Below are 70275 nucleotides of genomic sequence, written 5' to 3'. Positions count from 1 at the left end.
ATGAAACGAAGAGCTGCTCAGTCTGTCTGAAAACAGACGAGCAGGACACATAAGCTCTTAATGCCCTAACAGGGCAAAGGAAGCCCGCAGCCTTTTCCTCGTTGTAAACCGTCAGGGCAGACAGGGAAATAACCTGAGCCCTGAACGGTGTGTTGAGGGATTTAGGCACGTACCCGTGTTTAGGTTTGAGTATGACTTTCGAGTCATTTGCCCCAAATTCCATACACGTCGCGCTTACTGAGAGCGCTTGTAAATCCCCTATGCGCTTCACTGAAGCGAGAGCCATAAGAAACACTGTCTTGAACGACAAATATTTCATGTCTGACAAATGGATTGGCTTGAACAGGGGACCTTTTATGGCTTCCAAAACCGTAGAAAGGTCCCACATGTCGTCTAGTGGACAGGGTTCTAGCCTGCGTGATCGTGTTTAACATTCCTCCGGGAGGTTAGCGGATACCCGTTGATGCCCCATGACCCATGTAGGGACCACAGCTCCGGGCGAGGATGCCAAATCGAGCCCTTGGCCTGAGAGAGGAGGTCTTTCCTCATGGGTATTGGACATGGGGCAGTGCTGGTCAGTTGCATCAGAACTGGAAACCAAGCCTGGTTTTTCCAGAGTGGAGCCACAAGCAGCACTGAGCATCCGTTTTCCCTGATTCGTTCCAATACCTGAGGCAGGAGCGCGACGGGGGGAAAAGCATAGAGTGGGCAGCTGGGCCAGACGTGGGCCAGCGCATCTCTGCTCTTGGAGAAAAACTTCGGACATTGAGCGTTTTCTTGGGACGCAAACAGGTCTACCTGCGCTCTGCCGAATGTCTCCCACAGCAGTAGGACCATCTGCGGGTGCAGAGACCATTCTCCTGCTGGAACATTGTTTCTGGACAGTCTGTCTGGTCCCAAATTCAGGTGACCAGGCACATGTGCTGCTCTTAGTGAGAGCAGATTGTGCTGAGCCCAGATCAGGAGGCGTTCAGTCAGCCTGTAAAAGTTTCGAGACCTGATGCCACCCTGGCCATTTATATAGTCCACCACTGACATGTTGTCCGAACGGACCAAGACGTGGTGACCCTTTATCTGGGGACAAAAACGCCTCAGCGCAGTGTCCACTGCCATCATTTCCAGACAGTTTATGTGTTGGAGCTTCTCTCGTTCTGACCACTGGCCAAAGAACGGTTTGCCCTCGAGCAGCACTCCCCATCCCGAGGTGGAGGCGTCCGTGGACACCTCCTTCACACTCAAGGGAGCTCCCAGGTTTACACCTGACTGATACCAGTCGATTGCTCTCCAAGGTTTCAGAGCTGAGACGCATTTCTGATTGACCTTGAGGCGAAGCAGACCGGAGGCCCACGCCCGAGGCGGTACTCGCGCTCCTAGCCACAACTGCAGCAGGCGCATGCGAAGCAGACCCAACTGGAGTACTGAAGATGCTGAGGCCATGAGACCCAGCATTCTCTGAAACCTTTTGAGCGGGACTATAGTGCCGCAGCGGAAGGATTTCTGACGCGCTGAATGTTCAGTCTGCGCTCCGGCGACAGGCGCGCTGTCACAGACAGCGAGTCCAGTTCTGTGCACAGAAAAGATATTCTCTGACTGGGAGACAGCGAACTTTTCGCCCAATTGACTGTGAGACCTAGATTCTTGAGATGCTCGAGAAAAATGGTCCTGTGTTCTATGAGCTCTGAGTGTGATCGAGCTAGAATCAGCCAGTCGTCCAAGTAGTTCAATAGCGCGAGAGAGCAACGTCCATGCACATCGTAAATGTACGGGGTGCCAGGGACAGGCTGAACGGCAGGACTGTGTATTGATATGCCTGGCCCTCAAAGGCGAATCTCAAGAATAACCTGTGACGTGATGCTATTTCTATTTGGAAATACGCATCCTTCAGATCTATTGACAGAAACCAGTCCCCTTGGCAAATCTGAGCAAGGATTTTTCTGGTCGTGAGAATTCTGAACTGGCGTTTCACAAGCACTTTGTTCAGTTGTCTCAAATCTAGAATGGGCCTGAGACCCCCATCTTTTTTTGGTACCAGAAAATATCTGCTGTATAGACCCCCTTCACTCTGAGCTTGAGATAAAGGCTCTATGGCCCCTTTGCTGAATAGTTTCGCTATCTCGGCTCGAAGTAGATGAGTTACTTCTATTTAGGGCAGCAACTAACGATTATTTTGATAATCGATTAATCGGACGATTATTTTTTCGATTAATCGATTAATCGGATAGAAATTAAATTAGATTTTTTTTTTTATTATAACTAAATAAAACCGTAAATCAGGGTATTTATGTGTAAAAGTGTACTTTAAAAAGTGCAAAAGCCACACATTGAGTGTTACTAATATCAATACTTGCATTGTTTTTAATGATAATTGCTGATGGCAAGTTGACAAACATGATTATTGTTAAAAAAATGATATCCAACATATTATGTTTTAACACAATTTTTGTTCAAACAAATTTACACAGACATGTTGTTCAGATGTGAATATCTGAACTAAAAACAAACTAAAAACATCTAAAATATATAATTCATTTAATTTTTATTTAAAATTAATTATATATAAGGAATATAAGGATAAAGAATATAATATATATTATATATATAATATATAAAAGAATATAATATAAGGATAAATTGATTAAATAAATATAGAAAGACTGAAAACAATTGTGTGAATGTAGAGCCGCAGTAGATCGCGTTTGAAAAACAATTAAAACTTAGTAGACAAATGCTATAAAAAGAGAACGGAATGGAGGTAACGTTACCCAGCAAGCTAACAGGCTTGAGTAAAGGACAGGAGAAATTATGCATTAGTGCACAAGCATTCGCTGAAAACCACTGAGTACAGTGACTAAAAAACAATATTTTACTGCTGCTGTTATTAACAGCCTTTGTATTTAATGCTTCACTTTGTAAACACCGTTTTAATTTAACCTATTTCTGCGGTAGCGCTATTTTAATCCATCACTTACGTTGCGAGCGAACTGATTGCACAACCTGATGCTCGAGACAAAATACAGACATCCCGGAAGTCCCGGGAGTCTCCCGCATATTGATTGCGGCTCCCTGATGCCCGCGAATTAGTTCAAACTCCCGAAATCTAGAGCGCGCAAGCAAGAGCGGCAGAGAGACCTGAGGGAGAGAGACCTTGCGTGTGTGTGCGTACCAGTAAACGCTCCCCGTGACGTAAGCAGACCAACTAATCGATAATGACATTCGTTGACAACGATTTTCATAATCGATTATAATCGATTTTATCGATTAGTTGTTGCAGCCCTACTTCTATTTATACCGTAGTTTCGACCCGCGCTGTGTAACGGTGGGGACGTCGAGCGAACTGCAGCGAATAGCCTCTCTTTATAGTGTTCAGGACCCATTCTGATACCCCGGGGAGCTTTGCCCACGCATTTGCATGAAAGTTAGGGGTAGAATGAGATCTGGGCTCTGGACGCAACATAGTGACAACCGGAGAGCTCCGGTGTGCTGTAACGTAAACACTGTGCTTGCAGCATCTGAGGCAGGGGGCGCGCTGATCCCAGCAGGCAGCCTGGCCGTGCTCGATTTCTCTATGGCAGTTTGTGAAGAGAAAGTGAGCGGGGGATACCCCGTGGGGTTTAACATGTCTGTGAGGGAATGTGGGCGCGGGACAGCGGACACATTTACTGCACTTAAAACACCGCCTGTCTGAGCTGACTGAATGTGTGTTGGTTTTGTTTTTACAGAAACCGTGGGACATGCATTGTGTAGTGTTTGTGGGCACTGGGTTGTGGGCACATTCACTACGTTTAATGCACAATCAACATGAGTCGATTTTATTTGTGCGAGCCCTATACTGTGGCGTGCTGTGCTTGCGTGTAGGAATGAACACTGATTCGTGGGCATTTTTATTACACTCATAACACCATCGGCCGTGGCCGGAATGCCAGAAATTACACTCTTTCTGTGATTTATCTGGGATACCGTAAAAACTGCGTTTGTGTGCAGGCAAGCGGGTCGTGGTACCGGCTTGTTTACTGAAAAATACACTGGAACAGTCACAGTTTTTGGAACTGGACGAGCGAAAAGTTTCGGTGGGAGTCCGGCCGCAGCAAGACTTAAACACCGTCGTTTTCCTAGAAGGGCTTGGAAGACTTTGAGCCCTCGGGCTTTATTTCAATCCTTGGCCGGGGCCCGTGCGGAGGGGGGCGGCAGCTAGTAGAGCGAATGCGTGGTCTCTGGTCGCGGGCCTGGCAGCGCTGTGGAGCGGAGGCGGGCAGAGGCTGTGTCTGAGAGCTTCGAGCAGACGGCTGTTTTGAGCGACCTGCTGCGGAGCTAGAGCGCTTTGGACGGAAGTGCTTCATAGCCTGTGACGTCTTTTGGGGCTTCAGCGAATCTGTCCGCGAGATCTTTGACGGCAGTTCCGAAGAGGCCAGCAGGGGAGAAGGGCGCGTCGAGGAACACAGAGTGCTCCGAGTATAACATTTCCGATAACATCAGCCAAAGGTACCTCTCAGCAACGGTGAGAGAAGCCATAGTCCGCCCTATGGCCTGTGCAGCGGATTTTGCGGCGCGAAGAGCCAGGTCCGTAGCGCTCCTTAAATCCGGCACGCTGATAGCTTCCGGTCCTTCCTCATCCATTTTTCGGAGAAGGTCGGCTTGGAAGATCTGAAGTACGGCCATGGAGTGCAGTGCCGATGCAGCTTGCCCAGCGGCGGAGTAAGCACGACCGGCATAGCGGAAGTGACACGGCAAGCTTTAGATTAGAAGGTAGCGCCGTCTTAACTCGCCGTCCAGCAGTGGGTGGGCAAAGATGAGCTGCTACAGCTACTTCCACCGGAGGAAGAGAGAGGTACCCTATGTCTTTAGCACCGTCCACCACGGAGAATGCTGAAGAGACAGAGATGCGCACTCTGGCGGAGAAGGGGGCGCTCCATGACTTTGCGACTTCTTCGTGAAGCTCAGGAAGGAAAGGCGCAGACCTGAATGGCGGTGGAGCGCGGCCCTTTTGCAGGAAACATCCATCCAGCCTGTTCTGCGCGGGCGCCTCCCACTCGAGGCCGAGGCTCGCCACGGCCTGTGAGAGCAGACGCATCAGTTCGGACTCGATGCCAGCCCGCTTTCCTGACGATGCGCGGGCAGAGGGGGGAGGTCCACAGAGCTCGCCCAATCCTCACTGTCCGATGCCAGGATAGAGCAGCTGGCCTCCTCCACAGATACAGCTGCTACACCCAGTCACTGAGTTCGGCTCGGCACGAGCCACAGGAATGAGGCATCTTTAAAAAGACGCTTGCTCAATTAGAGATAGAGTGTGAGTCACGCCGGCGATCAACACTCAGCAGAGTTTGAAAGGATATAGACGCCGGAAACTGTAGCAGGTACGGCGACTGAAGGCGGCTTCAGATGTAAGGCACGTCCCGCAGAAGGCTTATCTCAGACGGCGCGGCTTCTCACTCTGGATCCAACAATGCGTGAGCTTCGCTGAAGAGATGAAAATAAGATTATATCAGCCATCGAGCTATATTTATAGGCCCAGGCCACGCCTGTTTTGGCGGGATGTGACGTAGTGGGCGCGAAGCGCCCCCATTGGATCTGACGTCACATGGGGCCTCTCTCGATAGGTTGCTGCAGTTGCCGCAAGGCAGCCAATAGGCACGCGAGCCATCTTGCCTATGTCTGCATGCTGCTGCAACGCGTTTTACATTAATTCAAAATATAGGATAATTTTTTGACTTCATTATCTCGTGGAAAAGAGTTTTTCCCCTAGCGTAAGATATTACGCAGTACGAGAGATGTTGCATGTTTTCTCAACGACGAGCTCCCCCTACAGCTGTGAGGTGTATATTTCTCAACAATGTCGTAAAAAAACTCACTTGCGGCACCCTCCTCCCCCTTTCTACCGCAGCTCATGTGCATTTGTTATTTTCGGAGCCGGCCAACTTTATCATGTGGAGCTATGTCTACCAAGGTGGGTAATACATCATACACATTGAGGGCGGCGTGTGTGTTTATGTCGAATTGCCGTAAAGCCGTTTGTGTTTCTCGCTCGTTCTCGCTCCTCATGAGCTGTGTTGCCAGATTGGAACTATCCAAGTATCGTACCAGAAGCTCAAAATGATCGTATTTGGAAGAAAATTATCGTACACGAGTCAACCCAATAATGGGGGGTTGGAGAGTTGACTGAATTGTTGACGGGGGGGATTAGGGGGAGAGAGAGAGAGAGAGAGAGTTGACTTAATTTTTTTGGGTTTGAGACACTAGCCTTCATGAGGCACACACGCAAGGTCTCATGACGTAAATGAAGTAAATCCACAGCTAAATCAATGAGTATAGAAGCACTATGACAATTACCTCCGATTGAAGTGTCACGAAATTTTCGTACATTATGGGATTTTTTTCATTATTGATCGTACATCGTACAGAGGTCAAAATTATCATACAAATACAGGGGGTTGACAGTTCTTTGACTGCTCTGGTGAGAGTAGCTGAGTGAAAATTAACAAGTGTTGACTATCATGTGAGTGAGTGAGTCTCCCTTTATCCCTGGTTCCCTTCATGCAGTCATGTGACATGGGTTTAAGTTGAGTGACAAAGGCAGGCTGTTCTTTAAAATCCCTCTGTAAACCAGTGTCAACTGCTGGCCTACACCTAGGCCTACAGTGAAGTTCATGTGTGCTTGGACTCTAAAAACCTCCTTTTCATCTCTTACAGTACCCTATATACTCAGCATGTGCTGCTGCTTTGATATTTATATGGCTCTTTGTGGATTACAGAAGCTTGCGACTAAAGTCCAAGTCAGCAATATTCACATGAGCAAGATTAGTCAAAAAAATTTCTCCCACCTTATTACTTGTAGCAGTGATGCAACAGTGCTCAGTACTTCTATTCATTGCTATAGATCTTTTGAAACATTTGAACGGAACTGACAAAATTTCCTATTTCATTCTGAGCTTTATTATCCCAACCTAATGAATGGAGGTAGCTATAAACATGCATGTGAATGTCATGAAGTAGGTTTCATGCTTTTAGTTTAGTGCATTCAAAGCCCCTGACCTTGCAAACCTTGCATCATGCAAAGATGTTTAATTGACCTTTATGAAATAATTCCATAAAGATCCATTTAAAAAAAGTGATATAGTGCCCTCTACTGATTTAATCTGCTTAAAACATAAAAATGCCCTTTTTAACCACAACACACCTATCAGATGTATCTGTACATTGCTGTTGTTTTTAGAGTGCAATTAATGATTGGAATTTTAATTCCTTTTTAATCTGATCAGTTGCACAGTTAATAAAAATTCATTCTGCATATATGCTGTTTTCTTGCTACTGTAAGGCCTGCCAAATCGGTCCAACGACAGTTTCTGATAAGCAGGTGAAGGTCTCTGCGTGTTACTGTCTTTCCTGCGTGGCAAAGTAATTTCATTCCATTTCAGCTTTTATCTGACTCCATTTTATAACAACCTCGAATTAAGGTTAGATTGGTTATTTATTTATATAATAGTTAGAAATACATTAGATTATTTTATTTAACTCTTTACATTATATTTGATTCATTAAGAATCTATGTCGCTCAGAGAGTATTGCGCCGGTCGTTCTTTTTTAGAAATCTCACGGATCTCACGATCACAAACTCACCATTCTGATCGATAACCAGAGGTTATGGCTAAAGCAGTCTAACAATGCTGCCGCACATGCTTGCTATTGTTAAAAAAGTACCCATGTAGCCCCCTACAGTCGCTCATATAACAACTTAGTCAAAGCCCAAACAATAACCAGAGGTTATGGCTATACATTAAGATAATGCAGCTTCATTTTCAGTGATGCCAAAGGTAGGACTTTTAAAACAGGATGTGAGTTGTTTTAATAAGATTTTCTATGGATATTTTAGATCAATGGCTGTTAATACGCTTTGAGAATTCATGTTAATGAACTGAGAAATCACAAGATCTTTGGCTGAAATGCAAATTCCACTGAATTAAGGCATGACACTAGAATGAAAGGCATCATTAAAGTAAGGACATATAGTAATAGTATTTAATAATAGTATTTTCAGTAACAATATGCTCTCTGCCAAGAAGAAACAGAGTCTGTATTTTACAAATCTGTTGCCATCTCTAGTCTACTCTTTAATAATCTTTGTGTGATATTATGGTGCGGTTTTGTCATTTTACTTCAAAGGGGTTGATTTTAATTTAATTTTAGTTAGTGTGTAATGTTGCTGTTTGAGCATAAACAACATCTGCAAAGTTACAACGCTCAAAGTTCAAAGCAAAGGGAGATATTTATTTTACAGAAATCGCTTTTTATGGACTACAACAAAAGACTGATAGGGACTACAAGCTTCGTCCCGGGTTAGTGACATAACAAACGATCAAATTTACATAAACCCTGCCCCTGGAAACACGCAACAAAGGGGTTTAGTCCATTAGAAGAGAAAGAGTTGTTGTAGCCTAGTAGAACACATTTGGAAGTCTGCTCAAGCTGTCACATTCGTCTTTTCACATTTATTACAGTACAGTATGTAACACAAATGGCATGTCACTCTGTAACAGTTCCCACACGAGCGATTAGATTATCATGACAGAATATGCTAATCAATGACTTGAAGATAGTTCCATTCCATTCACAAACTTCCTATTGCATTTTACATGTTGTCACTTCTTCTTGAGTCTCTCAATCTTTGTCCGTCTCCGGTTGACTCCGGTTGACTCCGACTGACATTTTAGTGCGTGTCAGCAAGCGGCTAAGGACACAAGCTCTTGAAGCTCCGCCCGTACACACACAAAACGATGTGTTTTTTCTCACCCTCAAAAAGGGACAATTTTAACATGTTATAATTATCTGTGGGTATTTTGAGCTAAAACTTCACATACACACTCTGGGGGCATCAGAAATTTACATCTTGTAAAAAGGGGCATGATATCACCCCTTTAAAACCCCTATATCCCTTTACACTACCATTCAAATGTTGGGTGTATGTAAGATTTTTTAAAGTTTGTGAAAGAAGTCTCATGCTTACCAAGGCTGCACTTATTTGATCAGAAAATAAAATAATATTGTGAAATATTACAATATAAAATAACTTTTTTCTATTTTAATATACAGCGCTGTGCAGAAGTCTTGGGCACGTAGTCTTAGGCACGTTAGTATTTTCACCAAATAAAAATGTTTTTAAGCCAGTTATTTGTATCTTTTGCTGTAGTGTTTTAGTAGGAAATATCGGTATACATTTCCAAACATTCCTCTTGCCATTAAAGGTAGGGTATGCAATTTTCAGAGAGGCTAGCAACAGCGATTTAGATTGGAAAGCATAGAATCCCACCCTTCCTTCATAATGTCTCCAAAGCCACGCCTCCTACAAAACACATGAACACGTACAGCAGGGAGCAATCAAAAGGAGAGGCTGCTCACTGCAGAGCCATGAGTCCAGTTTCCCTTCTCTGGACATCGACCGCCCTCTCTCTGGATGTAATTTTGGTATAATGGGTGACGCTAGAAGGTCCAACCACAACCTAGATTTCTATCTCTTACAAATTACGGTAGTGATGGTGTGAACACAGCATAACCTCAGTGTTTTGGTTCAGGAGGAACTTTTATAGGTGGCTGCTTTTTCGGTTGCGGTGCTCGATGACTGAGGTCTGTCCAGCTCCCTAGCTTCCGAGGTCAGGAATCAGTACCGGTATATTGTGTACATGAATTCGGGCACTGGTAAGGACAGTACCCTAGCTCACCACACATTTGGACACTGATGACTCTATTTTCGCCGACATGACAATGTCCACATTGTACAACATCACTATTGGTATGAACAATAGCAGAACTGATATCTTTCTAACATTATGTTTTAATGTTGTTTAAAGTATATTATGATAAATACTTTGCTTGTTACATATACGTGCAACATTAAAGTGGCTGACTCCCTGATCAGTGCCCTAAATACTGAACCAGGGAGCTGATTGAGACCGTCTGCATAGCATGAAATGCGTTGATGATGCATGATGTCTGTGCGAGCAGGGTGCACGGAGGTATGAAAATACATACAGTCAGGTAGAACTGTCTTTGCCCTGTCATTGTATTCGGACTGAATTCAATGATTGGATGAACATTTTATGGTCCTAAGCCTTCCACATACGATCTATGTACAAATACATACCACTTAACTTAGTGATTGTTGACAGGATCTGAAGAGACTTTCAAAATGTTTCTGGAACAAGTCACCTACCCTATCTTTAATTCTAATAATCCAGTAAGATTTATGTATGTACAGTACAAGGAGTCTGACAACAACCGGTATGCTCTACACGGAGCTCCTCCCTCCACAGGCAGCTCCTGATTACTGCACTGTCCGGCAATGGGGGTGGTCTCTACCTCTGGGTGCAGGTCAGTTTGGATGACTGGCATGAAAGTCAGTTAACAGAGCAGATTCCAATTTCTATGTCCTCTAGTGGTATGCAAGATGTCCTTTAGTGGTACCCAAGATTGCTTGTCTGGTCCGTAACCCTCCCAGTCAACCAGATATTCAAGACGATTGCCACCGTCGCTGGGAGTCCAGGATGGTACAGACAGTGTAGATGAGGCCCATATCAGATTCCACAGGAGGGGGAGGCACGTCCACTGCACCAGACCCTGTGGAAGGAGGAACAAGATAATAATGGTGAGGTTTCAGGAGGGAAACATTAAAGGTAGGTGCAATTCTGTATTGTGGAGGTAGGTTTAACCAGTAGGTGACTTTGTTGTTTTGTCTCTGGATAGTGAATGGTCCAATGTAGTGGGGACTTAGCTTGTGACAGGGCACCCAGTGGCGGCTGTCCCTGGTAGAGAGCCAGACCTTCTGTCCTTGATGGTAATTAGGAGTGTTAGCTCTTGCGCCTCATTACTGCCATCTGCAGGTGGATGTGTGTTGAGTACCATACTCTCTCACTCTAATGCATCCAGTGGTTCACAATTAGAACTTCCGAAGGCTCACCTGACCAGGGAAACAGGGGCGGTTGGTAGCCGAGTGTGGCAGAGTGCTGTGAGATAACTGCGCGAGGCATGGTGGCATGATTAATGATGAGCAACACAGTCCGTGTTCATTGTCCGTAATGTTTTCCCTCAGGTGGCAAAGGTTTTCCCTCAGGTAAGTGGAGAGGGGATTTAAAAATTGCGCCGATGAAACAGCCTCTTACGTGACGGTTTATGTACTGGGTCATACTGGGCCACCAGTAACGGTTGCGGATGAGTGAGAGGGTTTGCTGGTTGTCTGGGTGCCCTGATCCCGGAGTCCATGAGGAGCAGACATAAGGTAGATGGAAAATAGGTGAGCCCCTCAGGACCTCCGGTTGGAGAGCTGGTTCGAACTGCGTTGCTTCAGTGTTCTGTTCATCGAGTGTCCACTGAATCGCACCAATGATAGTGGCTGGAGGGAGGACTTGTTCAGGTTGATCAGACGGTAAGTCTAGAGCATATAAATGAGATAAAGCATCAGCCTTTATGTTTTTGTGTCCTGGCTGGTGAGAGACTGTTAAGTGGGAGCAGGTGAAGAATAATGCCCTGTCGATGATTGTGTCTTCTGGCTTCTCATAGGAACTCCATATTACGATGGTCAGTGATTACCTCGAACAGATGTTTTGCTCCCTCCAGCCAATGTCTCCACTTTTCCAGTGCTAGTGTGATCGACAGCAGTTCCTGGTTGCTGATGTTGTAATTTTGCTCCGCCGGAGACAGTTTCTTGGAAAAGAAGGCACATGGATGGAGTTTGGTTGGATCTCCCTGCTGCTGTTATAATATTGCTCCTACTCCGCTGGTGGAGGCATTCACTTTGACTATGAATGGTAAATTGGGATTTGGATTAGCGAGAGTGGGAGCGTGTCCGATGCTTCCTGTAGACGTTTAAAGGCCTCTGTTGCAGATGGATTCCAGGACAGAGACTTGGGCCTAATACACAGAAGTGTAGTGAGTGTAGAGGTAATCTTGCAGAAATTGGAGATGAATTTGCGGTAGAAATGGGCAAATCCTAGAAATAGCTGTAGCTCTTTTATGGATGCGGGTAGTGGCCAATTCTTCATTTGGTGCTCACTGCAGAGCAAAAGGGTGGAGCTTACGCCGAGCTCCTCCTCGTTTGAGCACTCCAACAAGGAGGAGTTACGCAGCAAAGAGGAACCAGCACGTAAGCGCCACTCATTTCGCCACCTAGTGGCTATTAACGTTTATGAAGCTCTTCGTCAGATCGAAATTTTAACTTAATAGGGAAATTGTTTGTAGTATTGTTGATGTGAGATTAGGTCAAAGTAACCATAAGACTTGCATAGAACTGGAGATGCTGGAGATGCATGACCAGTGGCTTATATTGCCTAATCTTTAACATTTTTTACATTGCTTCTTTGACAAACGGCATGACTAGATTATCTGTGCAACTCTGCTTTCTTCTCTCAACCCCCAATGCTCATATTATGCTCTTTGCTTTTAAACGTGGGAACTGAGTTTCCTGTGCAGGTGTGATTAAATTTGTTTTAATAAAATGATCACCTATTTGCTTATTTCTTATTTTATATTTCTTATTTCATTTATTCCTTTTAAATCTACACTTAGGATATCCACCTAAAAAATGAATGCATGTACAACAGTGAAGTTGTGAATATAATTTAAATTGTCTTATTCAAATGTTAATAAGTAACGTGTCCAGTTTTCTGAAAACAGGCAAGTGTCACACTAAAGAAAAAAAACAAGAGGACACGTGTGTTCTGAGACTAGTAGCAAGACAACCAATCCAGGAACATTAGCAGACTGGGAGTGTTACTTCATTTGCAATGTACTAGTCACATACTTCACTGGCCTCAAGTGTTGCTGTGTTTATTTAATTTCTATTAACCTTTATTTGCAAAATGTACAGCTAACATAAACATCAATCTTCAAGGAACAAAATGTGTAAGATAAGATACAAAATTTAATTGGAGTATGTTAAGTTTCAAGAACACCTTTTTCCCCACAAAACTTTAATTGGTTAATATTTAACAAAACCCTAAAACTGCATGACAGTACAAAAACATACAAAACAATATTAACCCAGATCTAGCTCGATCTAATGTGAACCTCATTAAAATGGTTATTCGCCAATTTACATAGGCACAGCACAGTGATATTTTCTGCAGCACACTGTACATCGCTCAATGGAGATATCAAGGGTATCATCTCCTTTCTTCAGTATTGTCAGAGGCTTCTGTGTAGGTTAAACAAACACACCATTTACAGGTCCTTCTCAAAAAATTAGCATATTGTGATAAAGTTCATTATTTTCCATAATGTAATGATAAAAATTACACTTTCATATATTTTAGATTCATTGCACACCAACTGAAATATTTCAGGTCTTTTATTGTTTTAATACTGATGATTTTGGCATACAGCTCATGAAAACCCAAAATTCCTGTCTCAAATAATTAGCATATTTCATCCGACCAATAAAAGAAGTGTTTTTAATACAACAAAAAAAAGTCAACCTTCAAATAATTATGTTCAGTTATGCACTCAATAGTCAATACTTGGTCGGGAATCCTTTTGCAGAAATGACTGCTTAAATGCGGCGTGGCATGGAGACAATCAGCCTGTGGTCCTGCTGAAGCGTTATGGAGGCCCAGGATGCTTCGATAGCGGCCTTAAGCTCATCCAGAGTGTTGGGTCTTGCGTCTCTCAACTTTCTCTTCACAATATCCCACAGATTCTCTATGGGGTTCAGGTCAGGAGAGTTGGCAGGCCAATTGAGCACAGTAATACCATGGTCGATAGCGGCCTTAAGCTCATCCAGAGTGTTGGGTCTTGCGTCTCTCAACTTTCTCTTCACAATATCCCACAGATTCTCTATGGGGTTCAGGTCAGGAGAGTTGGCAGGCCAATTGAGCACAGTAATACCATGGTCAGTAAACCATTTACCAGTGGTTTTGGCACTGTGAGCAGGTGCCAGGTCGTGCTGAAAAATGAAATCTTCATCTCCATAAAGCTTTTCAGCAGATGGAAGTATGAAGTGCTCCAAAATCTCCTGATAGCTAGCTGCATTGACCCTGCCCTTGATAAAACACAGTGGACCAACACCAGCAGCTGACATGGCACCCCAGACCATCACTGACTGTGGGTACTTGACACTGGACTTCAGTGATTTTGGCATTTCCTTCTCCCCAGTCTTCCTCCAGACTCTGGCACCTTGATTTCCGAATGACATGCAAAACTGAGCAACAGTCCAGTGCTGCTTCTCTGTAGCCCGGGTCAGGCGCTTCTGCCGCTGTTTCTGGTTCAAAAGTGGCTTGACCTGGGGAATGTGGCACCTGTAGCCCATTTCCTCCACACGCCTGTGGACGGTGGCTCTGGATGTTTCTACTCCTGACTCAGTCCACTGCTTCCGCAGGTCCCCCAAGGTCTGGAATCGGTCCTTCTCCACAATCTTCCTCAGGATCCGGTCACTTCTTCTCGTTGTGCAGCGTTTTTTGCCACACTTTTTCTTTCCCACAGACTTCCCACTGAGGTGCCTTGATACAGCACTCTGGGAACAGCCTATTTGTTCAGAAATTTCTTTCTGTGTCTTACCCTCTTGCTTGAGGGTGTCAATGATGGCCTTCTGGACAGCAGTCAGGTCGGCAGTCTTACCCATGATTGCGGTTTTGAGTAATGAAACAGGCTGGGAGTTTTTAAAAGCCTCAGGAATCGTTTGCAGGTGTTTAGAGTTAATTAGTTGATTCAGATGATTAGGTTAATAGCTCGTTTAGAGACCCTTTTCATGATATGCTAATTTTTTGAGACAGGAATTTTGGGTTTTCATGAGCTGTATGCCAAAATCATCAGTATTAAAACAATAAAAGACCTGAAATATTTCAGTTGGTGTGCAATGAATCTAAAATATATGAAAGTTTAATTTTTATCATTACATTATGGAAAATAATTAACTTTATCACAATATGCTAATTTTTTGAGAAGGACCTGTACATCTATCAGCAAAAATATATAAATAATTACACACACACACACACACGCACACGCACACACACACACACACACACACACACACACACACACACACACACACACACACACACACATGTATATATATCATAATACACACACTACCTGCATTTGCTAAAAGTTGCCAAAGGCAACAAGTGGTGTCCACATATTAATGCCAACAATATGAAAAGAATTGGTTATAGGCTAATAGGAAGTGTTAACATTAGCTGAGACAAAACTTTAAGTGCTTTGGTAAACCACAAATTACATGTAACATATTTCAGTTCTCGTTTTTTGTGACGCTAACGTTAACCTATGCATGATAACGTTTAGAGACACAAAAATTGCTAACATTCAACATTCGAATAACATTTTAATTGTCTTTGACTACCCGCTATCTTTCCAAGTGATGCGTTATTGAGCTGTATGTGCTGGCTCCTTTCTGGAGCGCTCAAACGAGGAGGAGCTAGGCGTATGCTCCACTGTTTTGCTCAGCAGTGAGCAGCCCCTCCAATTCTTTACAACTTGTACCTTCCCCTGGTCCATGCTGATACCAAATTTCATCAATGACATATCACAAAAAGTGAATAGAGGGACGATGGAACGCACTTCTCCATTTTCAGGTAGAGCTGGTGTTCATTTGGCTTTTAAACGACCTGCATAATGTGATGCCGATGGTCGGCCAGTCTCCGGGAGCATCAGGATGTCATTGATGTAGATTACAGCCCCTACAGCATGAACTGTTATTCATAGTGGCCTGATGTCGTAATGAACGCAGTCTTCCATTCATCACTCTTCCGTGTGCGGATGAGGTTATAGGCGGTATGCAGGTCAAACTTGTGGAACATTCGTGAGCCTCACAGCTGTTCCGGGGCTGTCGGGACAAGGAGAATAGGGCAGAGCTACTTGACAGTTTGAGTGTTGAGAGCTCTGAAGTCGATACTGGTTCTCAAGCCTCTGTCATTTTTGGCCACAAAGTAGAAGATTGAAGCGGCAGGTGAGATTAAAGGACGGATGAAATCTTGACGAAGAGCCGACTTGAAGTACTTCTCCATGGCATTCTGCTCAAGGATATAAAGTGGATATATTTTACCTCTAGGTAAGTTGGCCCCAGGCAGCAGCTCGATGGCACAGCTTTATGACCGATGAGATGGAAGTTTGGTTACAGTTTGTTTACTGAATTGCATCCTGGAATCCCCTATATTCCTCTGAAACCTCTGGTTGGGATTCTAGTACAGGACTCTCGATGGTCATGGATGGTCACAGTTATGGCTGTATTAGTTGGTTGAGGAAGCTAGAAGCAATTCTTGAAACAATGTGGACTCCAAGATAAGATTTCTCCCATTGAGCATCCACAGGTGTTCCAGGATGATGTCAGTGGCGAAGCCCTTCAGCACCAGAAAGAAATCTCTTCTTGATGAAGTACACCAACATTTAGAGTGAGAGTGGATGTCCAGGGAGTGATCATTCCTCATCTGCAGGGGCTTACCCAAGATCGTGCTTTTTTTTCTGGAAGGGGATTTCCTCGAGGTGGAGACTCTCTCTGATTTGAAGCTCTTTTGTGATTAAGTTTCCGGCGGAGCCCGAGTCAATTAGGGCCTGAGCTGTTGTGGAATAACGAGGGATAATCCCTGATACTGTAGTTTTTTGTGAGAGAGGAAGTTATTGGTGGTAGCTGAATGGTACTCAACCGGGATGGGGAGGACAAATGGGACAGTTCGAGATGAGATGACCCTTAGCTCCACACTACAAACACAGATGGTTACTGATGCGTTGTTGGCATTCAGATTGAGACAGATGGTAAGATTAAATTAGCATTGGTTCTGGTGCTGGAGGCGATGATGAGCCACATAGCGTCATCTTAGATGGCAGGTTGCAGTCTCTGATAGGGCTTGAAAACTTGACGATATGCCATGATGAGTGCAGCTTTGTTCCACTCACTGGCAGCAGCAAGCGTTCTGAAATGGAGAGCGAATTTCCCTGTTTCACATGAAATAGTTGATCATGCACTGAGAGAGCATTATCCGATTGACCAAACACTTCCTTGAAATGATCAGTAAAGTTTGTTAATGAGTTCATTATGGAACCATTTTGGTCTCAGATCAATTTTGCCCATTGTAATCCTTAACCAGTAAGTAGGGAAATGATAAAAGCTATGTTTGCTCGTTTGGTATGGAACTATTGGGGCTGAATCTCGAAATACAGGGAACACTGAAGAAAGAAACCTAAGAAAAAATTGCCACGCCTGAGAATGTCGATGGTTGGGCCATGGGACTGGCAAGTGAATGTGGTAAAGAATGTTTGTAGTGACAAACGAAGCTGTTGGACCAGATCTGCAAACAGGTTAGATGTTCAAGGTTCAAGGTTCATGGAGTCTTTATTTTCCCCGGGGGGTAATTCGTTGTGCAGCAGCATGTGACATAAATAACACACAGGTTATACAAAAAAACAGCCAGTAAGAAACAAAGTAAATACATACTACACAGAAGTCCACAACTCACATTGACTTAATTAAAAAAAACTATAGCAGCAGGGTTTATAGCAAAGAGTTTTTGTGTCTGTTTGTCCTGCATTTAGGCAGACTGATTCTGCGGGCCGACGGCAACAAAATGAAGCAGCTGTTCAGGGGGTGACTTGGGTCCGACAGGACTGATTGTGCCTTCTTGAGGAAAGGATGGTGCGATGATGGCAGGTAAACACTGATGCAGAGAGATTCAGGTAAGTCCATACACAGGTGATTGATTAGACCAGACAAACTGAGGATGACATGGTTGAGTATGTGTAGGAGTCCTTAATGAGTGGTGACAGCTGTTGCAGGTTGTAGGGTCTGTGCTGATGTCATGGTTTAATCGATGACAGTGAGATCAGATCTCTGTGTGGAGCATACCAGCTGTTGTCAGACTCCTTGTGCATGCAAAAATCTCACTGGATTATTACAATTAATGGCAAAAGGAATTGGAAATGTAAACTGATAAATATATGGCTTAAACACTTTTTATTGTGTTAAAATACTAACATGGCTAAGACTTCTGCACAGTACTTTATTTTAAAAGGTTGTTTATTCCTGTGATGACAAAGCTCAATTACTCTTTAATTACTCTAAATTAATTTTTTAGTGTCACGTGATCCTTCAGAAATCATGACAGTACAGCCCGATCTCAAGGCAATTCGTACGAATTTTACGAGGTGGCTATTCATACGAATTAGCCACTTTTTAATCACTAGTACAAATTCGTACGAATGGGTCGTGAGATAGCGTTGGATAGTATGGTGATTTGGTGCTCAGGATATCTTATTATTATCAATGTTGAAAACAGTTGGGCTTGACATTTTCTTGGAAACCACAATGCTTTTTCTTCTTTGATGAATAGAAAGTTTCAAAATATATATATATACATTGTAATAATCTTTAATGTCACTTTTCATCAAATGAATGCATCCTCAATAAAAGTATTAATTTCTTACTGACCTCAAACATTTAGTAGCATCAAACAGTAGTAGCCTATACATTCACTGAAGAATGACCATGATATTCTTCAAATTTCCTCTTTAAGTTCAACAGAAGAAATAGTCATACAGGTTTGGAATGATATGGTTTAATTTTTTTTCTTCACTTTTTAAAGGCATACAGTTTTACTTTTGACCTGTATCACGTGCTGAACGTAGCTTGTTCTGCATGTTCTTGTGAAGGGAAGCTTCTGTTTCAGAACACATGGTTTCTCATATGGCCTGTATCTCAAGCGTGATCGACACAGCTTTCGTTCCTCTCGTCATCAGCAAATAAAGAAAGTCCTCTGCATGAAGAAATTCTCCACGCTGATTTGCACAGATATCTTTTCCTACTCCAACATCTCTTTTATGGCCTTACATGTGTCTTGCGGTTTATTTGTACATCACAAACATGTTTTATAGAATCATTCTGGCCAGTTAAAATGTAATATAAGAAATAACTATAATTGCACTGTGATGGACTTTTCATGGCTATTGACCCAGTGTGTTTCCCTGCTTATGGCCTGAGACGCTGCAGGTTTTAGCATCCCTAGCGGTTTGGAAAATGGATGGATGGAGACCTATCATTTTAATACTTTTCACTTCAGAAACAAATTCTCACACAGGGTATAGATCTTGGTTTTTGTTTTGTTTCCATTATGGCCCACGAAACGATATTCACTGAGAACACATTCATGACATGAAAATATAATTTTCCTGAAAACACATTTCAACCTTTAAGTTAATTTTTTTTGTAAATTAAAGTAAAGCTAAAATAAAATATAAATATTAGATGAAAAACTTGAACTTGGAAACTAACTGAAATAAGTTGAAGTACTAAAACTGTAATTTTTTTTAAAGCTAAATAAAAATAGAAAAATTTACTAAAAATGGCTAAAGCACATTATGTAAATTTCTAAAATTTAAAGCAAATTCAAAATATGAATAAATACTATATATACTATACTAAAATAACACCAGTATTCCTAGTTTTATTGTGCTCACCCTAGAGCTTTTATTATTTAATTTTTTTTGAATATGAGAATTTATTAAAAATATCAGAATTTCAGTTTGGACAAGCTTTTGTTAAATTTACAAAGAGAAGGGTTTTATGTAGCTGTTAAATCATTAATTTGGCAAAGTCTTGCAGTATGTACATGTATCAAGTACTATCAACCCAACAAATGCATAATCTTTCCAGGATTTTTTTAAAAATCAATTGCTTAGAAACTCTTCCTCTGTTCATGCACATATGTCATGCACAGCCCACAAAGCCTGAGGGGCAAGTATTTTGTTCGCCTGGTCTCCACAGTAACATGGCTTATTTGATCTACTTGTATGGATGGTGTAATTCATGCCATGCTCTGATATCTTGATCTTGTCATACACTGATGACGTCAGGCGTGTTAAAATAAGAGCATAACCCTTGTACAACGTCAAAAGCAGGTCATTAAGCAGAGCACGCAGAAGGCCTTGCCACTTGTGATGGGAATCCTGGCTCTTGCAGATCCTTCCTTTCAGCTCATCTAAGAGAGCCGACTCTTTTGACTCTTAATCTGCACTTAGTGTCTTTCACAAATCAGAAACATTTTGAAATGGTTAGACATTTGAAATGTAATTGTACTATACCACATAATTTCAAAGTGTGCCATATAACAAATAAAACGTAATTATGTCCAAAAACAGCTGCATTTGTAGTTTGTTATATAATGTAATAACAGCACATAATGTAATAAGTCTCACATTATTAATGTAATAAAATATTCATAATGTAATCATTTTCTCAAAAAGTAATAAAATATTGAGCTCATAATGTAATAAAAACATTTACATTATGAGAAATGTATTACAGTATAAACTCAAAACACGTTCATATTGTCAAAACTGTAACAGCTTTTTAAAACAACAACAACAATAACAACAACAACAACAACAAACATTTGTATTCCTGTACAGTACACTTTTAAAATCCAAATCAAGTCTTAAACTAATGCACCGGATTTAAATATTCTTGCAATTATTATTGTTATCATTATTAAACATAAAAATCATTGGTATTCCTTTACAGTTTTAAAATGTAAATCATAACCCACCTACTAAATGCACCAGATTTAAATATCCAAGTTATTATTATTATTAATTGTATTACTACTACTACTACTACTACTACTATATATTTATCATATTTGTATTATTATACTTATGTTTACATAAGACAAAGACACCTAGGCTTTACTTAAAAGAGAATATTAATTGTATTTATTTATTTGACAACAAAAAGGTATACTGTTAAATGAAAAACAATACCAAGTTAATTATTACATTCTGTGCAGTCATCACATAATACATTGTTATTACATGTTATTACAACTGTTCATCCCTTGAATTCCATTGTGATGTTTTTGCATGGATGTTTTTCCAAGGAACAAATTATTCTTTTGGTCAGTCAGCCACTTTTCCATTTCACCTCTTGAGGCCAGATTTACCAGAGCCCTTCATCATCATCACAAGGGAAAAAGGTCAGGTGACGCAATATAGTAATGCAATGGAGCTGCTGGGTTATTTTTGTACATTGCATAAACGAGTAATCTCCTTTTGGTTATATAATCTTGGATTCTGTGTTCTTTTGTACTTTCTGAGCAAATTCATTTGAGTATACTGGAGCATTGTAAGTAACAATTGCATATTTCCCAAAAAGTCATGTTAATTTATACATATAATTCATTCATTGTTCATGCTTTCAATAATTTATTAATTCATTCTTTCATGTTTTTTAATGAAATAAAAACGTCTATCAGCATACAGTCATATAACCCACTGTAAATCTCAAGATTTTTTTTTAAAATCACCTTATCAGCCCACGCCTGACATTCACATGATCAAATTTCAAGCAAAAATAAGAAAACTGACCTTTTTTGGGGAAACGAGCTTTGTCACAGAGATCAGTCTTGGATATGCTGCTATGAGGAATAACCATTTTTAATATTTTCAGTCATATGATTTCCAAACTTTCTTCAATGGATGAATGCTTTGATCAGGATTTTAATTGACCAAATGATACTATAAGGAATGTGAGGAAATTGTGACTTAATGAACATACAAATAATGATTATATTTTTTAATATGAAAAATTGTTTTGTTTGATGGTTAGATTTAGATTTAGGGGTAGAGGATATCAAATATCATAAGCTCATACACAATAGATGTCAATTGGAAGTCCAAAATTTGTGTAGGTCTATTTGTGTGCGCCTTTTAAATATTGCCATTGAAAATTATATTATAGGCTATATTTCACAACAACAAAGACAACACTAACCACAACAATCACTGTATTAGGTCTCATTTTTATTATTGCTATACTCTTATTATGATTGTTAAGCTTTTTTTAACTTTCAAAGAATTTGACATGTCTAATATGGGGGTCTAGCTTATGAGTGAGCACGTGGAAAATTGTTTTGTTTGATGGTTATAGATTTAGATTTAGGGGTAGAGGATATCAAATATCATAAGTGTATTTATCATACACAATAAATGTCAATTGGAAGTCCCAAATATGTGTAGGTCTATTTGTGTGAGCCTTTTAAATATGCCATTGAAAATTATATAATAGGCTATATTATATTTCACAACAACAAAGACAACACTAACAACAACAACAACAACAAACAACAACTGTATTAGGTCTAATTATTATTATCGCTACTTTTATTATGATTGTTAAGCTTTTTGTTTAACTTTCAAAGAATTTGACATGTCTTATACAGCTTATGGGGGTCTAGCTTATGAGTGAGCACGTGAGGTCATATGCTCTGACGTTTGACGCTCATTTGTGTCTTTACATTCAGACTTGCAAATCACGAATCAGTTTCCGCCGTTTGCATGACTGTAACGCATTATTCAATTACACCACATAAAAAGGGTGTGACATTTGTAAAACACAACGGAGCGCGTGCTCACACTAAATCCCGACGTGCTCAATTGGACACAGCGATAGTGAAGGGCTCCTATAAATGCCACGCTGAGTGGGAGAGACTTTTAGACTGCATCTGCATCTGCATCTCAACTCAAGAGCATACGACGATCTCCTGACTATAGGCCTACCTGAGGACCAAGAATAGACGTCTTATTGCATTTACGACAAAACTTTTTCTTTATATTAGCCTACATATTAATAGTAATAATTTATTCTCTTTTAAATAGTAATTTAAATTACATTCAATGGAGTACCAAAAGGCGGCAGAATTGAACGGTTTTAGCAATGGCAAAATTGTCACAGAGTATCTCTGCCGTAATGGCTTTAGCGAGCTGACAGTCGATACGAAAAAAGTCGCTGTCCAGCACAAAAACGAGACATCCCGGAAAGAGGCGGAGGACGAGTCGCGGTTACCTGCTCTGGAGGCGGCGTACACAACCATACTGCGAGGTCTGGGAGAGAACACTGACCGACAGGGTCTTCTTAAAACCCCACTCCGTGCAGCTAAGGCCATGCAGTTCCTGACCAAAGGCTACCACGAGACCATCTATGGTAAGTAGGCTATTTTTTCTTCTTCAGAGAATGAAAGTATTATACAAATTTCACTCGATTTCTACGATTTCGTTTTGCTTTGCAGCGTTTTAGCAATCACAAAGTAAGATTTCAAGTTTGTCAGCAGACAGCAGACTTCAAAATCACTTTCACCATAGGAGGTTACTATAGCAACAGCAGCTAAGCGGCTTGAACCATAGTTTATTTACATAGATGGCTCATTAGCAGCTGTTTCTACGGGCCTTTATATGTAAACCGCCTGCCATATTGGAACGGTTCGTGAACATTCGAGAGCAGGTTTACTGTTGTGCTTCTGCAAATGTAGCAGTTATACGCATGAATTAATATCTATATCTGCAATAGACTTCAGCAGATGATTTTGCTAAACTAACAAAAAACAACAAGACAATGTCGTCAGCTAATGGCATTAAAAAGTGACCACGTGTTATCCGTGCACATTATTATTATTATTATTATCATTAATATTTGTATTATCATTATTATTTAAATTTCATGTGCCCTTGTAATCTTTAATCAAAGTAACATCCCCTTCCTCTTGCAATGACATCTATTCTCTGATGAGGTGTTTACTTGTGCGAGGGCGGGACAACCTGTCACTCACATGACATCCCGCCCTGTATTATTTACATATACATCATTCTGGAATTGCTCAATTAGTCAACAACAGATGCTGAAAGCACCCACTTCAATATTCTGATTTGGTGTTAAAGGCTACTTAAACAAACTACAGTAGTTCCTAATTTTTGCCTCTCTCCTGAACTGACCTGATTTATGAGAGAATTTTAATGTGAAAATGATGTGTGTCCGGTAGCAAAACACCATCAAAGTTAAGTGTTTAAGCAATTCACTTTTGAATATATTTTTTTCATATTCTACAGATATACTTAATGATGCCATCTTTGATGAGGACCACGAGGAGCTAGTTATTGTGAAAGATATTGACATGTTTTCACTTTGTGAACATCATCTAGTACCATTTTTTGGCAAGGTATGTCTCATTATCCATCAATGATTGTAATGCTTTTAGTCACTTAGTTCATCATGTTATATTATGCTTGATGCAGTGCTAGGCAGTTTTTATGGGTTATGAGAGGATCTCTGATGCATTTGTCTTGGCCTGGGAGAGTGTTTAGTGCTGCCAGGTCAATGGGTTCTTTTCACTGAGCTGCATTACATGACAAATAAATTGATGAATTATTTTATGTTAATTCATCTGTAGGTTCACATAGGATATCTGCCTAGTAAAAAGGTTGTTGGACTCAGTAAGCTTGCAAGGTGAGTATTTAACACACACACACACACACACACACACACACACACACACACACACACACACACACACACACACACACACACACACACACACACACACAATTTAGTGTGCCAGTCTCAGACGGATGATAAAGGGCCTTGTTCTCACATCAGAGTGGGACAGAAAAAAAGAACATATTAGTTACAAGTGGCTGAGTTCTTCTGTTATCACAGCCCATTCACGTGAAGCTTAGATCCAGTAGCACAGTATCCTGTCCCATCTGAAAAACGCCAGACTAGCTGACCTCTGGCGCTGAGGAAATCCCCCTCAACTCCCACCTCTACTGTGGGGTAGTTGTGGGAACCATTAACATTGCTGCCCTCACAAAAAAGCTTAGTGCTTCCTTAGTAAAATAAACACAGACAGCTGCCTTTATATCTATTACTAACTTTATCACAAACTTTTCTATAATATTTACCAGTAACACTATAGTTATATATAAATTTAGGAAACAATATTTATTGAAAACTGCTTATGAGAAAGAGGGTCAGAAAAACACTACAACATACATACTGAAAAACAGTAATATTCTGCTAATATTGTCATTATTTGCACTTAAGGATATAGCTACCTATTAAATTTTGATAAGTTCAACATTTTTGGTGTTTTAACTTGCACATTATGGATTTTGTCCCTCTTTAGGATTGTTGAAATCTACAGTCGCAGACTTCAAGGTAACTATCACTAGATACTTTCAAAATGAAAAAATAAACATAATTAGATTTTTTTTTGTTTTTTTTAAGAAACGCATACTTTTATTCAGCAAGGATGCGTTAAATTGATCAAAAGTGACATTTGTAATATTCCAAAAGATTTATATTTCAAATAAATTCTCTTTTGAACTTTCAATTCATCAAAGAATCGTGACAAAATAGATCATGGTTTCCACAGAAATATTAATCGGCACTGTTTTCAACATTGGTAATAATAATAATAAAAATAATGTTTCTTGATCACCAAATCAGAATTTTAGAATGATTTCTGAACTTTGACAGCTGGAGTAATGATGAATTCAGCTTTGCCATCACATGAATAAATGACATCTTAAAATATCTTAAAATTGAAAACAGTTATTTTAACATGTAATATTTCACAATAGTACTGTTTTTACTGTACTATACATATTTTTTATCATATAAATTAAGCCTTGGTGAGCATAAGAGACATAGGAGACAATTTTACAGACTGATAACTTTTGGATGATAGTATTGGAAACATTACTTAGATTAAAAAAAATATTGTACATAATCCACTATAACATTTTCAATGCTAGCATCTCTTAATCTCAGACTTTACCACGGAATCCATGCTGCCCCTCATCTGTTAGTTCATTTGTGTTTTGTTTTGGTCTTTCCTGTTTTCCTGTGTTCCCTGTCATTGTTAGTTGACCTTGTGTGCGTCTCAATCAGCTCCCTAGCTTCCCTAAGTCGTGAATCAGTATATCGTGTACATGAATTCGGGCACCGAGGACCGCGTCCTCTAAGCGTCCTCATTGTACAACAGCACTTCTGTTATTTATGAAGAACTGATATCTTCCTGACATTTTTTGTATGTTATTTACAGTAAATAAATCATAAATGCTTGCTAGATTATGTTTATTATCTGTCTAGCGATGTATATGCATGAATATAATCAAATAATGGTTTGTATTTAAAAAAATAAAATCTATCGCATATCATTATGTGTTTCGCGCTTCAGAACTTCCGATAAGGGAACGTAGAGAGCATCGATGCTCCCTGGTTTTCTCGGTGCATTGTGGGAGTTTTTAAGGAGCGAATGTTTCAGTGCACTGGTAGGATTTTGCAATTGCCCTTAAAATGGCCGACTCCCTGATCAGTGTCCTGACTATTGAACTTCGGGAGCTGATTGAGACGCACTCTCACTTTCTGTTCATCCCTGCCCGTTCGATGTTAATGTTAAGCTGGTTGTGTTTATCTCTATCTCTTTGTTAATTCAGTGCTCCTGTGTTTCTGTCATTTTGTAAAGTTAAATAAACAACTGCTGTTGTAGATCCTGCCTCTCAACTCTCCTCGCCACAACAAAACATGATGGTGTTGCTTCCTCAGTGTTTTACTCGTAATTTTGCTTATTGCAGTCCAAGAGCGCCTGACAAAGCAAATAGCAATGGCAATCTCTGAGGCCTTGCAGCCTGTCGGTGTGGCAGTCGTCATTGAGGCAGCGTAAGTATTTGAAAGACAAAACACTGTCTTACAAAACATTCAGTCAGATTATGTACAATTATTAGATGTTATATTATCTAATATTGTGTAACTTCAAAGCTCAGAATACTGTACTTTCATTCAGCTTCTGCTTAACAGTGACTGTCACGGTTAATGAATTATGAATTGTTATTTGTGACCTGAATGGATGTTTCACTGAGCATGAAAATTTGTATTTCAAACATTATTTGTGACCTGAATGGATGTTTGTTGTTGTAGTCACATGTGCATGGTCATGCGTGGAGTGCAGAAGATGAACAGCCGTACAGTGACCAGTACCATGCTGGGTGTATTCAGAGAGGACCCGAAGGCCCGAGAGGAGTTCCTCGCCCTGACAAAAAGTGCAAAGTGATCACACTTACCTGCGCCAACTCCGTGTGTTTACAGTCAAAAAGGTCAATGATTATTCTCTACGTTTGAAACCCTCCATGGTGCTAAGAGAATCTCACTGAGCCAGAGCGTTAGATCTGTCCACCAGCTACTGAGACACAGCTGTATCGCCAACAGCTGAAACTCAGTTTGCATATATTGAAATATAAAATGTGAATACTGAAGGATCAGTGTTTCTACATGTAGTACTTCTTTTTTTTTTTTAAAAAAGACCTGCCATTGAATCATTCACACGGCTGCCTTAAAACTGATAGAATTATGTAGGAGTCATTTCTATTATCTTACTGATTAACAATTACTAAATTAACATATTGCCTCAGATACTTGTCTAACCTTATTAATTTTTTTGGCAAAATGAAGATGCTATAACTAATTTGTATAGAACTTTTAAAAAAACAAACACGTCACATTTTGTCATGTACTCTGATTAAATCATATTCAAAGAGTCAAAAGCCAACATGATTTATTGTTATATAAGTTAATGAAAGGTTCTATATGATGTATCTGAGGAGTCATTTGTATGTGGTTAGAAGTAACCAGTATTGACATTGGAATATTGCCATTTTTTTTACATAATATATTTGTCTGAATTGTATACAACAAAACAGATGTCAACTATACTAAAACATTAAAGCACCATTATGAAATGCATTACTCTTTCTTATGCAAAAGACTTATTTCTGAAAGATGTTGTCACAATTTTATTTACAGAGGTAAAAAGTCTCACATTGGTACAGGTGTCAATTCTTAATTTAATTAATAATAAGGGAATGATATTATACAGTATTGCTATGTTGTGCCGCCTTGCACTTAAAATAAAGCAAAATTAACAGTGTAAGAGCATTTGCAACAGTTACTGTCTACAAATCCTATTAAGTATGTGGGTTCAAGAGACATTAAAAGAAATTCAAAACTTATGTAATTCCAAATGATCACTGAAAAAGGAAACAACAAACAGATTTCCAGAAAACATCTGTAACGGTGTTCACAAAAAGAACCAATGGCGGGACAATACGTGGAAACAGGCTATAAACATTACTGTACACAGAGCTTGTAGCTGTCTAATATTGGCATGTCACTGTCTGTCTACTTGTTTCATATTTACATTAGATTCTGCAGTAGTGACACTGCCTTGAAAACAGTAGAAAAAAAATAGCGCTTTAAACTAAATAGATATCTATATATTTTCGTAATTGGGGGAAGAGATGACATTTAAAAGTAAAAGCCTAGAGTTTGGTAAGGTCCGATGACTAAGACTAAAAGGGCGATAAATTGCCATGAAGAGAACAGATTTTCTTTTTTCATAATTTGCTTGGTAGTATTAAAATGATAAATTATTTACTAAAAAAAAATGAACGAGAATATTTACAAAAAAATATTCTACAGTAAATATACTTAAAGAAGGCATCTACATTGTCCAAACAGTGCAAGCCAATATATTGCTCTAAGGATAAGTGAGAGAAAAATACCACTGACATATTTTCATATAAATACAGTCATGATCCAGTACACTCCTTTCACAGCACTTTGCCATAAAACGCTGCAAATTAAACTCTTTTGTGAACCTAAATGATCATTCTCAACACGTAGTAGAGCCAACATAATCATCCACGAACGTCCCCTTCTCAGCTAAACATAAAATCTCCAGCAAGAGAGAATAAATCAAACTGAGGTCTGTTTGTAGTTCTTGGTGTCAATAACCTTCTTCCCACACATGGCACAAATTCCTGCAAAGTAGAAAGAGAGAGCTGGTGAGAATATATGTATATATATATATATAAATATATTTGTGGCGGAAACTAAAGAGCATCTAAGCATCTCACCTTTCTTGTAAGCACATCCCTGGCAGTAGTGTGAACCAGACTGATGGACCGAGCTTTTGCATATTCTGCAAGTGGCAAATCCAGATTTGCCATAGGGATCAAACCTGTCAAAATAGCATACATATTTTTACTATGTTCATCATAACTCGCATTTGAAGTTGACATGAAGAATGGACGTATTTTCTTCCCTATTGTAACGTATATCTGAGTGAAACAGCTTCTCGAAGAAGAAAATAAAATGTAGGACGGGGCTTGATTTTGACCATTGAGAATTGAATGGATCGCTGTGCAATCTTCCAACAACTGTATTCCATATAATAAATAAGAAATCTATTTTGATTTCATGATGACTTTAAATGCACTACAATACTATAATGTTTAAGTATGACATATTTAAAGCATCTCACCTGGCTTTTTTTGATGTCAGCATTTTATTTTCATTAAGCTTTCGACCACCACTCTCTGAAATAAAAACTATTATATGTTAGTATCCAGAGTTGACGAAGGTTAAACACAACAATACAAATGGGTAGCTTTATCCAAGCTTTAATCCAACTTAACGTCACCTGTTGTGTTTCTAGCTCCATCTTTCCAGGTATCAGGAGTAATGACTCGCCCCAGTTTCTTCTCGCCTGCGGTGGGGACATCAAAACATGATTAATTCCGTCAAACACCCCACACTTTTTATTTACGTCAGTACTACGCACATTTAAATTATCATCGTCGAGATAAAGGCGAACAACAGGCGACGGTCGTTAATTACACTGTGGATTGTTTTGTTTCTGAGAATTCTCTAGCTAACTTACTGTGATCTTGCTAGCGACCTAAAGCTACTGAATACATACGAATCACAATATTATTGACTCACTTAGACATATTGGTTTAAAGTAAATAATAATTTGATTCCCAATATGATTTACAATGTAACTACTTACACTTCTCGCAAACCATCTTCACAAAATCGTAGCTATCACGTCTAGATACTCCCAGATGTAAAAAATGAAGCTAGACACACTGCGTAGTCTTCAGTGACGTATCATGAAGTATTGTCAAAATAAAAGTCCCGACAAACGCTAATTCATCTAACGTTAGATGCTTTAGTAGCAAGAATCAAGTAAAATAGTGTAAAATGTTGATCCAATAATAATAATAATAATAACAACAATAAAGTATTATTTGTTCAATTATTTTTATTATTAGAACATTTTATTATGGTTTTGAGTAGTATGTTTTTTGGGAATGTTTTGATTGCTGGTGACTTCATTTTCCCGGAAGTAGGTTACACGGGAATCATGTTTTGTAAATAAACTGTTCACATTTATTTGCAGTCTTATGGCATTCATTCTAGAAAGGTAAAACTTGAACTTTGTTCAAATTGTTCAGGTGGTGGAGGAATCTGGTGATCCATTAGTTTAGAAGTTCATTATAAGTTATAACCAGGGAAGGCAGACGCAACACTTCACTGGTCAGTCTTTACTTCAAAGTAAGTTGAATTAATCATTGAATTAACCCCTCGTTTTAGTTGTATGCAATAGTGTCCTTGCTTTTCTAACATTTCCTGGAAATTATGCTTTTATTGCCAGCCTCATTATCGCGTTGGACTCTTATTTGTCTTTCGTGTCCTTTCTTTGACCTTATTTGAAAATATTTTGAAAGACACGCAAATTGCTTTAACATTTCTTTTGCAATTGTTCATTCCTCCCATTCATTTACTTTCATTATTCTTTAACAGGTACCTCCATATAACTTCCATAATGTGGGATGTTGAGATCAGGGGCATGGCATCTGCTCATGCCATTATTGCCTCCTCCATCTTCATGGCTACTGTGATGCCTGCTGTGTTTTTGGAAAACTTCTCTGTTTATGGGACCCACATGGTTTGGCTGTATTGTGTGGCTGGATCTGTTGCTGTGGTCAACATTGCAGTGTTTTGGCTTCTTGGCATCAGCCCACCAACGAAGAAAAACACATTGAGCTACAAGGTAGAGTTGGGGCAGAACATTTTCCAATGATATGCAAACATGATTGATGACTAAATAGAATAAGCATTAAAGTCAGCATAAAATGGAAATTGTGATAGTCTTTTCTTCCCTGTAGGGTGGTGCAGGGATGATGTCAAAACCCGATTAAGATTAATTCGCATATGGTTCCCTCAAGATGGGTTTTTATAATGGGGTTTTTCAATTTATGAGTAAAATAATGTCTGCAGTAAACATAAGATGACGATACTTGGACGTTTTGTTCTACAACGAAAAATTAAACGCACTCAAACTTCTTATCTAGGTACTTAATAGGAACATTACAGCTTCAAAATGTGCATTATCAGTATGTTACTTTCGGTTGCTTTGAGTGTGTGGTACGTAACAGTGTGTGTTATTTAAGTTCTAGAACAAAATGTCCAATTATTGTCAACTTATGTTTACCACAGACCTTTTTTTACTCATAAATTGAAAAACCCTATAGGAAAATCTCGAGGGAACCAGTGGCGAATTATTCTTCTGGTTGTTGACACCATCCCTGCACCACTCTATTGTGATGTACCGGTATATAAGTGTGAAACGGCTTCTTGAACAAGAAAAAAATCTACGCTGGGACTTGATTTTGTCCATTGGGAATAGATTGGATTGTTGTTGAATTGTGAAAACATTTAATTTCTTGCGTGCTTATGACTGAGCTCTTAAATCTAGCTATACTGTTCAGCCTCAAAGTTTCTTATTTCTTTTTATCATTTAAAAAAAAAAAATCTTTATAATCTTTTTTGTGTCTGTTTGTAGCTTGTATTTTATTATGATGTTTTTACTTGTTTTTTTTAAATTAATTTTCATTGTGAAGCACATTGAATTACATTGATGGATGAATTGTGCTATATAAATAAATTTGATTTGATTTGTTGCTTGCTTTTGCTATGATCTCATGTGAGTGACAGTTTGTCCCACCCTCATGCTAGTAAACACGTCATCAAAGAAGAGAAGAGATGACGCTGCAAGAGGGAGAAGTTATTTAAAAAAAAATAATGTGCATGGATGAATCATTTATAATAAATACTGCAGTATTCCATAAAAACAAGAGATGTCATTTTTGATTTCATGGTGACTAAAGTTTCATTTGTTATTTCATTCACAGATCAACAGATTGTCCAGATCCTGTCTGTACTTTCTACTGTCATGCCTCTTTTTTCATTCTGTGGTGGTAATGTACGGCGCACCTCTGCTCGAGTAAGTATTACATGTTTGTTTGTTTGTTTTGTGTCCAGAAATGTGAAATACCAGATGTATAAGTCACATTTCATGTTGTAGGTCTGCCCTGGAGACGTTTTCTCTGGCAGTGCTGCTGTCCACACTCACTACATTGAGATGTCTCTGCATACTGGGCCCTAATGTACAGGCATGGATCCGGGTTTTCAGCAGAGATGGGTAAATGCAGGATAAACTGTCTATATAAATCACTTGAATAACTGCTTGCTTCTTTTGCAGTGTGGAAGAGGCTTTGCTGAGCAGTTTGTGTTATTGTTTGAGTGGCTTTAATCCACTAGATGGAGACCTTGGCCAACTTTGACAAATGGGTGCAACAGATCTAATTGAGTTTCACAGATAAGGGATTATTGTTGGATGAACGCCTTCAATATAAAGTAAATGATGCAAAACCATTTTGAAATGGCAATCACAATGCCTCAATTCCCATTTATGAGCAACTAGAGTTAGTTGAGTGTCTCTTAATGCTTTCAGAGGAAATCCTGAGCGGGGTCTGGTCCTTTACCTTTTTCGAACTGTATATAATTTAGCGTTTAAAGCTGCATGTTCAAAATGTACAAAATGTATATAATGAGCGAGTTACGAGTATATCATGAATCCATTTTCTAAACCTTGTTTTTTTTTCTTATCCTGAATCACTACGGTACTCCTATAAGTGTTTATATTCATACTATTTTAGACTGGTTCGGCTCGTACCGCTGCGGAGTAGCCCAGTACCTGCGTGACTCATCATAGACATAAACAGAGATAAGTAGCTCTGGCTTCAATATTCTTCCGCAAGACGCATGCGGTTCTGTTTATTAACCGCTAGAGTGCCAAAAGTTATGGACTGCAGCTTTAATTAATAATATTGTTAAAGCTTCTCTGTAACATTTTTCCTTAAATGAACTATAGCTTCACATTGACTGAAGTGTTTTGAAACAAGACCACTGAACGTTTGTACTATAATTTAGAGATGTTTCCAATGGTACGATAGTCAGAGATACTGTGTTTGTACAGCTGCAGTATCTCTGCTTAAACGCTGCAGGAACTTTATCTCTCAGATGTAAATATGCAGTTGTGCACACTATCTGTTTTCATCGAACATTCATAGTCCTCTTGTATCCTACATCACTACACTGTATAACAGCCAAAAAGCTTCATATTTTATAACCTACATAAGGTATTTTAAGCTAAAGTGGTCAATTTAATGTTCTGTATTTGATACAGTAAAACCTTAATATTGTGAAATATTTTTACAATACAAAGTAACACCATGAAACAATTTTTTTCAAGATTCTTTGATGGCTTAAAAGTTAAAAAACAAACAAACAAAAAAACAGCATTTATTTGAAATATTTATTTTTTGGAACAACATAGAAGTCTTTGCTCTCACTTCTGATCGAATAAAAGTATTCATTTCTTTACAAAAAAAAAAGAAAAAAGAAACGCACTGACTCCAAACTTATGTTCATATAAACACTGCTTCTTTTGATATATGGTTAGTTTGCTGTATTCATGAGCAACATTTGAGCTGTATTCATTTTCATTTGTTAGCAATAGCAGCAATGTTATAAGCATCTGGATAAGACACATGCCTTTGGTGTGAGAGACCCGGGTTCGAATCCACTGTGAGACACCAATGTGTCCCTGAGCAAGACACTTAACCCCTAGTTCCTCCAGAGGCGTGCGACCTCTGAAATATAGCAATTGTAAGTCGCTTTGGATAAAAGCGTCAGCTAAATGAATAAATGTAAATGTAAGCATGTGTCATTTTCAGGGCGATGTCAGTGTGGGACACCTCTCTTCAGATTACCACTGGCTGTTGTGTGATTGGGGCCTGGCTGGGAGCTTTCCCTATTCCTCTCGACTGGGACAGACCATGGCAGGTTAGTGTGATGATGATACAATTGCAACTGGTCTCAGAAATTCCAGTCATTTTAAAAGAAATATGCCATTTAGCAATTAATGCACATGCTTCTGGCTCATTGAGACATGGTTGTTAAGTAGGTAATGCTGGTTTGAGTCTGGCCTGCAACACATCCCAATGCATCTCTCTTCCCCCTGATCATTTCATGTTCCTCTCCATTAAATTTGGCTAGTAAAGCAAAAACCACTGCAAACTTTGTCGCTTAATGAGTGCTATAACTCATAGTTATGCTCAGTGCTGAGAGCAGATTTCTGCCGTGGCAGCAGAATTGCAGTACAGGGTTCCTTGTTTTTAAAATTTAGAAAGGAGGAACATGCCAGAGAAATCATTTTGCTTTGTAAATATTTTGGTCTTGCTTTACTTATGTTTATGCTGCCTATGCTGTTATAATGCATGCAATTAATTGCAGATAAAATAAGCCCCCATTGAAAATCAAACCCTATTGATTTTGATTAAACGGGCAAAAAACATAATAACATTTTTTTTTATTCAGACAAATTAAACTTGCTTTCTTTTAGAACACAATCACATCTATATCTTTATTAAAGGACATTTATCTCAGTATTGCATTATACTAAAGATCATTGTCAAATGGAAAACAAATAATGTGTTGTTAACACAGAGAGCCTTTTTAGACAACATAGACATTCCTCAACCAATCGTGCAGGACAGCCATAAACAGGTTTTGTTGGGAATGAACCAATCTTCATAAAAATGTAATGTTCTCAAAGCATAGAAGGGCTCTGCTGGTACTTCAATTATTCATGTGTTGTACAGACATTGATCAGAGGCCAGTGTTTGCCCTCGTTTTGCCCTCAAAATGTCACGCTGAAGTCTCCCACGTGTGCTTTTTGACACGCTCTATACACACAGATGTCTAGACGAGGCCAGAGAGATGAGAATGACTCATTATGCGAGTGAGGTTGGCGTAGACTCACTGATGATTCCTAAACACATGATGATGGGATTGTGAGCTAATGAGAAACTCTGGGGTGGTTGAATACAGATGCTTTCGCACAGACTCGCTCCTTCTCATTGCCATGACACTATATATTGCAACCCATATCATCATAGTCTTGAGATAATTGAATAATCAATCTTGCTGACATTTTTTTAATTCTGAGCCTCTCTTCATATCTTCAGTCATTTATGAAGGGACCATGTATAAAGCGAAGAAATCTCACTCTCTGTAAAAAGACAAAAGAGGGCAAGAAAAGGATGGATAGTGTTTATCAAATATTTTGTTGCTATTTTTCTATCACATAAATTTGTGAAGATATTTGGCTATACTTATGAGGGACAAATGTTATTATGTACTTATATAGTACATTTTTTTGACAACTGACTAGTGAGGACATTTTATTGGTCCTTACTAGTTAAAAAGGCTTATAAATCTGCCAAAACATGTTTCTATTTAAATGTAGTGTTTTGCGTATGTTTCTGTGATAGGTAGGTTTAGGGTAGCGGATTGGTTAGGCCATAGAGAATATTAGCCTGATATAAAATCAGTGGAAGTCTATGCAGTGTCCTCACTAATATAGTAAAACAAACGTGTGCGTTTTAAAATATGAATATACACACACTATTCAAAATTGTTATGGTCCATTGGGGAAATGAATGCTTCTATTTAAAAAGGATTCGTTCGAAATCGACAAGTTCTATTTCATTTAAATGCTATTCTTTTGAACTTTCTATACATAAAGAATCACAAAAATATTTGTGGTTTCCCACAAACAAACAACCAAAAACAAAAGCAGCACAGCTGTTTTCAATACTGACAACATTAAGAAATGTTCCTTGAGCTCCAAATCATCATATTAGAATGATTTCTGAAGGATCATGTGACACTGAAGACTGGATTAATGATGCTGAAAATTCAGCTTTGTATTACAGGAATGAATTACATTTTAAAATATAATAAAAATAGAAACAAGTTATTTTAAATAGTAATAATATTTCACAATATTACTGTTTTACAATATTTTTGATTAATTAAATGCAGCCTTGGTGAGTATAAGAGACTTTTCAAAAACCTTATTGACCTCACACTTTTTAATGGTAGTGTATTTAGTTCTGTTAAAATATTTGTTGTCCCTTAACTAGTATAATAGTACTTTCTTCAAGTTAATATAACATAAAAAGAATTGCATATTTTAAAATGTCTATGGGCAAGACTGCAATAAGGTATTCAAATATATATGAAGAAGCAACAAGACTTAAAACAAGAGACAAAATATTAGAAAAACTTTTTTTATAGTCAGTAAGCATTTTGCGGCAAGTCATTAAATTTACATTTTGTATATCCACTGCATATTTGGCATCAACAGCAAGTTTTTAATCTTGAATTAGGTGCACTCATAAAACCATTGTGCCTTTTGATTTTTAGATTTGCATTCCATATATCTATTGTTTATAAAGACATTGTTTTTGTTGCTCACAATGTGCTGGAAGCTTTAAAGACCACTCAGACCACTCCACATATTTGCATGGACTGCAGGAAAATCATTAAAAAGAAGATCACCTTGATCATATGAAGCAAAAATTCAAAATGCAAAGCAGTCGGCACAGACCTGAGAGGCAAGGCCACCAATACGTAACGCTCAAAACTCTATGTTAAAAAAAGAAAGAGGAAGAAAGCAGTCTCAAATACAAAAATTTGGTTGGTAAAACACCACAGTGAATCTGTAGAATTTGCAGTCAGTCACTTGTGCTCCTGCAATATGAAAGTTTTGATCTCTTCGTTTTTGTGGCTCCTCTGTGCAGGTTTGGCCCATTTCCTGTACCCTCGGGGCAACTACGGGATTTCTGACTGGCCTTGTCGCTGCCCCGGTCTGGATCCACTGCCATCGCAAGCAGCTCACCTACAAGCTTAAGTGAGGAAACGAAGGACACACTCACAGGCCACCAGAAACTTGACAGAGAAAAAGATCCAGGCTAGAGTAAAAAACGACTGTTCATCCCAGTGTGTGCTCCAAATCAAAGAAAAATGACTGTCACATTTACAACAATACAAATCAAAAGTGGTTTTTTATGTTTTTTTTTTTTCGAATAGATATTTAATTTGTTGTAAGCTCATAATGGCAGTATATTTATTTGATAATTCCTCTCTTTCTTGTAAATAAAGCCAGTTCTGTCTTGAGACATTTTGTAAAAAGCAACGGTTTTGCAACCCAAATTGAGATGCTGAGTTTCCCTTTTTGAAGTTAAATAAAGTCTTACTTCTGTAAATGACCGAAGGGTTTGGTTGTGCTGTTTAGGCTTGTCTGGGTTTCGTACTCGTGCTCGCTGAGCCAGACACGGAAATACAGTTCGATTGTTCTTAGCCAATAAAAAGGGTGTCTCAGACATCTTTACATTTCTTTCATTGTCTATTCTCTGTGCTTGTACGTTCAGCCAATAATTTCATTGTTATCCTTGTATCCCATTTCAAAGATTAGTGTTCTTGTGTCATTTCTCCCTGAAGAATGTGTCTTTGTCATTTGCCCATAGCTTGGCCTGTACAGCACCATCATTCATATTTCACAGCGTCCATTGGTTCTCGTTCCTTTAGTTCAGAAGTCAGATTGTAATCTTGATGGTTATCAATTGGTCACCATCAGTCCTTGCGTTCTTTCACCTGGACGCCCCTGAGCTGGTGTATCATGTGATGAGGCAGCAGTTGATGCAGCGTGGGCCCAGTCTTCGTTTGAGCGCGCCTTTCTTAGGAGCCAGAATGGCTATAATGGCCTCGTCGAACACAGTTTTCAGACCTTTCTGTGTCAGTGCTGAGCATTCAACATAACAGCAGGCACCAATCTGGAAACGCATAGAAAATTGAGACATCATTTTACACATTCACTGTTTAAATCACGACAATGTGCTGTACTTTCCCTTTCTACCCATATCTGAGTTTTCTCTCGCTTCAAAGTTTCAGTTTTATTTTAAACTTGAGAAATAGGAAGTATCATTTTTATTCTCACCTCCTTTGCTAGCTTCTGGCCCTGTTCTGTCACAATGGGCTTCTCCTTAACATCGTTCAGCTTGGCAATAGTTTTGGGGTCATCCCGTAGGTCAATCTACAACCAAAAAAGTAGACGGAGAGAAAGTTACAGTTAAGTAGGCTCAACGTGAGGGGTTAACTGTACAAGGATGGTGAATGAGATTTTTAGAGCAGAAGGCTTCAGGAAATTCAACCCAAGACCAGATGGTGGTATGCGTCTACAGACTTCCCCTTTCACCTAAAAAGTACCACCGCAGTTGTCTAGGAGGGTCTCCGCCTTCCCTGTTTTTAATTAAAATTCCACTTCATCTAAGTTTGAGTTTTTGCCAGCTACTCTCCACAAAAAAAAACTGCTCTTCATACATCCACTGAGGTATTAGCAAAACCACTAAACAGCGTTGTACTTCCTTCACATCTTCCAATTAGACACATGGGACACAAATTTAAAGGTTTCCTTTAAATGTCAATGTTCATTGGCTGGTTATCAGCAGAAGTAAAGCTTTGTAGGGTTGCATGATATAGGGGGAAATAAATCTAATTGCAATTTTTTGGATCAGTATGGCTAGATAATTATAATAGTTACTATTAGTAGTAGTAGTAGGAGAACCAAAAAAAAAAAAAAACTTAAAGTAAGAAGTATTACTCAACATTTCACTAAAAAAATCGAGTATTTAAGAAGAATATAATAATTTTATTTTAAATTACAACACTAATATTTATGGCAGTCTTAATTTCTTCATTTTCAAACATTAAACTTTCTTTTGTCAGAAAACTCTTAAAGCTTCCCTTTATTATGAGAAGACTGTTGGTGCATATTGCATAATGAGCTGCCCATGTCACTCTGAAACATGCAGCGCAAACATTTATTTAATCAAGTCACAGCCTTTGTGATTTGATACAGCTCACTAAATTATAATGCGATTTCAGATTTATTTCAATTACTTATGTAGCCCTGGTTCAGGGTCCTTGTTCCCGTGACTCTCTCTGGCCCCCTTTCGTATCGATTTGTGCTGTATTCTGTATTCATCTCATTTCTGTGTTCTGATTAAGACGGGAACGGAACCCACAGCAATAAACATGACCTGGGAGGACTGAGGCTGATGACAAATCCTCACTCTCAACACACATACATCATGGGATTTAGTAATTACCAAAAAAATCATAATAAGCCGTTAAAACAATTTCATCGACCATATGTCATGAACACCTGATGACCGAACCTTGCACGATAGCACACAATTAATTATGTTCAATCCATAATATTACCACAAATATAACCACACATTAGTTACAACCACAATGCATTCTCACAGATCATAAATATCTGTAGCATCAGTAATTCTGACAGTCAACACAAAATGAACAAAACCAGACAATCAATGTGTGTGTGCTATCTTTGGAATAGTATACTAGGTCTGCACAATATAACCTATAGATAATGAATATTTAATTGCATGCTTGTTTAGATTACCTTTTACCATCCATTTTAACATTCACCTAATGTTAATCTTTGAAAACACAAATCTAATAACATTGTTAAATGTAATCTTCAGCAAATCTCAAAAATATATGCATTTTATACTGTACTGTAAGAAAAAATTATGTGGACGTCAAAGATTTCAAAAAGGAAGTTTATTACAGCATAGCAGTGGCAGGGCACCTTGGGTTCACCGGCGTCACAATGAACCCAGAACATCCAAATATCAACCGTTTATCCTGTTACAGTTTACCACTCTTAATGTAAATGAAGTTGCTCCTGTTGTAACAGCTGTGGTCTGTATGTTAATGAAGTTGAAACACCCCATAGTCTGAGAAGGTTTTCTGTGTCTCACACCAATTCCCATTCTACAATTGATAATGACCATTTGCTCTGTGATCAACCCAAATGGTGAAGAAACAATATAACTTCACTTCCTTCATCTCTATGATAATTAAGCCATTTTGGGGATGAGCTTACTCTAAAATATATTTTGGAGTGGAATCTGGGTTGAGACTACTATTTCTTACAGTATTGTACATTATAGTTTTGTGATGCTGAAATTCACTTGTAGCATTTAAAATTATTTATTTTTTTAGGTTTGTATTATACATTTATTTAGACAAAATACTTTAGAATAAAGAATTCCAATAAGAAGGCTTATCGGTATCAGATTTTAATTATCAGTGCCTCCTATAATACCATACCAGGTCAAGTCAAAATTATTTATATAGCGCTTTTCACAATACAGAAAGTCATGATAATGTTTGGTAATGTTTATTTATATTCATGCCTTTGTTTTTAGCAGATTAGAACGGGGCGATAATATAGTTTACATTTTGCAATGATACAAGCAATCCCTGCTATAGTAAGCGAGTGCACTATATGTATGCAGATAAAGTTTGACATATATACAAATTTATATAAAGAGTCAGGTGATAATATACTTACATTTTTGCCCAAAAAATAAATAAATCAGGCACTTGAGACTTGCTATATAGTACATCGCTTTACATAAGGCCCTGTTTTCCATCTGGTATTAAGATGTTTTTACGTCGATCGGATCACAAGTGGACGACGCTAAATACAGGTGGAAACGGGGTATAAAATGTTTGGAGCTTGTCCACTTTTGACCATTTGCAGAAGTAGTCGAAAACGATTTCAACCGGATTGCTTTCGGAGTGGAATCGCTCATGTGGTTGAATGCGTTCGAACAGCCACTCTTCACCTACTGAATGAATGTGCTTTCATTGCGGAATGTGTTATTGGGAAGCACACTTGTCAGACAGGATTTAAACTTGGGTCAAGATGATAACTTAACAGGACACCAATATAGCAACACTGTAGCATACTAGTGTTCCAAATGTTTTTGTTACAAATTTGTGCACCGTTTCACATATGATTACAAAAAGAAAGTAGTATACTGAATAATAGTGTGCCGTTTGTGTAGCAATGTGTAAACCTGAGTGCCGATGAGGAGGTAAGGGACGTTGGGCGCGTACTCCTGCAGCTCAGGGACCCACTCCTCTCTTACGTTCTGGAAGCTGGCCGGATTCACCACGGAAAAGCAAATGAGGAAGACATCTGTCATGGGGTAGGACAGGGGTCGCAGGCGATCATAGTCCTCCTGTCAGACCAGAGGACACTGGGTAAAAACAAGCACAGAGCCTTCTACTGTTCATAAGTCAACAATGGTTTAAAAAAAAAAAAGCATCAAAAGTTCAGAAACATTTACTTTAGTAAACTACCCTAAAATGAATTCACTTTGAATACAGTGTAATTCCCTTCTCCACAAATCTAAACTAATAGAATCCACCACTGTATTGAATCAGAGTCCACAAATGCTCTACATTGGAACATTATCAGCAATCACTTAAGCAGCAACCAGAAATTACTCGCTGACCCTAATGATCAAGCAGAGATTATTTTGATTTAGATTATGACTCGTGACCCATAAATCCATATTTCACTCAACAGCATTTCCTCCATCTCCTCATTCGTCCTTTTAAACAGCCCAGAGACATCGAAATGTCCTCTGGAAACCAGAAACCCAGACACTATAACAGATAAGCCTGGATTTACAGGGGACATGTGACTGATATTTTTGGGAGCTTGTTTTTTCCAATGTGTGTTTGTGTCCCAACACGCAGTGTGTGTGTATTAGTATGCAATCTTCCATGGTTATTCTTTCTAACGAGAGTGTGTCTAAACTGTAACAGCATGTGCCTCTGGCTATGCATTGCAGTACAAACATTTCATTTGCAACAGGCACCACTCAGGAACAGTCTTGAGCTTCCAGAAATGAAACCTCCGAAATGTGGCTTCAGAGTTTAATTTACCATGACGTCTCTCATCTAGGAGCACCTTTGCATGTGAACCGCAAGGGACGTTGCTAACAACTGCCGACTTAGGATTGCGAGTTTCTGTAACTTGTAGTTCAGCGCTGCATAAGCCTTTATGTGCAGTCATATTTGAGAAATTTTAGTGAAATTTTGAGGGCGTTGACTGTTTATTGTTAATAGTGTAGATATGTATAAAAGCACAGCTCACACAGAAGTCACTTTCAGCTTTCTGTTGGTCAATGTGGCGAATTCGTGGGACCAACTTAACACAAAAGAAATCTGTGTGGGGATTCATTTTTGCCCTCACGTCAAACATCATATCGCATGGATTCCTATTACAATTACCGGATTTTGCCCACAAAATTTCACTGAGTAATGGTAAATTTAACTTCAGCTTGAGGGTAGGATGTAGGACACTGGGGGAAAGCTAATTTTTAGCGATGTCAAAAACGCACCTGCTCAGTACACACAACACAGCCAGACAGTCGCTCGTCCATCAAGAAGATTGGGGAGGGATATAAACCTTCTGTTTTTACTTGCAACTGTCAATGTTTCGAGGCCAAATGTGCTGTTCTGTGGCTGAGATATGAACCTGCGATATATAGCCTAACCTTTAGAATTACAGCCAAAATGGTTTGCTACTGCTGTGGGGAGATCGTCCTGCCCCTGCCACATGACAAATCAGGCATAGTTGCAACATAACCTGACAAAACAAAGTTGAGCAGGTGCATTTGTGGTGTAAGTGAGACTGTTGTGTCAGTGTGTGTTCCCCCGGTGGGCCGACTGCGTTATAAATACACTCACTGCCCATCCTTTGGCCTGTTCAAACATTCTACAGGGGGCAGGGTGGGAGGGATGGTATTATTTACAGCTGGCCTTTGCCAAAACTGAATGTAGAATAAGCCAACACATCATCCACCCACGTCTCCTGGATATCTCCTGCTACCACCAGAGAACACATTTAACACAAGTTTATGTCCATGTTGGAAGTCGCTAATGAAATATAGAGATGCTACTAACTTGAAGGTGAAATGTATAATTTTCAAGCCACTAGCAGCACCGAACAGAATGGCAATCTTTTTGTTCAAAAGGCCCAATCTGGTTGAAGAAGACAACACTGGATCAAACTACTACCTGGTGTCCAAAAAATTGCAATTATAATGCCTGCTGGAGAGAACTGGGAGTCGTAATGAAAGATGAAACTTTGTTAGTTTATTGCACAGGGTATACCAGCATTGAAATGCTTATGACATCAGATCCTGGAGCCCCAGCTCTGCAGTCTGCACAAATCAAACACACCTGATTCAACTCATCTGCTTGTTTGTAAAGACTACAAGACCCCAGATGAATGTGTCAGATAAGAGAGAAATTCAAAAAATGTGCAGTGTTGGGTGTACGCCAGGACCATTAAAATGTCCACACACAAAAAATGCAGTCATTTTATCAACTTAGCAGCGGATGTGTTTCGATGACCATGACAAAAAAATGGGGTTCAGCGCTGGAACTATCAGTTTTCCCAAGACACTCTTCCGCATTCTCCTATTCCAATAGATGTACTGTATATGGGAGTGCCACAACTGTCTTTTTCAATGGCTCAGGCTTGACTGATAAATTTGAGTAGTTTTCACTACATTGGTTTCTCCTGTACTATCAAAAGTCAGTTGAGATGAAACAGGCTGCTGGCTTGTAATGAAGATAAAATACATTTTGATTGTTGCCTGTGAAAACCAGTTGATTAAATATGTTTTTATATTAGTGTTTCATTCTCTTGAAATCGCCCTGTGACGGCTTATCATAATCCAGAGCTTGTTAATAATGAAATATGTGACATTTCTAGGGAAACTGTATGTGTGTGCGCATATATCTGTGTGTACGTGAATGCCCAGCTCTTTCGGGAGCTGAGGGAAATGGATTTAAAAAAGCGAGACAGCAGTCTAATGCAGTGAACCTGGAAACACCCTTCTCTGCTGCCGTCATTACCATAAAGCTCTCCCTCCAGCTGATACCACTGACAGCAGACAGCCTCTGAATGCACACATTTCTCCTGGAGTATGAACAAAGTGACAATACAGTCAATTGTGCACAGCTTCTCCTCCACACTTGCTACTGTATAAGACAACTGCTTCTGTCCCTTTTCTATTCTTTGCTTCTTACAAAAGCATATCTGATATGGGATGGAGGAGGACTATCAGCTGTTTGTTATCTGTACTGACATGCCTAGTCACTAGCAGTTGTAAGGGTACATGTATTCGTCCCGAACCATCACGGTACGGACGTCACGGTTCGGTGCATACAGTCAGACGACAAATACAGTCGGTCACAGGCGATCCACACTCCAATCAAGAAGGGGGCGTGCACGGTAATGCAACGCTGTTTGTTAACCGCAACAACCGGAAAAAGAGCTGAAGAAGACACGATCTATGCACCAACACAAAACAAAAGTTCAGATGGCACGCAAGAGCTTGCTAGTAGCCTATACGCTGAGTTTCGATTAATTTTTGTGATGCACTTCACTAACTTCATGAAAAGGAACCCGGGATGGCAGAAAGCGGCATCCTGTTTGCTTTTTCTTTATTTTACAAAAGCACAATGTTTTGTTTTAATTGTGAATGTACACACATAAAAATAGTCCCTTTACGGTTTCATATTAGTCTTACTCGTATGACCATAAATGACGGAGTATTTTAAGTTGTTTCCGCTGTTATAATGAGACAAAATCATTAGGCATTGTGCCTCTTCACTCGCGGTCTCCTTGTGGAAAGGTGAAGTAGGCTATTTTGCTCCTTCATGCTCATATTTTTTTGAAAAAGTGTAATATTAAACTTTGTACATCCGCCATTTTTATAACACAAGAGATGCTTTTCAGTTTTTTAGCTGATTGTGATCAAATGCCTTTTGTTTTTTATCATCCGTACAAAAGAATATGACCTATGCAAGAGTGCATTCTGTTTACTGCTTATCTGTTTAATGCTTACTCTAAAGGAGGCTGTCCTGTACCAACTACCACACAAGGGACTAAATGCAGCTAGTTGGAACAAACTGTAATTTGCAGTAATGTCTGTTCAAAATAAAGGAAAAGAAACCTAGCATCGGGGATTTGTTGTTTTTTCCTGTTGTACCAAACTCATATCGAACCTTGACCCCAAAACCAAGGTACACGTACCGAACCGTGACTTCTAAATACAGTTACACCCCTACCAGTCACTGTCCTTCACTTGCTACAGAGATCAGAATTATGTTTATGCCTTCATTCTAAGACACACGCACTCAGTTTAAAATATATTTGTGTATTGGAGTTAGGGTTGCAAAATTAGGGACATCCATTCATTACTGTGGCGAGCAGGACGAGGCCGAGGGACGTGAGAGAATGGCGCGAGGCCGGTGGCGTGAGTGATAATGAACGTCACCTGTGAGACGCACCGGTCTCGCATTTCTCATCATTCTCTGATTTTCATTCTCTGATCATCATTCTCTGATTTTATGTTGTGTTTTTTTTGTTTTGTGTGGCCAGCAGTCGTCAGTGAGGGGCTGCTGGCTTATACTTTGGTTTTTGTATTTGTTTTATTTTATTAATAAAAATGTTAAATGTTCACCGGTTCCTGCCTCCTTCTTCCCTGAATCTTAAACATTGCTACATTGGTGCCGAAACCTGGGAAGGAGGAGGAACGCGCTGTCAGAGAGCCCTCGCCGCTGTGGGGAATCCGCGGTGCCATCAAGCATGGCGGGCAGAATCCGTCGCCATGGATGCTCGAGGCGGTGCGCTGGAGTGAGTTGCGGGGGGACAGTCGAGCTCGCTGCCGGCCGCCTGGGTTTTGGAGGGGTGGCTGCCGTCCGGGAAGGAGCAGAGGAGTCGCCGCCGCTCGCCGTGGGCCGGAGCCTGCTACCGTCCGCCATTGAAGGGGAGGAGCAGTGAGTGGGGGACTCCTGCCGACTGCCCGAAACTGGGAAGCCGTCGCACGAGCGTTATCCAGCGTCACCGCGGAGGAGATCGCCCAGCTGGTGGGGGACCAGATGGCAGCGCGTTGTGGAGACCGGGGGGGTTGGGGGGCTTTGGGAGTAGAGCGCAGTCTCGTGGGTACCCGCCGCCCTACGAGGGGCGATGGGGGTGTGTGGCGAGCAGGACGAGGCAGAGGGACGTGAAAGAACAGCACGAGGCCGGTGGCGTGAGTGATAATGAACGTCACCTGTGAGACGCACCAGTCTCGATTCTCTCACGGAGGAGCGGAAGCATAAAAGGAGGAGTGACGACACTGAAGATCGAGAGAGGAACAGGCCTGATTTTATGTGAAGTTCTGTTTCTGTTTTGTGTGGCCAGCACTCATCCGAGAGGGGCTGCTGGCTTATACTTTTTTGTATTTGTTTTATTTTATTATTAAAAATTGTTGATTGTTCGCCGGTTCCCGTCTCCTTCCTCCCTGTATCTTAAACCCTGTTACAGTTGTGACATTCCTTACATGCTATACTGTTCTGTGTTCCAACCCTACAGTGTTGATTGTGTCCGGTTTTATTGCAGCACAATTTACAACACTGGGCTAACAAAGCAAACATCCATCCATCCATCACTCAGATTGCAATTGCCTTGCCCTTTTCTCTTCCCTCAGCCCTTGACTTTCAGATCAGATTCCAATCTGTCTGACTGTACAGTGTTGCTGTAAGATTCCCAAAGACACTGAGATGAGTTGAGAGAGTGAGAGACCAATATGGTACAGAGAGAGGGGGAAAGTGTTTTTACACTGCTGTTCCTATGAAACATTTATCTCAAGAGCCCCTCTGCTCACCGTTTACTGCATGTATGCATGTCTTCCTGTACTCCTAATTCAATCAGATTTAACCTCAGTGTACATGTGTGAGTGATAGACCATCAATTCTGAGGTCCATCTTTGTCTGTCAATCTTCTGTATAATAAGTATGTGGATGTGTGTTATGTTTATCTGTATGGATTTGCTGTGGTGAAATAAGTGGGTCAATCTTTTTGCTGTTAGCACCTCATTCCTTATATAATACAACAGGAATCAGAGAGAGAGAGAAATCAGCAAGCTAAAATTACCCACAAGGCCCACTTATGCAAGTTGAAGAATAAGAGTGGGAATGTAATGGTTGGGTGATTTTCCACAGAAAGTTTTATATTCAGAAAGAAGGGGACTTGAGGAAGGGAAGGAGATGAAGAACGAAAGAAAAAAAGGGCTCTTCTGCCGTTATCCATTCCAAAGAGAATAATTCATGGCTTTATTTACTCAGATTAATTGAAGCTTGCTGTGGGGTACAGCGAATAAACACACACACACAGCCGGATTACTCAGCCCAGATGAAGCTCAGTCAGGTCTTTACTTTCACACTTCCTCAAGGAGTTAAATCAGACTCTGGGCAGATGCTTTAGAGGTGGTTTCCTGCACCTGGGACAAAATGACAAAGGTGGGAGCAAATGTGGTCTGTAGGGATAGACAAAATATCAGTGACCTTATTGGCATCAGTTTGCAGCTACGATCCAGAATGTGGCGGAATGCTTGGTCTCACTCCATTGGCTCCCTGTAACTGCAAACATCAAATTCAATGCACTGACCAGGCATTAATGACTGACTCAGGGACTGCATCCTCCTACTTACCACTTTCCTTTGAGGTCAGTGAGTAAGTCATACCTGATGGTACCATCACAATGATGCACACACTCAATAACAAGAACCTTCACTCTCTCTGTACCTTTTACCGCATCTTCTGAGACCATTAAAATCTTCAAGAAATGGTCACTTCTGTGATCACGATGATTACTAAGATAATGATTACGAATGATCCTTTTCTCTTCCTCTTTTCTGCAATTACACTACTGCTTTTAGCTTTTATTCTGTTCTGATTTACTCTGTTTTAATTCCAACCTAGGCTTAGATGGTAAAACATACCTCTGCCTACATCCCTGAAAACATACCTATACATAAAGTGTATAGTCAACTAAACATACCTATACAATGAACCCACGAGAGTCCACGTCACATCTCTCTGCACTGGCTTCCAGTTACAGCTTGCATCAAGTTCAAGACTTTGGTGCTTGCCTACAGGAGTATCAGTCCCAAAATAAAAGTAATTATCCCAAGTCAAAATTTCATTCAGTCTGCAATTTGTTTGCTTTTTCAGCCCTGTCTCCACTAATTAAAGACATAATATGTGTGTTTGTTTGTTGCTCAAACTCAATGCCCTTCCTTCATCCCAGAAATAGACTCCAGTAAGAATTCAAAGCAGTTGCAAATAAAAGGAACATATTATGTAAGAACTTCAAAAATATGAAAAATTCTATGGTTTAAAATCCCTTCTAGTTATCTGGCTGGTCATGAGGTACACCGAGCCCCAGAAAGGGCAAAAGGCAGTCACATACCCCGGGTGGGATTGGAAAAGCAATGCAGACTGCAGCTGTGCTTCACATCTGGGACCCAGTTCCCTCTCTGAGGCTTATCAAGAACCCGTCAACTCAACACCCTGTTAAAATATCACCCAAGTGAATAAAGAAAAAGGTGGAGGACAGAGTAGAGGACGAAAGGTCAGGATTAGATGGCTGAGACGGAGCTGTAAGACAGATGTCAACATCTAAGAGTTTGCCCCTTAACTAACACTATCCAGCTTTCTCTCTGACTCCTCCTGAGGCCATTAGCATGTCAGGACCAATCAGACGGAGAGCCTGTGAAGACATCCAACTGACATCAGCTCATGAGCTAAAGGACGCCCTTTTGCTTAGCAATCACAGGCTTAAAACTATTTTTAACAGCTAAAATAGAATGAACATCTGCCTATTCTTCCAATATTGCTACCATTTATTCACTGCATAACGTGTGCGAGAAAACTCTCCTATCACTCCTGCCAGTGAGGTTTAAAATACATGGCTATATGGAGCACACACTCATTGACACACGTCTAAGAAGGGCAAGTTACCCTTTGTCGTACAAAGGGAATTCTGATGAGGTCTTTTATCTAGTCAATGCAGAACAGAATGTTTATGGAATATATAAATTGGAATATTGTAGTCATGTGCACAATAATACTGCTGGAAAAACTAATTATAGATTTGAGATGTCTGAAAGCCAATTCGCACTGCGCCGACAGGCACCATCAGTCACCAGATAAAAGCACGTCACTTCTCAGACATTCCAAGACCTGACAAATGGCGATTCAAAAAAAATTATTGTCGAAAATGAAAGCTGACCAAAGGCAATAGGCGTTACGCACACTTATCTGACAAAACCCGATGAAGTGTCTTCTGCTGTCTGTTGGTGCAGTGTAAACTGGCCTTAAAAGTATAAACAGCTAATTAGATCTTTCAAACACCGCTCTGCAGTAAGGCATTTTATTACTTTCAAACTTTTCAGGTTCAAAGAGCTAAAATATTTGGCAACTAAAAGACACGCACACACTATTTATTTTTCTGATAGTTACATGTATAGTAACATAAATACTGGCCCCAAAAGTATATGACATTTCAGTGGAATGTAATGTGGATGTGATCAGTGAAGGTTTTGATCTTTCTTCATGCATCTTGTTTGTTTGTTTGTTTGTGTGTGTGTGTGTGTGTGTGTGTGTGTGTGTGTGTGTGTGTGTGTGTGTGTGTGTGTGTGTGTGTGTGTGTGTGTGTGTGTGTGTGTGTGTGTGTGTGTGTGTGTGTGTGTGTGTGTGTGTGTCTGTGTGTGTGTGTGTGTGAACCACAGAATCCACTCATAAAAGTAAAATTTACAGCAAAACACAGAATGGTCACAGAACTTTTGGACGAATAAATCAAAAGTAGGGCTGTACATTTAATCAAATGGCAACATCAAAGTGCCTTAGTTTCGTTTACTACACATGTACTCAAGTATGCAAATTCTAACACAAAAAATTAAAACCGACAACACAATTTCTAAAAATAAGTTATTTATCAGGCCCTATTATTTTAAAAATTAATAAATTATTAAACTGTTCAAGTTTTATGAATTCAATTGATTAGACATGGATTTTGAGTATTAAAATTTAATTAAACCATTAAAATGGAATTTGGGAAAGTTTCAGAGCACCATAAATAATGATACAAGTAGTCCATATGACTCATGCTCTACAATTCCATGATAGGTTTGTGTGAGAGACAAACTGAAATTTAAGTTATTAACTCAAAATCCTGCTTGACAGTGATGGTTACCATTCGGTTTTGTTGTATGGAAAAAATCAGCTTGGCTGTGGCACCATAAACATATTCTTTTGCGTTCAGCAAAGGTTCCAAAAGACATGAGAGTGATTCAATGATTTAAGTAAACTGCTTCTTTAAGTCTGACCTGAACATCAGCTTTAAATTTAACCCTCTTTCCTGTTCTTCAGCTAAATGAATCCTCTTGATCAAGTGATCGGTTTCTGTACGGTATAACTGGTGCCAGCTGTTGAGAGAGGCTGCATGTGGGAAAGGTTTTCTGTGTTTGAACTGCTTCAAAACTAAACCCCACCACTTGGCACTCAGTGACACTTCTACACATCTGGCCCACCGCTCACATTTTTCGTCTTTTTAAAGGATGACGCTCGATGGAAAAAAGCTAACTGAATCAGATAGCACTAAGAACTAAGAGCTTCAAAGTGGATTTTATCTCATGGATTTGGTATATCCTGGAGTCCTGGCCATAATTGTGTCGGTTTCATGATCACCATTAAAACAGCATGAAAAAATGTGAAGATTTAGTTTTCTATTTGTCAGATGAATTAAACTATACTAACAATACATGGCGAAATTACTTTAAATCAGGCATCTTCAACTGTTCAAACGGAATTGTCTGATGCTTATTTAATTGTAGAATGGCAAAGAAAGTTTTACAAGACGTGGAATCCAAAGTAAATAAATCATTCATCAGAGATCAAAGACTATGAGATATTCAGTTTTTAACAGTTCAAGACAGCTTCTGAATCATTGGCCCGGGCGAGAAGGCATTAGGCTTAGAGTTCAATCTACATTTACAGCAAAGTGCTTGGTAGATTCATGCATACCGACACATAGTGCACTGTTGTGGAAACAACTTTAATTAGACAGCCTGACACACAACACATGTGACCCTGGACCACAAAACCAGTCACATGTGTCCATTTTTTGAAATTGAGATTTATACATCATCTGAAACTGAATAAATAAGCTTTCCATTGATGTATGGATTGTTATGATAGGACAATATTTGGCTGAGATACAACTATTTGAAAATCTGGAATCTGAGGGTGCAAAAAATCGAAACATTGAGAAAATCGCCTTTAAAGTTGTCCATTTATGTTCGTTGATTGTGCTGCATTTACTCACACAAATATTTTTTTTATATATATATTAACAGTATGGAAATTTACCAAATATCTTCATGGAACATGATCTTTACTTAATATCCTAATGATTTTTGGCATAAAAGAAAAATCGATAATTTTGACCCATACAATGTATTGTTGGCTATTGCCACAAAAACCTGTGCGACTTATGTCTGGTTTTGTGATCCAGAGTCACACTTAAAAGTTAAATTATAGACAAGGGCATAGGCTGCATTCAAATAAGAATACTTCCCTACTACTGTAGTGGCAAAAAACAGTATGGGAAAAGAGTTACCGCTAGCGTGTCAGAATTATTCATAGGCTAGTAGTCAAAAAGTATCAGTCTGGATAGTGTGCATCCAATGGAAACTTTACTATCCCATGAGTCTAAGAGGCTTTGTGAATGGAAGTGAAGCGATCCAACTGAACTGTCATGACAAGGACAACATGATGAATGTAACGCATCCAGACACACATTTCACACTACATAAAACATATTTTTTTGTAGTTGGTTATTCAAAAGAAGTACCAACAAAGAGAGTATGAGATTTAGGTAAAGCCTTTCCCTTTCAGGATACAGGTTTTAAAATTTCCATTTATACTGCTAAAACTCCAGATACTTATTTCTTTAGACTAGACCACCTTGAAGAACAATTGTCAACGGCCATATATGGCAACTTAAGATCTTCTTTCATGATCACTTTCAACATCTTGGTTAAGACACAAAAACAGAGGAAGTAAAGATTGCTGTTGCATTCTCACTGCTTCACACGTTGATCTTTCCTCTGAGAGTCACCAGTGTGTGTTCACCTGTTGAGTTTGGCAGAAGGTTTGGTGATAAAAGGGACAGTTCACTCAAAAATAAAAATTCTGTAATCTAACCCTCACAATTATCTTGTTCCAAAACCATATGACTTTTCCATATAACGAATACGACTGAGACTGCCAGCCTGACTGACATCATCTTTTTTTGTTCCATAAAAGCGATGAAGTAATACGGGTTTGGAACAACATGAGAGTGAGTAAATGATGATAGATTATTTCTGGAGGAATGATCCCTTTAAATCAGATGCATATGATGCCAAAAAGACTCTGAATGGATTTGAACAGGCCACCATGTACTTTGCCGGTATTGATCGAGTTACTATTGCTAATGAAAAAGCCTCAGGCCAATGAGAGAAGAATGGTTTAACCCTACCTGACCTGCAGTGTCATACAGCCCCAGCAGGTACTGTTTTCCCCCAACGGTCACACTCACTGAAAACAAAATCACAAATTATTATTTTAAATATGATTCAGGATCATTTTAAATAGGATGATGCTTTCATTTTGATTAAAGAAAGGGCTGTTTCTTTGTTTTTCTCTGTTGATCTTTGAACAAGTTAAAGAAGAATGCAAATTGATGTTAATTTCCGATCAAGTTAAAGAGGGATGCAAATTTGTTTTATTTATGATCGAGTGAAAGAGATACTCAGTTTGGTTTGATTAATTTCTGTTCAAGTAAAGAAGAATGCAAATTGATGTTAATTTCTGATCAAATGAAAGAGGGATGCAATTTTATTTTATTCATTTCTCATCAAGTGAAAGATGCCCGCAACTTGGCTTTATTTACTTCTAATCAAATGAAGAAGAAAGTAAATTGTTTTTTATTTATTTCTGATCAAGGGAGACGTGATGAATCGTGCCATAAGGATGCAGATTTGCACCAGTTGCATCCTCAGCCCACAGGTGGTTTCCATTATCGAAACACAAGCGCAACACAATGCAAGTGACTTCGAGGTCTTGTAAATACCACTAAATAAACGTCAAATACATTTATATATCAAATACATACTGAAATATTGATTAATGATCATTATGTCGCAGTAACACGCTGGTATATTTACCTGCATAATGATCAAAAACAGTGGGCACATATTCCTCTGGAAAGGCGTCGTTGGCATAGCTCATCAGCAGACAAGTTTTCCCAACGGCGCCGTCCCCGACAACCACGCATTTTAACATGATGTTGCCGGTTCCGTTTGCCATGACGATAATAAAACGCTTGAATTCACCATCTTCATCTGCTAGAGATATATCCCGCTTTAGAGCTCCCTTTAGGCGTCACCGCCAGCTGCAGCGCCGCGCTCGGTCTTCAAAAACAGCTGAAATGCCATTTCCTCACCCCGCTTCACAAATTTGGCATTGACTGAGGTGTCCCCCTTTAAATACTGACACACGCCGAGCGCGTGCAGCTCCAGCGAGATGGAAGCAAGCGATAACTTTCGCGTTGTAAAGACATCAACATGAAAAGCGCGTGAACAACACTACGCCCTCTCCGCTGTCCCACTTTCCCTAATTCCCAACCCCAGTATCACCTCCACTGACTCTTGAGCCCAACGCGGATTGACTTGAGACATAGGCGGGGTAATAACTCTGGATCAAGGGATCAACTATAAAAATTGGTTATTATGTCTGAATCAACCAGCCATGATTAAACAAATAGCCTATACCAGTCTGCATCTTCTGGATCTGAGAGTCAGACTGAGAGACTAATTCGCCATTAAAAGGCCAAGTTCAGGAATATAAAAAGTACTTCAGAAAACACCTCAGAAAATTACGATTTAGGCTACTATGTTCCAAACATAGGCCTATGTGGGCTCAAATAATTAATTTGCAGTAGGCTAAATTTGTGATTCACTAAATATTGTTTATGCCAATTCACTCCTGTCTCGGTCGTCTGTAGGCCTATGATCAAAACGATTTAAAGGTTAAATTATTGTGATTTAGGCTAAATATGAAATACATTGTTTTTATTAACTTTAATACCGTTTGCTCCGTAATGTTTTAACACGGGACTTATACTGACAGCAATTTATAATCTTTGATGAAACATGGACTTGACTATCATTTGCTTTCACTTGGCAGAACTGGGTTTTATTAGCTAGCAGTTGGTATTCTTATTTATAAGTTTATAAGTTGTTGCTATCACAAGTCATATTTTTCGTTTCTGCACTTTCTAGATGATCCCTAACACCTGATCGCAGTCCAATCAGCTGGAAGCGGGCAGGCTGGTCAAGGATGCGCTGCTGTATCACTTTTGACAGCTACTGCAGGAGTCACGTGACCAAACAATTACCTCATACCTTGTGAGTGAGTGTGTGCGTCTCTGTGCTGTGTGTGTGGATTTGAGTGGGCGCGCACCAATAAAACGGTGTGGTGCAGACGCGCCCATTCTCTTTGACATCACTGTGTCTGTGCAGATTCTCTTGTCAGAATAACTGTATTTTAAGATTACTTAGGTACATTTCATTTTTTTTTTGTGCGTTGAAAATTTCATAGGGACAAATAAAGAGAAAAAATAGGCTACCAGAAAAAACAAATTTTAGCTAAATTAACGACAGATTTTTACGGTTGCTCCCATTGTGTTAAGGTATTTGTTGCACAATCATTTAAAACTAGGAGTTTGCTGATTCATTTCACAATAGCTAATTGTGTAGTTCATACGTACTATTAAACGACATTTTCAGGAACATTTAGATTTAATGATAAAAAAAATTTAATGATGGTTTCATACAGAAATGTCAATCTTTCTGAACCAGTAGAATGTGGTGGTATAGCCCACTGCTACTTACTGGACTAATACGAAGCTTTGTAGGTTTATCATGATTATATTTTAACTTCTCTGGGTCGCTGTGTCAATCATTTAAAAGGTATAGCTAGGCTGAGTCTTTTTTTTCAGCATTAAAAAGTTTTACATGTTAAAAAGAAAAGTATTAAAAAACGAGTTTCAAATTACATATCCACATGATTCTGACCAGTGATTACAGAGTTAACAACACCTTTTCCTGAGGAGGAGTCAGAAGAGGAACATCTGTCAGATTTCGAGTGTAATATGGCAAGTGTAATTTCTTGAAATAGTTTAGAAATTATCTAGCATTTCAGATATGTGCAGAGGAAAATATAACCAAAAAAATGATTTAACAGATTTTGTTTTTATCAGGAGGTTTTGGAGTTCCTCCACTAGATCTCGTACAATGATCTTTTAGTGTTCTGACAGCAATAAGAGCGAGAGACAGTGTGACATAAAAATTGTATTATATCTCCCTCTTGTGGATAATTCAAGTACTTCAATGCGGATGACAGGTTCTCAGGGGGGTTTCAAACTGGGGTCCAGGCAGGAACCCCACAGGGGGCCGCAAGAGAGTTCTAGGAAGGTCATGGAAAATTGAGACAAAAACTGTGTAAAAAATAAGAATAAAGATTAAAAGTAATAAAAAAATATGATAAAAAAAAAGATTTAAATAATTACAAATGAAAACATATAAATGAGTAAAATAATGAAAAATTAAAACATAAATGAGTAAAATAAATAAAAATGTGATTATAATAAATAAATAAATAAATAAATACATCTAACAGTACAGTAGAGTAGACTTCATAACTTGGGTCACTTGTGTTATTGTGTAATTCAGAGAAATGTGCATGGTCAGCAGTGTACAGTTACATCAACTGTTTCTTCTGTAGAATCCTATTGTCTCGGATGTTGTCAAGACATTTGGGATGAAATGACGGAGGATACAAGTGCAACGACACCACAATTACTACCTGAGTAAGAGTAAGTTGATTAATGAGTAAACACACAGAATACAATCAACAAAACAACGAACAGGTGCAAGACCAATTAAACAAAGAATGAATAGAACTCAAGCAAAATAGTGACAGAAAATGAAATTAAACAGGACAAGATCGTCACATGGTTTTTAATTGCTCAATATTTTTGTAATTTAGAGATGAACTATTTCTAATGTGAACTCTTAATCTTATGATCAGTGATTTACTGATAAACTGGACTATATCTTAGACGTTCTGCTATTGAACGGCAAATTAACAGTTAAGAACTGGAATAAAATTAAGATCTGAAATAATTTTTCGTAGAATTATCTTAAGTTAAGACATTTTAACATTTGCAATTTAGTTGGTTAGGCTACTTTAGAGCTTTTTCAAGTTTAGTGATTCATCTGTACCAGACATGAATACAACTGGAACGAATCTACTTTGTAAAAAAAGTACAAAAGTTATAGGTTTCACGGACAAAGCTTATGTCCCAGACTAAAATGCATTATTGAGCTGTTTTAACTGAAAGCAACTTGCACTGACTTATCTTAAAACGTGTCAGTGTCAGTGTCATTGTTTTGTCTGATGAACACCAGTAATGCACCAGTAATGTTACTGGTGATGAACTGAACACCAGTAATACACCAGTAATGTTTTTATTTTTCAGGGCACGTTTATAAAAGCTACTTAAATGTCCTAATTAGTCTTTATGAACTATGTATTATTGATCATATGTCTTTATAGACAAATTAAAAGAAACAACACATATATTACATGTTTTTAAATACTAGTTTTTAATGTAAAAAAAACAAAAACTCTACTTGGTTTAGCCAATAAAGAATAGGAAAAAAGACATAATAATGTAACTTAATTATTTTTGGTATATTTATAATATATATTTGTTTCACTATAAAAGATTGAAACCCCCTGCTGTAAAATTTAACATTAATTATGCCTAATTAGCTTGTCTGTGAATATGAGCTTCTTGATAAATATATGCTTTCTAATCACTGTTCCATCTGCTTCCAAACCACCAGATATTTTATCTTTATCTTTGTGTCAGCCTTCTTCTTGGGCAAGTTATGATTCACAATTCTTCACAATAGATACACGAGCCATTAAAATAAGACAGAGCAAGGGCAGAAGCTGCAAAGTATACACAGTTTATTTATCAGAATCAATACTGAATATTGTGTGATAACCCTAACTATATTAGTGTATGCAAAACATACTATATTGTCAATTATAAGGTTATAAATTAGCTAATAGCTTGTTACAATTTTTAAACCCTTTGATGCATAAGCTATGCAAACCCCTTCTAATGCACAACATGGGTCTAAAATGACCCCAATTCTAAATGACCCATCTATTCAAGCATGATAATACTAAAGAATAAAGACAACATTTTGTTAAAATAACCATTTTAGCAGGTATTTAGACCAACACATTTACTGTAACTTTTTTAATATTTTTATTTGCCACTTTATAAAATCACATGGATACATACAATTGGCGTCTCAGTGCTTACATGTCTCACAAATGACAACTACACATTTGTGCTCCTTGCACACAGGCCTGGTGCACTCTTCGATTGGCCCTCCTGCTGATGTCCATGTGGCCGGGTGGTGGCTGCGTTTTGTTTTTTAATAATTGATTACATTTATATAGCGCTTTTCTCTGCACTCAAAGTGCTTTACATATGGAAGGGGGGAATCTCCTCAACCACCCCTAATGTGCAGCATCCACCTGGATGAATCAACAGCAGCCATAGTGCACCAGAACACCCACACCCAGCTTATTGGTGGAGATGAGACAGTAAATATGGGGATGAATAGGAAGCCATGATGATGGACAGAGGCCGATTGGCAAATTTGGCCAGGATGCTGGGGTTAAACCCCTACTCTTTTACGAAGGACATCCTGGGATTTTTAATGACCACAGAGAGTCAGAACCTTGGTTTAACGTCTCACCCGAAGGATCTTCCCATTATATGGTATTATATAGTGGGATAGTATGGTTATGGTTTTTGAAGATCGGACGTGCCCTCAAAGCGCCTCTTCATATGATGAATAGCTGTCGTGCATTGGTTACGCCACCCGTGTGGTTGTTGTGCAGTAAAGTTGGTGTAGGCATTGAGGGTGGCAACCTCCAGCACGTTGTAGTATTGGATCATTTCTGGTTTCTTCTCAACACTGTTATCGTCCACTGTTTTTCATCATGTATGGTGCTCCGGAGGACAACAGCCTTTCCCTTCTTTGATACATATGGTCATGTTGCCATTGAATCCAAATTCTGAACTATGCTTCTCACTTAATTTGGATGGCTTCATGACAGGCGGTATGTCCGTCTTGTTCTGGCGAAGAGTCCACTGACAAATGTAAAAGGTGACCAATAGCATTGATTTATGACAACAAATAAAAATTACTAAATATGGAGATACAAGGTTTCCAGTATATATATATATAGTTCCAATGGCAACCAATAGATGGCGCAAATGGCTTATTGTAATACCCAGTCCCAGATCACCAACAATGACTCAAAACTAGTCTGTAAAACAGAATGATGTTTTGTTAAAACAGAATTTTTTCCTCTTTCGGAGCGCGACGATAAAGAGTTCATTAACAGTTTAATATCTGAAGATCATAAATTGTAAACGACAGCACGGAATTAAACTACTTAATGACACCAATTTTGAGAAATTTCGAGAAGTTTATGTTGTAGAAGAGGATTTCAAGTGACTCAATAGCACTAAAGCGTAAAGAGAGAAAGAAATGCGGTGCTGTGGCTAACACGAAAAAGGTTCAGTGAGTATTAGGACTAATAAATAATTTATGGCTCCGTGAAACATTGCCTTTCCAGCAATGTAGAATGTAATTGTTCGCCTGCGGGCTAGTAGTCCGACGTCAGGCCAAACTAATCTCGAATACACGAATCCTTAGCTCAATTCATCTCAGCCCTCTTCTTACGTCTGTCTTTGACTCTCTCTCTCTGACTCTCTCTCTCGTCATTTTCTCTCTCTTGGCCTGAGTTTGTTTTATTTCCCTCCATCCTCTTCTGTTTTTAGTTGTTGTTGTTGTTTTACACTTGTTGATATCTCAGAGGACAACGACTGAAGAGAATGGGAAGGTGGGAGGGAGAATTTTGCATTAATGCTTTTGGATTGTCTGTCTAAGTGCCACTTACCCTTTAAACAAGAGATGAAGCAGCTCTATCTGTTTATCAATTCATTTCTCCGAGGACAGTCGTCGAGTGCGAGGTTATAATTTTCGCTCTCATGGATATTGATGAGAATGAGATGTATGGTAAGAGAAAGACAAACAGTATGAGACAAGAGAGGAGGTATTATCAAACTATTGGTCAATATAATATATTTATTTGCGTTATATAAAGCTCCTACCGAATGATGGCCAAATTGTGTGAGCGCCATGATATACAACTACTTGTTATGCTGAATCAAACCCACAGGAGTCTTCATTAATATATCAGCTTGACTGATGAGCATTTGGGGGAGCCACGTTTGAGAAGTTCCCCTACAGCTGCGACAATGAGAAAGAAACAAGAGCCATTTTAATATTAGAGCAGCTCTACAGATTTGACAGATCTTTTGAAGGAAATGGAATAGACATGAATTTTTAATTTCATTCTGAAACATGAAGTTATATTTCATTGAGGGCATTAAGGATTAGAACATTGTTCACATCCTGGGAGAAAGAAATACTTTATGTTTCAATCAAGTATGGAAAGGAAATGACGGTATGTTGTGTGACCTGATTGGTTGCTATAGAGAAGCTTCAATAAGAGTAAATATTTGCCTTGCCTTTCTTTTGACTTGAACAGTTGTAAATATTTTATAACTTACTTAAATTTCATCTTTTGAGATCAGGGAGCAATTACAGTGCTTTTGATTCAAATTATGACTTCTAAAAAACTAATTAGCACAGTATTTTGGTCATCATCATGTTCCACAGTACACTGTTTGTATAGTTGATTTTGTCAGAGCGACTGGCCCCTTCAGATGGGTTTGTGGGTTCATGGGCCATTACTGGATCATTTAGGCTTTCCAGTGCTCTGGTTTCTAGTAATCTGCTTGATTGAACTCACTTTCAGTTACACTGTAATAATTTTCTGCAGGGCCTGTTTCAAAGTACGGGAAATGACTCATGTGTTGCCTTGTGTCAATATAAATAATGCTTTGGTTTATCTGGATATGTGATGCTTGGAGAACATGACTTTTCATGGTTGGCTGAAACTGAGAAAGATATATTTAATGTTAGCAATTCAAGTTGAACCGGAGCATGCAGTGGGTTATTGATTTTTGTCAGAAATCTAAGTGGGCATTTTATTAGTGATCAGTAGCCTCAGACTGCTTCATTGAGCAAAGGTGTTATGTCAGTTTTGTGAGAAAGATGAATCCGCTCACAGCAGACATCCTACATCTTACCACCAGTACACAATTTCTGCTCGAGATCTGAAGAATATAAACCATAATATTGCATTAAACTGTCATGAATCCATTCCTTTTGCCTGAAGACACATGTTGTATTCCACACTGGGCATCTATAAAAGGTCTGGCACTCCTGCTGTAAGACATGGTGGGAGGGGGGGGGGGGGGGGGGAGTAACTCTTTCTGCAGGTTACATTGGTACAGCAGTAGGTGGCGACATGAGTGTTTTTATATACTTACTGATTTTGCAGAGTTAGACGCATTCATGGGTCAACACATTTTGTTGATGCTGGAACAACATTCCTGTCCGGAAATTGAGTCCTAACCCTATCTCTACCCCTAACATTAACGCTATAAGTTATTCCTAAAATCAGAGGGAAATTATATGTTAATAACATTGATGTAGAAGCACAAAACTCTGGTTGAAAGCCTAAACTTTACTTAAACTGTAAACTTGTCCCTCAAATCTGATTGGTTGATTGGAATGCTGTTCCAGGATCAACACTGATGTTAAATAGCCCACGTCAGTTACATTTAAACCAAGTTTACTACCGTGTATTGGTAGTAAACGTGTTACGCCAGTGGAACCATTGATTCTCTTTTGTGATTTTTAGTAAATAATAGACTAAGTAACTGGCAATAGTGTGACTAAAATGTAAGTTAGTACATTTTTAAAGTTTTGCTAATAGAACTGTTGTTTATAAGCAATACCACACACTTGCTGTTAGCCTGAATATCAACACTCTTGCTTGAGTGAATTTGCTTAAATGTAAACTATATAATATATTCTTCAAACTGTCATGTTATAGCTCTATTAAATATAGGTTACAACACAATCTCATGGCAATTCGTAACTATTTACATTTAGGCGATAAGGCGAATTTGTGGCTAATTTGTATGAATCTCATTAGTACGTTTTTGTTCTCCTTATGCCCCAGAGAAAGATGGTTATGTTTAGGCTTACTTTCTAAACATTGTGTACAGTACATACAATATGTATACTGTACATACAAAATTGCCGCCATGACCACGTAAAATAGTTACTTTCACCTGTGTTGATTATTTCTCTGAATTGGTAAACTCTTCTAAACTCATTGTTCAACGGGGCTCTACTATATTAGAAGTGTGAAGATAGCATAGAGCAGATATAGAGCTACAGGACTTGATTGAATCCAGCTGCAGCTATTTTCAGCAGGACCTGTGCATTTCACACTGTGGGGCTCGACTAAGACCAGGTCACGTAGGAAACATGAAGCAGCAGAGCTAATCAGAGCTGCGATCACGACCTTCCTGCTTCTCTCTCAGCTCTAATGACCATATTCACTCCATTTGGCAAGACCAGTCACAAAAGCCCTCGCTCCGTCTCCAAGACTGCTTTCTTCTTTAGAATAAGCGCCGTAGCAAAGAGCCTTAGTAGTAGTTTCCTGAATGCATCCTTTAAGAAATCAGCTGATAACCCAGCTAATAAAAATGCAGGAGTGGAAAATACAAACAAAGAGAAATCATTTAGAAGTGTCATTCATACTCAGGGTAATTTTAGGGAGGCAGACCACATTTCCATTATCCATGTGATAAAAGGCCAGGAGAATTACCTTGTGTCTTTTTGAGGGTTTCGAAAACTTTGTTGTGGTTAATTTTTTGCTTCAGAACAACCAAAGGCTTTTTTTTGGTAGCTACTCACAATGATGAACACAAACAGCCACACTCTGAAACATGAGAGGAATACTAATGAAATAAGTACAAGCATATCACAAAATCATTTCAGCGTAATCTGAAAATTGTTCTCTCTTCATTCTTCATCCACAACCTCCAAAGCTACAGCATCGATTACACATCCTTCGCTCGAGAGGATTTCCGCCTGGGCTCTGGCTATAATACTTCATCAAGCTGTAAAGAAAAGGCAGCACAGGGAATAATGTATAGTGACCTTCCCCCACGGCCAAGTTGATTAACAATAAGGCTGTTTTGTGTGTGTGATGTAAGAATTCTTTTCCAGCCTAGTTGACATATGATGGCAGAGCCCCATTACAGAACCCATGCTGAAAGCTGGAGAGCTACAATTACAGTCTATCTAAACACCCTAAAGTGCCTGCAGATTCTGGGACGATCAGAGAATAGTGCACTCTCTGTAGAGAAAACACATGCACTCACTGAAGATCACAGTGAAGGAAGATGACTGTGGCCAACATGAAGAGATATAAGATTACCTAGAGGGGACATCATGGAAATGGAATTGGATTTTTTTTATTTGAAACAGGGACAATGCACAAATAAACATTAAACTTGTTAAACAAGAGAATATGTATTGCGAGCAGGTTGTAGCAACAATTGCTAATTTCCACCTGAAGTCCCTGGGCAGGTGACATTTAATGACGATTTTAAAATAGTAATTTCACAGGATTACGGATAGAGTGATGCCCATCGTAATTACAAACATACAGGTTAGCAAAACAGAAACAGGGAGGTGAAAGGGGTATACAGTTAAAGACCCAGAACCAGATATGAAGAATGAAGACCCAGAGTCAGAATTATAAAAAATTAAAGAAAATATTTACTGAAGATAGTTTGCAGTTTCATCAGCAGAAAGTCAGCTTACAGTTACAAAGATCACAGCAGTTATACGATTTCCAAGGTCTAAGCTACGTCATTGCTTACAGGATGAATGATTCTCATTGGCTATGAAATAGATAAACACAGTAATTTTCCACACATATACAGATAGACTTAAGCATATCTCCATCGATTATGCAGCTGAAGTTAGGCACGTCATGACCTTCCAGGTCGCAGATTTGGGTTGCTGGGCGCCAGCATGTCCAGAACAACAACTCAGTCAATCTCCAATAATGCCAGTGGTTCCTTAACCTGTAACCAAGAAGACTAACACACACACCGACACACAGCTTTTCCAAGGTTGGATTTGGCCAGGCTCTCACTATAAACAGGAGAGTCCTCTCAAAACATCAAGATAATGCGTTCTTTCTCTCAAGGATAGCTAAACTTTAGTCTAACTGGAAAGAAAGGCTTTAACAAAGAAATGGCCCCTTAAACTATTGGCTTCAATGACCCCTATATGTTTTAACACATTGAAGACCTTTCTCAAACACAAAACAAGTCCCTATTTCATTTCTGGAAGCTGGGTTAAATAAGCAAGCACTGCATTCAGATATCAAATACAGACATTAAAGAATACATGAAAAGAACATTTCAGTAATCACACTGGTAACTTATATAAATAAAGTAAAATCTCCAGAGAAGTCATTCAACTCATTTGATATTTAGAAGGAAAAATATTGATTAATACCTTAATTATAATCAATCATTACATATACATTGAAGCAGCAGTGGATTCCAATCCACCCCCTTCAGAGGCCATCGGCCCATTTACTCATGGAGATCACAGACATAAGGCTAATGTTTAGTAAAGATCATAGAATCCTCAAGGATAGCCGTTATTGGTATGCAATGCATTTCTGTGATTGCTGGAATTAGTTAGAGTTCAGTAGGGGGTGAGTGACTTGATATGTTGAAATCTGACATAGTTAGATGATACAAGTTGATGATACATAAAAACAAGTTATTATGCTTTCTCTATTCGTTAAACCCCCTTAGTGTGTACTTTTCTGAACAATGTCTGAAACTTTGTTGGCTACTAGCACTTGTGTTTATTGCCTCTGAATCGCTTGTTGTATTCCTCGTTTGTCACTTTGCATAAAGGCATCTGCTAAATGAATAAATGTACAAAGTACAATATCAATATATTGGAAGACAAAAAAAAAAAGAATGGTAAATATATTTTATGTTGCCTTTTGTCATCCAAATATTGTTATTTCACCAAAATGTGAAATGCTAACCCCAAATCCATTTAATAGCTCAAATGCATACTTAACATTTAAGTATTAGGTTGATTCTTTTTGGCATTTTCTAATCTACTGAGACCTGATTATAAACAAAATGTCAAGTTGCTATATGCTTCAAACTCCATGGATGGAAAATGCTATATTAGTAATGTTTGGGGTCTCAGAGACCCCATAAAAACATAAATAAATGCAATAAATAAAGATTTATTTATTTATTTAAATTTCATTCATTTTTATTTATTTTGTCTGTAGTCAAATTGATAATTCTTAAAATTTATAAAAGTAAAATTTCTGAAAAAAGCATGCTTAATTTGATATGACAGACTGTAGAGCTTCAGTTATATCCGGGCTTTGATTAAGTCAGAGGAAAACAAGTAAAGAATTTATTGGGTAAAATAAAAGTATTTTATAAAAAATAAGATTATTATTTTCACACAAAACATAGGGTGCTTTGGGACCCTGTTTAAAAAGACCATTTCATCAGTGAAAACAACCTGGCAAAGATCCTCATACTATTCACAAATGACAGATCACTGATTACACTGAAGAGAAGAAGAACAGATTGTTATCTTCTTTTCAGCATTGCTTATGATTATTCACTAAGCCAGACACACATAGTTCCATAGTTTTAATTCAATGTGAGATGGAAAGAGATTGTGTGTATTTGTATTTATTGTGAATCATAAACGAGGTCATTTATATTTTTTTCCTCTAGGCATGAGGAGAGGCTTATTTCAGTAACTATTATCTTGTACATTCCTGACTGAGATGTGAAAAACATGGTGTTTTTAGAAAATCAATAGCATTGTACTATAGTTCATCTTCTAGTACCTTTTCTGACAGGTTCACATTTTACACAATGCAACAACTCAGTGTGCTAGAAAATAAGATTCAACTTTTTAAAAATCAGTTGTAAAAAATCAGAATGTAATTTAAGTTGAAATTACTTAAACATCCAAGTTTATTGTACTTAACAAAATTTAAGGCAGCAACCTTTTTTTACAGTGTGTAGATGATTGAAGATCTTTGTAATATACTGTAAAAAGAAGCAGTCTTTTCCTGATTTACAGATGATTGTGCCATTATGAATGAAATCCATATCACATTAACCTTTCAGTTTGATTGCTCTCTTTTATTAACATTATGACTTGGGGTGTAACAATAGGCTGTCACATATCGCAATAAAAAAAATGCAACAATATGTATCGGGATAGTGACAATAACATGGATAGTTCACCCCAAATAAAAATTACTGTGTGAAAAAAAAGATTCTCAAAAAAGTTTTGGTGTCAGTACTACTTTAAACTATATACTACATAATAATGCAATGGGGGAATATTTGTGGGTTCTGATAATGCCAAATGATTTACCCGTAAAAAGTGGTAATTTAAACTATATCTCAGAGCACAAGCATGTTCGTCTAAAATAAATCTGTATTTTCAGCTTCAGAATACTTCCAGCATCATGAATATTTTATTCTGGTGTCAACATTGCCCTGTGCATTGAGTTACAAATATAAAGTCCAAGCCTATTCATTGCACCCACAATGTAATACCAAATTTAGCATTTTAATCAACAGTACATTTTTTGTTAACCTTTTACCATATGCAATAATATCGTATCGTGAGTTCAGTATCGTGATATATATCGAATCATGACTTGAGGGTAACATTACACCCCTAATAATGACCAATGACCACATATAGTCATAAATGCAGCACCACAGAAGGAATTGTCTGTTGGCACTCTGACAGGTTAGAACGAAAATGTGGTGTGCATTTTTTATTAAATCTATTAAAAAAAATCAAACATAAACAAAACACATACTTTCAGAATGTTGTCTGAGAACTTTATCATATTGGAATATGATGAAAAAAATCTAATAATTTAGTTTTATTTATTGCACCTGCAAGCACTTCAAAGCTTTGGCAATATTTCAGATCGTTACAGTCAGTACAATAAAGCTCTATTGACTTTCAGAGAACGAGAGAGAAAAACATAATCAGACTGAAAAATGTAAGCAAGGGAAGGCCAGAGAGGCAGCTGAATAGAACATCACAAACATGTTTCATAAGAGTGAAATTGTTTAGGATTTCTACAGACTCTTTTTCCAGAAATGTATGGAATTTACACTATCTCTTCAAACCATATTTCAGTTGCTATCTTTGCGCAGTGAGCACAGGGAATATGTTCCAGGGGATCTATTCTAGATAACATTGTTCTCTTAAATCCACCAAGAGAAACAGTTGTGAATCCAACTAAAATAAGGCTCATATACAATACAATGTCCATAGGCAGTAAGATAGAACAGATTGTGGCTATAAAGGATTATGTTTTAAATATTTTTGGAAAAAGTCTCTTACGCTCAAGGCTGTATTTATTTGATCAAAAATACAGAAAATGTTTTGAAATATTATTACAATTTAAAACTATTTTCAGTTTAACATATTTAAAAATTACATTTATTCCCGATGGCTGTGCTGAAAACTGTTAAAAACAGTTGTGCTTAGTTCAAATAGTTCAAAAAGTTTTTCCAGCAAAAAGTTACCAGTGGCCCTTGATCTATGCTTTATCCATGATGTAAGCGCAGGTAAAGTTTGCACTCAGCTTAAAGTCCCATTGATTTCTCTCTATGGGAGCAAGCAGCTCATAAATGTGCAAGAATGTGATATTTCAGAGGATTATTGAATGAGATTACTGATCCTGTACAGGTTTATTGTGCCACAGTTGTGGATTGTAAAATTTCGACTGTGCAATTGTCTCCTGAACAGACTCTTCAGGCTTTGGCATGTTGTATGGTTGTGGGTGTTTGTCCTATGAACAGTTGGTGTGGCTCAAAGCCAGCACAAATGCTGTAGACTGCCGTCCCATCCTCCGTTCCTCCAAGAACACTGTCAGGATGAGTTAATGGATTCTAGTCAATGTTTTCTCAATTGTTCTCCATTTCAGAACTGTGATGGTGTGAATGAAGCACAGAAATAACCAAATATTCGTCAAGAGACCAGAAAGAGTTTCTGTATGGCTTTTGAAAGTATCCAATAATAGGTATTAACTGATAGGTTCACCAAATTCATGAACTGATGTAAACAAAAATGATATATGGTGATTATTTACCCAAAGAACACTGCTGGTTGTTATCAGAAAGAGGCTGAGAAATATCGGCTTGGTAAGATATATATAAAAATAGTAATATTTTAATATAGGCTATTTTAATATTTAAGTTGTCAATTTTTTAGTTGCTATTTTTTCCGTCTTCAATGTCACACACTGTAAAAAAAAAAGTGGCTGCCTAAATTTTTAAGTACAATCAACTTAGATGTTTAAGTCATTTCAACTTATACATCAAACTGACTTTAAAAAACGAGTTGAATCTTAACTTATATAAAAAAAAGGTGAAAGTTACTTATTTTTTTTACAGTGCAAAATCCTTTAGAAATCATTCTATATTTCTTCATATTAGGCTACATGTAAAAAAAAGTTCTTTCAGTTCAGTATTTTTATTGAAACTGATATATTTTTCAGGATTCATAAAAATGTCATTAGCACACACACACACACTCTTGTACATCTATGCAATCTCTAGCCGCTTACCCAAACCTTACTAATCACAAGTAAGTGCTTAACCCGAACCCTTACCCTAAACCTACCCTTAACCTTATTATAACCTTATCCCTAAAACCAAGTCTTGAACCTCAAACAAGCCTTTAAAGGGGTCTCAGAAAGTGAGGACCGGCCAAAATGTCCTCACTTTACTCTCTTTGTCCTCACTCCAATGGTCTAAAACTCAAACTGGTCCTCACAAAGATAGTTGTACAAGCACGCACGCACACACACACACGCACGCACGCACGCACGCACGCACGCACGCACGCACACACACACACACACACACACACTTTTTCTTACCCAATATATACCTCTCAATTCTGGTGGTTGCTCAATCTGCAGTCAGAAAGAGAGTCAGAAAAGAAAGAAGGAGAGCACTGTGAATGGAAAATAAAGAATAATCAGGAGACATAAACTGAAAAGAATAGAGGAAGACAATTAATTAAACATTAAACTCTTCTCTGTAATCAGCAAGAATCAGTTTGTCTGTTAATCCCTTTGTTCTTTTTTTCATTACACCAATGCAATGTATTTACTTGACTTGCAGTTCTGCCGTTTTTATGGAAAATTAAATGAAGGCCTAACCAAGAAGTCAATAATGTATAAGGGCTATTAAGAAACCACCTTCTTCTGAACCCTGTGAATTCCAATGCTACATGTGAGAGATAACCAACACACTGTTCCTAGAGAAGAGAGAGAGAGCTTTGCTTTTAGCCAAGTGAGCAGCAGGGCTACAGATGGAGATTATCAACTGTTCACTCGCTCTCTCTCTCTCTCTCTCTCTCTCTTACTCTCGGCTCCACAGACTGGGGTCTTACACCAATCACACCCCCAAATAAACACGCTCCCACCACTGCGCACATGATGTCTGCGGTACCCTTGCTAATTCTTCTCTAAGGATTTCATGAAGAACTGTTTCATTTAATCTGTAATTGGTTGAACTCAGCCGTGTTTGAGCATCAGTGTATCTCTGATTGATTGAACAAACCAATAAAGAGTTTCAATTGAAATTTAAGAGTTTGGCCATATAAGACCTTGAGGTGAATTTATTTCATGATGGTTGGTTTACTATATAACTAGCTCAACTTTCAGCTAACTTTCTGTTTCGTAGCTAAAGATCAGTTGGTCCAGCCCTTGCCTTATTAAATATAAAATTATTAAACAATACTAAGCTAAGCTGGCCAATCTGAAAACAAATTAAATATTAATTACAAGTAGCTAAGATATTCCAACATAAAGAATAACAAAAGATAACTTGCATTGGTGACTGAGGAGTGAGCCGCAATTGACGGATATCTACTTTGTACAGTTAATGTTTAGCACTAGCACCTTGCATTGGTATTTTCAATTATTACTGTGTAGGTATAAGTGTATATAATTGTATGTTTGAGTACATATATAGTGTTTTTTTTCCCCAAGTGGATCAAGGGTCTGGGGAAGGGGAGGACGCCAGGACGGGAGAGAGGGAGGGGAGAGGGAAGTGGGGTGTTGTTCATTTAAGTTCATAAAAAAGAAAAGATATTGTATTCCTATATGCACTTTATGTCTGTCTCTTGTACTTGATAAATAAAAGCTATATAATAATAATAACAAGTAGCTAGCCTATTATTCAGTGTCACTGAACCATTCTATATTTTTTTATTATGAAAAATTCAGTATACTATTTTTGTGTAAACCCTTATACATTTTTCCCCCAGGATTCTTAAATTAACATTAAAATGCTTTTACCGCCACTTTATACCAATTTAAGTACCACCATGAATTATAATTTACCTATACTGTGTGTATTATACAGTTGGCCCTGCCCTTGTTAGTAAACATAAAAGTATTAAACATAAAACTGAAATATATACTGAAATATACTGTATATATATATACTGCAATATACTGAAGCTATATGCAGTAGTAAAATCAACCTGGCATTTTTTTTTTATTAAATATTAATAACATGTGACCACCTGGAACACTGTTTCAGACGTCTGGCTCACTTAACATAATTTAACGGGAAAAAAATTATTTTGAATTTCTAAATAGAGGCACAAAACAAACACTCTGGAGGATCAAATCTATTGTTCATTTATCCATTCAGGCTAAATTAGGCAAACAATAGAGATCAAGAGAAGGGCGCAAATCAATCTCTACTCTCAACGTGTGCTTACGGTCACGTCTACATTCAGACTTGTGTATTTATTTCGATATAAAAATCACGCCATGGAGAGATGAATAATGCAAAAGAATTAACCACATGCTAGGAAATATGTAGACACCTGGAAAGAGTTTTGTGGTTGCCATGGCTATGTGGTTTTCAGTCACAGGTTCATAAAAGAAAAGATTAATATTGATTGTCTTGGGGAAAAGTCTTACCTATGAGGCTATTAGAAGAACAGGAACAACCCTACTTGCTAGAGATTATTGACCGCTTTAAAATGCTCTATGTGGCCGATCACTAGTTGCCAGAGTCTTCAGTAGTAAGCAGAGCAACGGGGTGAATCACAGCTTCTCATTGTCAAAGATTGTTTCACTTTGCTTTGTGCTCTGAAAGCCCATCAAGAGTCAAGTGTGCAAGTTAGACAGCCTGTCAGCCTCATCTTGTGTTATTACCTCTGACAATACAGAAATGTGGAAAAATAGGATTTCAGAACAAAAGGAATCCTTTCTTTGCAGTTCTACAGTGCTTTGGCGATAAAAGAGACTGATTCAAAGGGATTTTTTGGAAGTTCTTTTGTGTACAGTCTCCTATAGCCTTGTTGCCATGTGAACAGCCGGAGCAGGAAATACTGAATGCCAGACTTCAAAATGAGAAAACGTAA

General features: G+C 38.7%; 4 protein-coding genes across 6 annotated transcripts; 2 read left to right on the top strand and 2 right to left on the bottom strand.

The window, feature by feature from the left end:
* The first annotated feature begins 15854 nt into the window (after window positions 1-15854).
* pigf (phosphatidylinositol glycan anchor biosynthesis, class F) lies at window positions 15855-37244 on the top strand. Of its 3 annotated transcripts, XM_077200854.1 has the most exons (8): window positions 15855-16045; window positions 17524-17664; window positions 30109-30208; window positions 30458-30707; window positions 31849-31940; window positions 32022-32138; window positions 33736-33844; window positions 36649-37244. In XM_077200854.1, the coding sequence occupies exons 4-8, from the start codon at window positions 30480-30482 to the stop codon at window positions 36760-36762; spliced, it is 660 nt and encodes a 219-aa protein (XP_077056969.1). In that variant the 5' UTR covers window positions 15855-16045; window positions 17524-17664; window positions 30109-30208; window positions 30458-30479; the 3' UTR covers window positions 36763-37244. The 3 variants fall into 3 exon arrangements, with proteins under 3 accessions (XP_077056969.1, XP_077056968.1, XP_077056967.1); XM_077200853.1 differs by lacking the exons at window positions 15855-16045; window positions 17524-17664 and adding an exon at window positions 29954-29999; XM_077200852.1 differs by lacking the exons at window positions 15855-16045; window positions 17524-17664 and having other exon boundaries at window positions 29972-30208.
* gch2 (GTP cyclohydrolase 2) lies at window positions 22375-27553 on the top strand. Its single transcript, XM_077200850.1, has 6 exons — window positions 22375-22960; window positions 23860-23969; window positions 24201-24256; window positions 24936-24967; window positions 26389-26473; window positions 26732-27553. The coding sequence occupies exons 1-6, from the start codon at window positions 22654-22656 to the stop codon at window positions 26862-26864; spliced, it is 723 nt and encodes a 240-aa protein (XP_077056965.1). The 5' UTR covers window positions 22375-22653; the 3' UTR covers window positions 26865-27553.
* On the bottom strand, window positions 27591-29770 carry cript (cysteine-rich PDZ-binding protein). The gene is made up of 5 exons (XM_077200851.1): window positions 29661-29770; window positions 29292-29357; window positions 29133-29187; window positions 28726-28829; window positions 27591-28629 (listed from the first exon to the last, which is right to left on the bottom strand). Exons 1-5 carry the CDS (start codon window positions 29674-29676, stop codon window positions 28565-28567), a joined length of 306 nt encoding a protein of 101 aa, XP_077056966.1. The 5' UTR covers window positions 29677-29770; the 3' UTR covers window positions 27591-28564.
* On the bottom strand, window positions 36122-53349 carry rhoq (ras homolog family member Q). Its single transcript, XM_077200855.1, has 5 exons — window positions 52849-53349; window positions 52161-52219; window positions 40804-40968; window positions 37845-37940; window positions 36122-37680 (listed from the first exon to the last, which is right to left on the bottom strand). The coding sequence occupies exons 1-5, from the start codon at window positions 52988-52990 to the stop codon at window positions 37525-37527; spliced, it is 618 nt and encodes a 205-aa protein (XP_077056970.1). The 5' UTR covers window positions 52991-53349; the 3' UTR covers window positions 36122-37524.
* Window positions 53350-70275: the final 16926 nt, after the last annotated feature.

This window comes from Siphateles boraxobius, unplaced genomic scaffold (assembly GCF_051911475.1).
Source record: "Siphateles boraxobius isolate OS27281-9 unplaced genomic scaffold, OSU_SipBor_1 46, whole genome shotgun sequence".
NCBI lineage: Eukaryota > Metazoa > Chordata > Actinopteri > Cypriniformes > Leuciscidae > Siphateles > Siphateles boraxobius.
This window is presented reverse-complemented; position numbering and strand designations above follow the sequence as displayed.

Excerpts from the sequence above, each read along its gene's own strand:
- gch2 (XM_077200850.1), top strand. The coding sequence starts at position 22,654 with ATGGAGTACCAAAAGGCGGCAGAATTGAACGGTTTTAGCAATGGCAAA. Across the intron at positions 22,961-23,859 it reads CTACCACGAGACCATCTATG|ATATACTTAATGATGCCATC; the intron begins GTAAGTAGGCTA and ends CATATTCTACAG. Across the intron at positions 26,474-26,731 it reads GCAGTCGTCATTGAGGCAGC|TCACATGTGCATGGTCATGC; the intron begins GTAAGTATTTGA and ends TTGTTGTTGTAG.
- cript (XM_077200851.1), bottom strand. Across the intron at positions 29,188-29,291 it reads TGGAGCTAGAAACACAACAG|AGAGTGGTGGTCGAAAGCTT; the intron begins GTGACGTTAAGT and ends TTTTTATTTCAG. Across the intron at positions 28,830-29,132 it reads CTGACATCAAAAAAAGCCAG|GTTTGATCCCTATGGCAAAT; the intron begins GTGAGATGCTTT and ends CTATTTTGACAG.
- pigf (XM_077200854.1), top strand. The coding sequence starts at position 30,480 with ATGTGGGATGTTGAGATCAGGGGCATGGCATCTGCTCATGCCATTATT. Across the intron at positions 31,941-32,021 it reads TACGGCGCACCTCTGCTCGA|GTCTGCCCTGGAGACGTTTT; the intron begins GTAAGTATTACA and ends TTCATGTTGTAG. Across the intron at positions 32,139-33,735 it reads CGGGTTTTCAGCAGAGATGG|GGCGATGTCAGTGTGGGACA; the intron begins GTAAATGCAGGA and ends TGTCATTTTCAG.
- rhoq (XM_077200855.1), bottom strand. The coding sequence starts at position 52,990 with ATGGCAAACGGAACCGGCAACATCATGTTAAAATGCGTGGTTGTCGGG. Across the intron at positions 52,220-52,848 it reads TGTTTTTGATCATTATGCAG|TGAGTGTGACCGTTGGGGGA; the intron begins GTAAATATACCA and ends TTTTGTTTTCAG. Across the intron at positions 40,969-52,160 it reads TGTATGACACTGCAGGTCAG|GAGGACTATGATCGCCTGCG; the intron begins GTAGGGTTAAAC and ends CTGGTCTGACAG.